The sequence below is a fragment of the Triticum aestivum genome, chromosome 4D (genome assembly GCF_018294505.1).
Source record: "Triticum aestivum cultivar Chinese Spring chromosome 4D, IWGSC CS RefSeq v2.1, whole genome shotgun sequence".
In the NCBI taxonomy this organism is placed as follows: Eukaryota; Viridiplantae; Streptophyta; class Magnoliopsida; order Poales; family Poaceae; genus Triticum; species Triticum aestivum.
This window is the reverse complement of record NC_057805.1, coordinates 371,730,631-371,802,719: the sequence shown is the minus strand read 5'-3', so window position 1 is coordinate 371,802,719 and position 72,089 is coordinate 371,730,631. Positions and strand designations below refer to the sequence as shown.

Sequence of the window (72,089 nt, the reverse complement as noted above, 5' to 3'; positions counted from 1 at the left end):
ATGTAATGATCATTGCCTGGATATCGTCATGAGTATTTGAAGTTCTATCAATTGCCCAACAGTAACTTGTTTACCCACCGTTTGCTATTTTTCTCGAGAGAATCCACTAGTGAAACCTACGGCCCTCGGGTCTTTCTTCTCATATATTTGCCTGGCGATCTACTTTTCCTTTGCATTTTTATTCAGATCTATTAAACTAAAAATACAAAAATACCTTACTGTGTTTTATCTTTATTTATTTTATTTGGCGTTCGATCTATCAATCTACTAAAATTTACCTCACGTCCACTTGCCTATCTTGAGGCGCCGTACCCCGGAAGGGATTGACAACCCCTTTAACTCGTCGGGTTGTGAGGTGTCGTTGTTTGTGTGCAAGTGATGTCTACGTTGTGTTGCTTGGTTCTCCTACTTGTTTGATACCTTGGTTTCATATTGAGGGAAATACTCTACCATCGTTGTGCTACATCATCCCTCCCTCTCCGGGGAAATACCGACGTAGTTCCAGCTGCCATCAAGGAGAATTTCTGGCGCCGCTGCCGGGGAGGATCTTCAACATAACCAGGTTCCTAATCACAAATCTCATCTCCTTGCAATTTACATTATTCGCCATTTGCCCTTGTTTTCCTCTCCCCCACTTCACAAAAATTTGCCGTTTTATTCGCCTCTCTTTTTCCATTCACTGTTCTCTTGCTTTCTAGTCTCGATGGCTAGCATCCCTACTCCTCCTTATTCACCAGATTTTGAAGTCTTGTACTTCAAGCAAAGACAAGGAGAAAATTTCAAAGATGCCTGGTACAGGCTTATGGAATTGTATCATATTTCCAACTTAAAGGGGCACGCCAAGGTTCTGCTTCATAATTTTTACATAGGATTGGCTTTGCATCATAGACAACTTCTTGATTTTGCCGCTAAAGGAAATTTTATTGAACTTGATGCCAATGCTGCCTATGAAATCTTAGAGGGAATTTTGGGAATTCCTCCTCAAAAGAATGGTTTTCATTTTACCCCCGAGGGAGCTCAAATGCTGGACAAACTTGGTGATTTGCATAAACATATGGTTGAAATACAGAAATATAATGAACCCCTCAAACACCTCAATGGTAGTATCAATCGCATGAATACTCTGATTACCCTTTGCAACAAGCGATGGGATATTTTGGATCTTAAGATGGTTTCTTTTCCGGAGAATTTAGGGAAGCGTAAAGAGCCTCCCGGGTTTGAGAAACCCCTTACTAAAGTTGCCAAAACTTTGGACGATGACAAAACTTAGATCCTTGCTTTATGCCTAGCTAAGGGCGTAAAACTATAGCGCTTGTTGGGAGGCAACCCAACGAATAAAATTTATTTTTGCTTTTTGCTTTCTGTTCTTGAGTGTTAGCACAATTATGCTACTGATATGATTGTGTTTTTTATGTTTTAATTAGTGTTTGTGCCAAGTAGAACCGATAGGATCTTCTTGGGTGATAGTTGTTTGATCTTGCTGAAAAAGACAGAAACTTTGTGCTCACGAAAAAATTGTCAAAATTTACCAGAACATGATAAAATGCTAATTCGTTTTGCAGAAGATCAATATACAAATTATCTAGGTTTTCTAGTTTTTCATAATTTTTGGAGTTCCAGAAGTATTCGAACAAATCAGATTGCTACAGACTGTTCTGTTTTGACAGATTGTGTTTTCTTTGTGTTGTGTGCTTATTTTGATGGCTCTATGGTTTTTTCTTTGATGAGTTTTTGCCATAGAGAAGTTGGAATATAGTAGATATAATACAAAAACAAAATATGAATTGGTTTGATATAGCACTTATAGTAGTGGTTTATTTTTCTTACACTAACGGATCTCATGAAGGTTTTGTTGAGTTTTGTGTGATTGAAGTTTTCAAGTTTTGGGTTATCTTACGATGGATGAAGGAAGGATGCCAGAGCTTAAGCTTGGGGATGCCTTGGCATCCCAAGCTATTATTCCAACAATGAGCAACCAACTAAGCTTGGGGATGCCCCCGAGTGGCATCCCCGCTTTCTTCCAACAACTATCGGTATTTTACTCGAGGCTATATTTTTATTCGTCACATGATATGTGTTTTGCTTGAAGCGTCTTGTATGATATGTGTCTTTGCTTGTTTTATTTTGTGTTTTAAGTCATCAATCCTTGCTGGACACACCTATTTGAGAGAGCTAAAATTATATCATGACTTGTTAGAATTGCTCTCTATGCTTCACTTAAATCTTTTATGAGCTAGGACTTGCTCTAGTGCTTCACTTATATCTTTTTTAGCATGGTGTGCTTTGTTATTTTTGAAGAAATGCTCTCTTACTTCACTTAGATTTATTTGAGAGTTAGTAATATTTTGAAGAAATTCTCTCTTGCTTCACTTAAATTATTTTGAGAGAAAGAAAAATTTGTTATGCTCATGATCTCCACTTATATTTGTTTGAGCTTATGAAAAGAAACACATAAAAATTAGTCCCAAAGTGATAGATATCCAAGAAGGATAAAGTAAAAGAAAATGTCATGAAGATCATTGGACAAAATAAACTTGATTCTTAGTAATAATTTTGAAAAATGATGATGTGATATGTGAGTTATGTTGATGAGTAATTGTGCTCTAGTAAGAATATTGGTGTTAAGGTTTGTGATTCCCTATGCATGCACAAAAGTCAATAATCATGCAATGAAAATTATATCCTACTTGTGGTGCATTATTCGGTGTTAATTATGCTTAATGCTTGCTTATGAGATTATTCGTTTCTTGGTTGGTCCCTTCCCAATCTTTTGCTAGCCTTCATTTTGCACTAAGTATGACCTCTACTTGTGCATCCAAAATCCTTTAAACCAGCTTTGCCACATAAGTCCATGATATCTACCTATATGTGGTATTCTTATGCCGTTCTAAGCAAATTTGCATGTGCCATCTCTAATTTTCAAAATAAATTTCTCTTTTGTGTGTTTGTTTCGCTCGCGGAACGGTAACGGGTGGCTAATATTTTCCATGCTAGATGTGTTATTCTCAAGATGAGTGTTTATTCACTTGTCATTGCACGAGAGTAAGGCAAAGGTCTTAGGACACCCAGTCCCGAAATGCAAAAAATTGAATTTACTTTATGTTGTCAAATAATAAATTCCTTGGAAAGTGTTGGTATGGAGGGCACCCGTGGATACGGCTAGCCATGAAAAGTGAAAGAATGGTGGAAAAAGGAATAAACTTTATTTTCTGTTTGGGAACCTCCTATGGCATATCTAGCATGGAAAGTGTTCGGAACTCTAAGTCGTTCTCGTTGGTCGGATGGATACACCTCCCAAAATGTTTTTATCTCAAATTCTTCGCTTTGAGCTCTAGCACCTCTACAAATTCCTACTTCCCTCCGCGAAGGGCCTTTCTTTTACTTTATGCAATTTTTATTTTGAAATTTGAGTCTCCATCTTCTCTCATAAAAAGCACCAACTAGGAGGCAATATGATCGTGCTCAAGTATTGGGTGTAGTTAATATTCGAGTGTGTTTCATGAATGGATCAATGTTTGAGCATGATGGGCTAGGGATAACTTATTTTAGCATTGATATTTTGAAAGACATGGTTGCTTGTTGATATGCTTGAGTATCTAAATTATTATGTCAAAACTAGACTATTGCTTTGAATCACACAAAAGTCCAAATGTCCATGCTATAAAGAAAAGAATATGATTTGACTTGATGGACAGCACTCCACATCAAAAAAATTGTTTTTATCACTTACCTACTCGAGGACGAGTAGGAGTTAAGCTTGGGGATGCTGATACGTCTCCAACGTATCTATAATTTTTTATTGTTCCATGTTGTTTTATTATCAATCTTGGATGTTTTATAATCATTTTATAGTCATTTTATATCATTTTTTGGTACTAACCTATTGACATAGTGCCAAGTGCGAGTTGTTGTTTTTCCATGTTTTTTACATCGCAGGAAATCATTATCAAATGGAGTCCAAATGCCACGAAACTCCACGATGATTTTTTATGGGCCAAAAGGAAGGCAATGGGCCCTGGTTGGACATGGGGGTGCCCCGAGGGGGGCACAACCCACCAGGGCGCGCCAGGAGACCGAGGCGCGCCCTGGTGGGTTGTGCCCACCTCAGGTGCCCCCGGACCGCCTCTTTGCTCTATAAATACCACAATATTCCAGAAACCCTAGAAGGAGCGTCAAAATATTCATCCAGCTGCCGCAGAGTCCAGAACCACAAGATCCAATCTAGACACCATCACAGAGGGGTTCACCACTTCCATTGGTGCCTCTCCGATGATGCGTGAGTAGTTCTTTGTAGACCTTCGGGTCCATAGTTAGTAGCTAGATGGCTTTCTCTCTCTCTCGCTGAATTCTCAATACAATGGTCTCTTGGAGATCCATATGATGTAACTCTTTTGCGGTGTGTTTGTTGGGATCTAATGAACTTTGAGTTTATGATCAGTCATATCTTTTTATATCCATGAAAGTTATTTGAGTTTCTTTGATCTCTTATATGCATGATCTCTTATAGCCTCGTATTTCTTCTCCGATATTTGGGTTTTGTTTGGCCAACTTGATCTATTTGTCTTGCAATGGGAAGAGGTGCCCGGTAGTGGGTTCGATCTTACGGTGCTCGATCCCAGTGACAGAAGGGGAAACGACATGTATGTATCGTTGCTACTAAGGATAAAAAGACGGGATCTATATCTACCGCCATATAGATAAATGGATCTTGTCTGCATCATGTCATCGTTCTTATTGCATTACTCCATTTTTCCATGAACTTAATACACTAGATGCATGCTGGATAGCGGTCGATGTGTGGAGTAATAGTAGTAGATGCAGGCAGGAGTCGGTCTACTAATCTTGGACGTGATGCCTATGTAATGATCATTGCCTGGATATCGTCATGAGTATTTGAAGTTCTATCAATTGCCCAACATTAATTTGTTTACCCATCGTTTGCTACTTTTCTCTAGAGAAGCCACTAGTGAAACCTACGGCCCCCGGGTCTTTCTTCACATATATTTGCCTTGCGATATACTTTTCCTTTGCGTTTTTATTCAGATCTGTTAAACCAAAAATACAAAAATACCTTGCTGCATTTTAACATTATTTATTTTATTTGGCGTTCAATCTATCAATCTACTACAATTTACCTCACGTCCACTTGCCTATCTTGAGGCGTCGTACCTCGGAAGGGATTGACAACCCCTTTAACTCATCGGGTTGCGAGGTGTTGTTTGTGTGCAGGTGTTGTTTATGTTGTGTTGCTTGGTTCTCCTACTGGTTCGATACCTTGGTTTCATAACTGAGGGAAATACTCTACCGTCGCTGTGCTACATTATCCCTCCCTCTCCGGGGAAATACCAACGTAGTTCCAGCTGCCATCAGACATCTAGAAGCAATACAAGATCATCGGCAATGGGCAGGAGAAGGACTCTGTGGTTGACCTTGCCGCGACCATCATCGACCCCTGCTACGCCAACATGAAAGAAGGCGTCGATACCAAGAACCTCAACACGTGGGAGGTACCTCTGAATCTAGCCTACATAACCTACGCGGTCAAGGACGCATACGCATGCTATGAGATGTACATGCGGATCTTGGACATGAGGGCGTGTCTGCTTCCCGTAACCGACGAGTACACGGACAACCGCAACATCATGATCAAGCGTGCCAGGAAAGTCTAGATGATGTTCTTTATCTGTTTAAGCACCTTTATCATCTGAGTGTTTCATGCATTAGCCTATGTGTCGCAATTATCTGTTTTATCCAAAATATTTCGTCTAAGAACCCATTAACATGTTTGCTTTTTAGTGGTTATTTGCTTATGTATGTAACTAGTTCACTGGGCTATCGTGCTTTGAATCTCCTTCCTCCCAACATATTCCCCTTCTCAGGTGGACCCAGTAGGTCTCGTACACAGACATCTGGGACCAACCGCCTATCCATTTGTATTTCTTTATTTTGTTCAATCTTTCGCCATCTTCCTACAGCAGCTGGTGGCGCTGCCGCGCACGCCTTGGTGACCCATCCTAGCCTATGGCACTGGCCAGGCCATCACTCTACTCCCACACATTCTCCGGCAATGGCAGCTCCACCGGCCCACCCTGCACCCGAACAAGTCAACCCTCGTACTCCCCTCCGCCTGCGTCTTCCCCGACTCCGGTTCATTCCGTCCCGAGGTCTCGACGTCGTCCTCCGCCTTGGTGCTCTCACCGCGGCACTGATACGTCCATTTTGCATGTTGTTTCCCTACTATTATTTATATTGTTTTAATGTATAATAATGCTTTTTGGAGTAATTCTAATGCCTTTTCTCTCATAATATAAAAGGTACACACAAAGAGGGAGAATGCCGGCAGCTGGAATTCTGGACCTGAAAAAGCTACGTCAGGCTACCTATTCTGCACAACTCCAGATGAGCTGAAACTTCACAGTGAATTTTTATGGAATATATAAGAAATATTGGAGCCAATAAGTAACAGAGGGGGCCACAAGGTGGGCATAACCCACCTGGACGCGCCAGGAGGCCCAGGCGCGCCCTGGTGGGTTGTGCCCTCCTCAGCCCACCCCTGGTGCCCCTCTTCTGGTATATAAGTCATTTGGACCTAGAAAAATAAGGAGAGGACTTTCGGGAAGAAGCACCGCTGTCTCGAGGCGGAACTTGGGCAGGTGCAGTATTGCCCTCCGGCGGAGCGATTCCGCCGGGGGAACTTCCCTCCCGGAGGGGGAAATCATCGTCGTCATCATCACCAACAACTCTCCCATCTTGGGGAGGGCAATCTCCATCAACATCTTCAACAGCACCAACTCCTCTCAAACCCTAGTTCATCTTTTGTGTTCAATCTTTATACCGAAACTATAGATTGGTGCTTGTGGGTGACTAGTAGTGTTGATTACATCTTGTAGTTGATTATTATATGGTTTATTTGGTGGAAGATTATATGTTCAGATCCATTATGCTATTTAATACCCCTCTGATCTCGAGCATGATTATCATTTGTGAGTAGTTACTTTTGTTCTCGAGGTCACGAGAGAAATCTTGTTGCAAGTAATCATGTGAACTTGATATGTGTTCGATATTTTGATGGTATGTATGTTGTGATTCCCTTAGTGGTGTCATGTGAACATCGCCTACATGACACTTCACCATATTTGGGCCTAAGGGAATGCATTCTGGAGTAGTTATTAGATGATGGGTTGCGAGAGTGACAGAAGCTTAAACCCTAGTTTATGCGCTATCCCATAAGGGACTGGTTTGGATGCAAAAGTTTAATGCTATGGTTAGAATTTATTCTTAATACTTTTCTCGTAGTTGCGGATGCTTGCGATGGGGTTAATCGTAAGTAGGAGCTTTGTTCAAGTAAGACCAACACCTAAGCACCGGTCCATTCACATGTCAAATTATCAAAGTAGTGAATACAAATCAAACCAACATGATGAAAGTGACTAGATGAAATTCCTGTGTACCCTGAAGAACGCTTTGCTTACTATAAGAGACCGTTTTGGCATGTCCTTTGCCTCAAAAGGATTGGGCTACCTTGCTGCAATTTTGTTACTATTACCGTTACTTGCTCGTTACAAATTATCTTGCTATCAAACTACTCGTTAATTATAATTTCAGTGCTTGCAGAGAATACCTTGTTGAAAACCACTTGTCATTTCCTTTTGCTCCTCGTTGGGTTCGACATTCTCACTTATCGAAAGGACTATGATTGATCCCCTATACTTGTGGGTCATCAGGCACCGCCGTCTGTGAAGGAAATATGCCCTAGAGGCAATAATAAAGTTGTTATTTTATATTTCCTTATTCATGATAAAGGTTTATTATTCATGCTAGAATTGTATTGATCGGGAACCTAAATACATGTGTGAATATATAAACACACACCGTGTCCCTAGTGAGCCTCTACTTGACTATCTCGTTGATCAAAGATGGTTAAGGTTTCGTAACCATGTACATGAGTTGTCATTTGATAACGGGATCACATCATTAGGAGAATGATGTGATGGACAAGACCCATCCGTTAGCTTAGCATTATGATCGTTCAGTTTTATTGCTATTGCTTTCTTCATGTCAAATACATATTCCTTCGACTATGAGATTATGCAACTCCCGGATACTGGAGGAATGCCTTGTGTGCTATCAAACATCACAACATAACTGGGTGATTATAAAGATGCTCTATAGGTATCTCCGAAGGTGTTTGTTGAGTTGGCATAGATCGAGATTAGGATTTTTCACTCCGAGTATCGGAGAGGTATCTCTGGGCTCTCTCGGTAATACACATCATAAGAAGCCTTGCAAGCAAAGTGACTAATGAGTTAGTTGCAGGACGATGTATTACGGAGCGAGTAAAGAGACTTGTCGGTAATGAGATTGAACTAGGTAAGAAGATACCGACGATCGAATCTCGGGCAAGTAACATACCGACAGACAAAGGGAATAACGTATGTTGTCATAACGGTTCGACCGATAAAGATCTTCGTAGAATATGTAGGAGCCAATATGGGCATCTAGGTTCCGCTATTGGTTATTGACCGAAGAAGTGTCTCGGTCATGTCTACATAGTTCTTGAACCCGTAGGGTCCGCACGCTTAATGTTCGTTGACGATATAGTATTATATGAGTTTGTAAGTGCATCTAGTGCCCCTTAGTGATTTTGGTGTATTGAAGACTTATAGGTTAAGGGACTAATGTGTTTATGAGTGTACACAGGTCTATAAGTCTATGAGGAGTTTGATATTTACAGAGAAAGTCGACCCCTAAAAATGAAGTTCTTCGACTGAAGACTTTGGATTTCTAAAGACTTTCAGAAGACTTTGAAAGTGAAGAAATTGGTGTGACCTTGAAGACTTGGCATTCATTCAAGGAACATGAAGCGTGAAGACTTTTGTTTTCGTAGTTTCATTTTCTCTTTCTTGAGTCATAGGAAACATCGTACTCTTAAAGGGGGTCGAGGAAATACTAAGGAAAAATTTCCATGTGATGCTCAACTCAAAATCCTACACCTACCAATCCCTTCGAGTGAAGCCACTGGAAATCTCATACAGTTCAGTCATATTCTTCAGTGACAGAGACGAAGTTCTTCTGGTCTCTGAGAAATTTGTTCTGGCTGAGGAGTTAGGAATTCGCCAGTGCGGATTGCCTACACAGTGAGGAACATGATAGCCCTGAGGAATTTGAGCCTCAAATATCCGAACGTTGATGTGCTATGCGCCAGCTGTCCAAAAATATCTACCCACCTAACGGTCATATCATTGAAGGGCATTTATGTCTTATCATGTCGGGCTGCTCCCTAGGCTATAAATAGCCGCCCCCTACAACCACTAGCTGGTTGGCTGCTCCAAGAGAAACTGAGACTTGTCATTTGAGAGCATCCCATCCTCCGAGGACTTTGAGTGAAAATCATCGAGTGAGGAAAACTCAAACCCAAACACCTACAAACCCAAAGTGATTGAGCATGACTGAAGAGATTGATCCTGCGTGGATCCGACGCTTGTTACCTTTGAAGACTGTGCTTCTTCCAGACGGTTAGGCGTCAAGGTCTAGAGCATCCAAGAGGAATCGTGGATCGCCGAGTGACCGAGTTTGTGAAGGTTCGGAAGTCACCTGAAGACTTACCACGAGTGATTGGGCGAGGTCTGTGTGAACTTAGCTCAAGGAGAATACGGTGAGGACTGTGTGTCCTCAGGTTTAAATACCTAGCCGCTCCAACCAGATGTACAACTGAGACAGCAGTTGGAACTGGTCTACCAAATCATTGTCTTCACCAAGCTTAATGGTTCTATTTCCCCAACTCTTTCATTTCCTCACTACAGTTGTAGTGCGCTTGTTCATATCTGTTTGAAGACTTTGACTGAAGACTTTCTCAATTTCCTCAGTTCAATTTCTTCAGTCTGTTTGTCTTCATCCTGTGTTATCCTGTGATTATGCTTTCTGTACTCTGTGCTTGTCCTCATTTCATCATGATGACTATGCTTGTGTTCTGTCATGTTTACTTTTGAGTACTTATTCTGCTACTAGTAGTTCTTCGCTAAGGAATTTCCTCACCCACAAATTCCTCAGTGAAGAATTCATAAAAATCGCCTATTCACCCCCCCTCTAGTCGATATAACGCACTTTCAGAGTTATGTGATTTGGTGACCGGATGTTGTTCGGAGTCCCGGGTGAGATCACGGACATGACGAGGAGTCTCGAAATGGTCGAGAGGTAAAGATTAATATATAGGACGATAGTATTCGGACACCGGAAGTGTTCCGGAGGGTACCGGGTACATATCGGGTCACCGAAAGGGGTCCGGGCACCCCCAGCAAAACATATGGGCCTAGTGAGCCAAGAGGGGAAACGCACCAGGCACAAGGGGCTGGTGCGCCCCCCATATTGTTGTGAAACGTTGCATGGATAACAAAAAAAATCTACGCACACGCAATGATCTATCCATGGAGATGCATAGCAGCGAGGGGAGAGTGTGTCTACGTACCCTCGTAGACCGTAAGCGGAAGCGTTTCACAACGCAGTTGATGTAGTCGAACTTTCTTCGCGCTCCAACCAATCTAGTACCCAAAGCACGGCACCTCCGCGTTCTACACACCTTCAGCTCGGTGACGTCCTCCGCCTTCTTGATCCAGCATGACGACGAGGTAGTAGATGAGTTCCGGCAGCACGATGGCATGGTGACAGTGATGGTGAAGTGATCTCCACAGGGCTTCGCCTAAGCACTACGAAAATATGACCGAGGGAGTAAACGGTGGACGGGGGCGCCGCACACGGCTAAGACAATGTTGTGTCCTTGTGTGGCGCCCCCTACCCATGTATATATAGGTGGGAGGGGAGGGGGCAGCCCCTAGGGCGCCCCAAGAGACCTGGCGGCAGCCCTAGGGCTGCTGCCTTGCCCTGCGCCCCCCCCCCCCCCTCCTTCCTTGTAAGAAGAAGGGGGAAGGAAAGAGGGGGGAGAGGGAAGGAAGGGGGAGTCCTACTCCACACTTTCATTTCCCTCCCCTCTTCACTTTTCCTCCTCATAAGGTCAGCCTATATAGGGGCGCACCAGCCCCTTGTGGGCTAGTGTGTTCCCTCTGTTGGCCCATAAGGCCCATATCTTTGCCGAGGGTGCCCGAAACTCCTTTCCAGCAACCCGATAAGTACCCGGTACCCTCTGAAACACTTCCGGTGTCCGAATACCATCGTCCTATATATCAATCTTTACCTCTCGACCATTTCGAGACTCCTCGTAATGTCCGTGATCTCATCCGGGGCTACGAACAACATTCGGTCACCAAATCACATAACTCATATAATACTATATCGTCAACGAACGTTAAGCATGCGGACCATATGGGTTCGAGAACTATGTAGACATGACAGAGACACCTATCGAGTCAATAACCAATAGCGGAACCTGGATGCCCATATTGGCTCCTACATATTCTACGAAGATCTTTATCGGTCGAACCGTTATGACAACATACATTATTCCCTTTGTCTATCGGTATGTTACTTGCCCGAGATTCGATCGTCGCTATCTTCATACCTAGTTCAATCTCATTACCGGCAAGTCTCTTTACTCGTTCCATAATACATCACCTCGTGACCAACTCCTTAGTCGTTTTCTTGCAAGCTTATGATGTGTATTACCGAGAGGGCCCAGAGATACCTCTCTGATACTCGGAGCGACAAATCCTAATCTTGATCTATGCTGCTACCTCTTGAGCACTGCGTTGGTTTTCCCGTGAAGAGGAAAGGGTGATGCAGCAAAGTAGCGTAAGTATTTCCCTCAGTTTTTGAGAACCAAGGTATCAATCCAGTAGGAGGCTACGCGCGAGTCCCTCGCACCTACACAAAACAAATAACTCCTCGCAACCAACGCGATAAGGGGTTGTCAATCCCTTCACGGTCACTTACGAGAGTGGGATCTGATAGATATGATAGGATAATATTTTTGGTATTTTTGTGATAAAGATGCAAAGTAAAATAAAAGCAAAGTAAAAAGCAAAGGAAATAACTAAGTGTTGGAAGATTAATATGATGAAGATAGACCCGGGGGCCATAGGTTTCACTAGTGGCTTCTCTCAAGAGCATAAGTATTTTACGGTGGGTGAACGAATTACTGTTGAGCAATTGACAGAATTGAGCATAGTTATGAGAATATCTAGGTATGATCATGTATATAGGCATCACGTCCGAAACAAGTAGACCGACTCCTGCCTGCATCTACTACTATTACTCCACTCATCGACCGCTATCCAACATGCATCTAGAGTATTAAGTTCATGGAAACAGAGTAACGCTTTAAGCAAGATGACATGATGTAGAGGGATAAATTCATGCAATATGATAAAAAACCCATCTTGTTATCCTCGATGGCAACAATACAATACGTGCCTTGCTGCCCCTACTATCACTGGGAAAGGACACCGCAAGATTGAACCCAAAGCTAAGCACTTCTCCCATTGCAAGAAAGATCAATCTAGTAGGCCAAACCAAACTGATAATTCGAAGAGACTTGCAAAGATAACCAATCATACATAAAAGAATTCAGAGAAGATTCAAATATTGTTCATAGATAATCTTGATCATAAACCCACAATTCATCGGTCTCAACAAACACACCACAAAAAGAAGATTACATCGAATAGATCTCCATGAGAGAGGGGGAGAACATTGTATTGAGATCCAAAAAGAGAGAAGAAGCCATCTAGCTACTAACTATGTACCCGAAGGTCAGAGGTAAACTACTCACACTTCATCGGAGAGGCTATGGTGTTGATGTAGAAGCCCTCCGTGATGGATGCCCCCTCCGGCGGAGCTCCGGAACAGGCCCCAAGATGGGATCTCGTGGGTACAGAAGGTTGCGGCGGTGGAATTAGGTTTTTGGCTCTGTATCTGATCGTTTGGGGGTACGTAGGTATATATAGGAGGAAGGAGTACGTCGGTGGAGCAACAGGGGGCCCATGAGGGTGGAGGGCGCGCCCTGGGGGGGTAGGCGCGCCCCCTACCTCGTGGCCTCCTCTTTTGTTTCTTGCCGTAGGGTCCAAGTCTCCTGGATCATATTCTTCCTAAAAATCACGTTCCCGAAGGTTTCATTCCGTTTGGACTTCGTTTGATATTCCTTTTCTACGAAACTCTGAAATAGGCAAAAAAGGGCAATTCTGGGTTGGGCCTCCGGTTAATAGGTTAGTCCCAAAAATAATATAAAAGTGGATAATAAAGCCCAATAATGTCCAAACAGTAGATAATATAGCATGGAGCAATCAAAAATTATAGATACGTTGGAGACGTATCAGGCATCCCCAAGCTTAATTCCTGCTCGTCCTCGAGTAGGTAAATGATAAAAACAGAATTTTTGATGCGGAGTGCTACTTGGCATAATTTCAATGTAATTCTTCTTAATTGTGGTATGAATATTCAGATCCGAAATATTCAAGACAAAAGTTTAATATTGACTAAAAAATAATAATACTTAAAGCATACTAACAAAGCAATCATGTCTTCTCAAAATAACATGGCCAAAGAAAGTTATCCCTACAAAATCATATAGTCTAGCTATGCTCTATCTTCACCACACAAAGTATTTAAATCATGCACAACCCCGATGACAAGCCAAGCAATTGTTTCATACTTTTGACGTTCTCAAACTTTTTCAATCTTCACGCAATACATGAGCATGAGCCATGGATATAGCACTATATGCGGAATAGAATGGTGGTTGTGGAGAAGACAAAAAGGGAGAAGATAGTCTCACATCAACTAGGCGTATCAACGGGCTATGGAGATGCCCATCAATAGATATCAATGTGAGTGAGTAGGGATTGCCATGCAACGGATGCACTAGAGCTATAAGTATATGAAAGCTCAACAAAAGAAACTAAGTGGGTGTGCATCCAACTCGCTTGCTCACGAAGACCTAGGGCATTTTGAGGAAGCCCATCATTGGAATATACAAGCCAAGTTCTATAATGAAAAATTCCCACTAGTATATGAAAGTGACAAAATGAGAGACTCTCTATCATGAAGATCATGGTGCTACTTTGAAGCACAAGTGTGGTAAAAGGATAGTAACATTGTCCCTTCTCTCTTTTTCTCTCATTTTTTATTTGGGCCTTTTCTCTTTTTTTATGGCCTCTTTTTTTTCGTCCGGAGTCTCATCCCGACTTGTGGGGGAATCATAGTCTCCATCATCATTTTCCTCACTTGGGACAATGCTCTAAAAATGAAGATCATCACACTTTTTATTTTCTTACAACTCAACAATTACAACTCGATTCTTAGAACAAAATATGACTCTATATGAATGCCTCCAGCGGTGTACCGGGATATGCAATGAATCAAGAGTGACATGTATGAAAGAATTATGAACGGTGGCTTTGCCACAAATACGATGTCAACTACATGATCATGCAAAGCAATATGACAATGATGGAGCGTGTCATAATAAACGGAACGGTGGAAAGTTGCATGGCAATATATCTCGGAATGGCTATGGAAATGCCATGATAGGTAGTTATGGTGGCTGTTTTGAGGAAGGTTTATGGTGAGTTTATGATACCGGCGAAAAGTGCGCGGTATTAGAGAGGCTAGCAATGGTGGAAGGAAGAAGGGTGCGTATAATCCATGGACTCAACATTAGTCATAAAGAACTCATATACTTATTGCAAAAATCTACAAGTTATCAAAGCAAAGTATTACGCGCATGCTCCTAGGGGGATAGATTGGTAGGAAAAGACCATCGCTCGTCCCCGACCGCCACGCATAAGGAAGACAATCAATAAATAAATCATGCTCCGACTTCATCACATAACGGTTCACCATACGTGCATGGTACGGGAATCACAAACTTTAACACAAGTATTTCTCAAATTCACAACTACTCAACTAGCATGACTCTAATATCACCATCTTTATATCTCAAAACAATTATCAAGCATCAAATTTTCTTAGCATTCAACACACTCATAAGAAAGTTTTTACTAATCTTGAATACCAAGCATATTAGGATTATTTAAGCAAATTACCATGCTATTTAATACTCTCAAAATAATCTAAGTGAAGCATGAGAGATCAATAGTTTCTATAAAACAAATCCACCACCGTGCTCTAAAAGATATAAGTGAAGTACTAGAGCAAAACTTTATAACTCAAAAGATATAAGCGAAGCACATAGAGTATTCTAACAAATTCCAAATCATGTATGGCTCTCTCAAAAGGTGTGTACAGAAAGGATGATTGTGGTAAACTAAAAAGCAAAGACTCAAATCATACAAGACTCTCCAAGCAAAACACATATCATGTGGTGAATAAAAATATAGCTCCAAGTAAAGTTACCGATGGAAGTAGACGAAAGAGGGGATGCCTTCCGGGGCATCCCCAAGCTTTGGCTTTATGGTGTCCTTAGATTATCTTGGGGGTGCCATGGGAATCCCCAAGCTTAGGCTCTTGCCACTCCTTGTTCCATAATCCATCAAATCTTTTTCACTCAAAACTTGAAAACTTCACAACACAAAACTCAACAGAAAATCTCGTGAGCTCCATTAGCGAAAGAAAACAAAAGACCACTTCAAGGTACTGTAATGAACTCATTCTTTATTTATATTGGTGTTAAACCTACTGTATTCCAACTTCTCTATGGTTTATAAACTATTTTACTAGCCATAGATTCATCAAAATAAGCAAACAACACACGAAAAACAGAATCTGTCAAAAACAGAACAGTCTGTAGTAATATGTAACTAACGCAAACTTCTGGAACTCCAAAAAATCAGCCAAAATAGGACGACCTAGAAAATTTGTTTATTGATCAGAAGAAATTGGAATCACTATTTTATCACGTTCTGGTGATTTTTAACAATTATTTTCTTCAACAGAAAGTTTCTGGAAATTATAGCAAGATCAAATAACTATCATCCAAGAAGATCCTATAGGTTTAACTTGGCACAAACACAACATAAAAACACATCTAACCAGAGGCTAGAACAAATATTTATTTCTAAACAGCAAGGATAAATATTGGGTTGTCTCCCAACAAGCGCTTTTCTTTAAAGCCTTTTAGCTAGGCATTGACAATTTTAATGATGCTCACAAGAAAGACAAGAATTGAAGCGCAAAAAGAGCATCATAAAACACATGACAAACACATCTAAGTCTAACATAATTCCTATGCATGGGCATTTTATAAGCAAACAAATTATCATAACAAGCAAAAATTAGCATATGCAAGGAAGAACAAAGAGACGATAGCAATCTCAACATGACGAGAGGTAATTTAGTTAGATAAAAATTTCTACAACCATATTTTCCTCTCTCATAATAATTACATGTAGGATCATAGGCAAATTCAACAAAGTAGCTATCACATAACATATTCTCAACACGATCCACATGCATGCGAGGTTGACACTCTTCCAAAATAGTGGGATTATCATTAACTAAAGTCATGACCTCTCCAGACCCACTTTTATCAAAAATATCATAAGATTGAACATACTCCAAATATGTGGGATCTAAAGTTGACACTCTTCCAAACCCACTTTCAATATTATTGCAAACACTATTATCAATCTCATATTCATCATGGGGCTTAAATAAATTTTCAAGATCATAAGAAGAATCACCCCAATCAAGATCATTGCAACAAGTAGTAGACATAGCAAAACTAGCATCCCCAAGCTTAGGGTTTTGCATAATATTAGCACAATTGACATTAAGAGAATTTATAATAGCATCATTGCAATCATGCTTTTTATTCAAAGATATATCGTGAATCACTTCATAAAGCACTTCATCACAATTTTCAGATTCACGGATTTCAAGCAAAACCTTATAAAGATAATCTAGTGCACCCAAATCACAAGGAATTGGTTCATCATAATTGGATCTCTTAAAAAGATTGGCAAGCGGATGAGGATCCATAGATCTTAGCTTCTCTGTTTAGGAATAAATACTCAACTATTTCAACCAAACGAGCAAAGGAGCCAAGTAAGACATCAAGGTAAACGAAAAGACGAACGGAAAAAGGGCAAAAAAAACGGCAAGGGTGAAGTGGGGGAGAGGAAAATGAGAGGCAAATGGCAAATAATGTAATGCGGGAGACAAGGGTTTGTGATGGGTACTTGGTATGTTGACTTTTGCGTAGACCTCCCCGGCAACGGCGCCAGAAATCCTTCTTGCTACCTCTTGAGCACTGCGTTGGTTTTCCCTTGAAGAGGAAAGGGTGATGCAGCAAAGTAGCGTAAGTATTTCCCTCATTTTTTGAGAACCAAGGTATCAATCCAGTAGGAGGCAAAGCGCGAGTCCCTCTCACCTACACAAAACAAATAACTCCTCGCAACCAACGCGATAAGGGGTTGTCAATCCCTTCACGGTCGCTTACGAGAGTGAGATCTGATAGATATGATAGGATAATATTTTTGGTATTTTTGTGATAAAGATGCAAAGTAAAATAAAAGCAAAGTAAAAAGCAAAGGAAATAACTAAGTGTTGGAAGATTAATATGATGAAGATAGACCCGGGGGTCATAGGTTTCACTAGTGGCTTCTCTCAAGAACATAAGTATTTTATGGTGGGTGAATGAATTACTGTTGAGCAATTGACAGAATTGAGCATAGTTATGAGAATATCTAGGTATGATCATGTATATAGGCATCACGTCCGAAACAAGTAGACCGACTCCTGCCTGCATCTACTACTATTACTCCACTCATCGACCGCTATCCAACATGCATCTAGAGTATTAAGTTCATGGAAACAGAGTAACGCTTTAAGCAAGATGACATGATGTAGAGGGATAAATTCATGCAATACGATAAAAAACCCATCTTGTTATCCTCGATGGCAACAATACAATATGTGCCTTGATGCCCCTACTATCACTGGGAAAGGACACCGCAAGATTGAACCCAAAGCTAAGCACTTCTCCCATTGCAAGAAAGATCAATATAGTAGGCCAAACCAAACTGATAATTCGAAGAGACTTGCAAAGATAACCAATCATACATAAAAGAATTCAGAGAAGATTCAAATATTGTTCATAGATAATCTTGATCATAAACCCACAATTCATCGGTCTCAACAAACACACCGCAAAAAGAAGATTACATCGAATAGATCTCCACGAGAGAGGGGGAGAACATTGTATTGAGATCCAAAAAGAGAGAAGAAGCCATCTAGCTACTAACTATGGACCCGAAGGTCTGAGGTAAACTACTCACACTTCATCGGAGAGGCTATGGTGTTGATCTAGAAGCCCTCCGTGATCGATGCCCCCTCCGGCGGAGCTCCGGAACAGGCCCCAAGATGGGATCTCGTGGGTACAGAAGGTTGCGGCGGTGGAATTAGGTTTTTGGCTCCGTATCTGATCGTTTGGGGTACGTAGGTATATATAGGAGGAAGGAGTACGTCGGTGGAGCAACAGGGGGCCCACGAGGGTGGAGGGCGCGCCCTGGGGGGTAGTCGCGCCCCCCTACCTCGTGGCCTCCTCTTTTGTTTCTTGACGTAGGGTCCAAGTCTCCTGGATCATATTCTTCCTAAAAATCACGTTCCCGAAGGTTTCATTCCATTTGGACTCCGTTTGATATTCCTTTTCTGCGAAACTCTGAAATAGGCAAAAAACAACAATTCTGGGCTGGGCCTCCGGTTAATAGGTTAGTCCCAAAAATAATATAAAAGTGGATAATAAAGCCCAATAATGTCCAAAACAGTAGATAATATAGCATGGAGCAATTAAAAATTATAGATACGTTGGAGACATATCATATGCCAACTCAACAAACACCTTCGGAGATACCTGTAGAGCATCTTTATAATCACCCAGCTAAGTTGTGACGTTTGATGGCACACAAGGCATTCCTCCGGTATCCCTGAGTTGCATAATCTCATAGTCGAAGGAATATGTATTTGACATGAAGAAAGCAATAGCAATAAAATTGAATGATCATTACGCTAAGCTAACAAATGGGTCTTGTCCATCACATCATTCTCCTAATGATGTGATCCCGTTATCAAATGACATATCATGTCCATGGTTAGGAAACCTTAACCATCTTTGATCAACGAGCTAGTCTAGTAGAGGCTCACTAGGGACACAGTGTTTGTTTATGTATTCACACATGTATTAAGGTTTCCGGTCAATACAATTCTAGCATGAATAATAAACCTTTACCATGAATAAGGAAATATAAAATAACAACTTTATTGTTGCCTCTAGGGCCTATTTCCTTCAGATATGGGCCGAACCAATGGGAGAAGGAAAGGGGGGCATTCGGCCTCCCCCTTCCCTTTCACCCCCCCCCTCCTCTTTCCTTCCTCCTTCGGTAAATAAAGAAGGGGGGCGGCCGGCCTAGGAGGAACCTGATACGTCTCCAACGTATCTATAATTTTTTATTGTTCCATGTTATTATATATTCTGTTTTGGATGTTTAATGGGCTTATTTATACGCTTTTATATTATTTTTGGGACTAACCTATTAACCGGAGGCCCAGCCCAAATTGCTGTTTTTTTTGCCTATTTCAGTGTTTCGCAGAAAAAGGATATCAAACGGAGTCCAAACGGAATGAAACCTTCGGGAACGTGATTTTTGGAACAAACGTGATCCAGAGGACTTGGAGTGGACGTCAAGCAACCAACGAGGCGGCCATGAGGCAGGGGGCGCGCCTACCCCCCCCCCCCCAGGCGCGCCCTCCACCCTCGTGGGCCCCTCGTGGCACCACCGACCTACTTCTTCCTCCTATATATACCTACGTACCCCCAAACCATCAGAAGCGACCACGAAAACCTAATTCCACCGCCGCAACCTTCTGTACCCGTGAGATCCCATCTTGGGGCCTTTTCCGGCGTCCTACCGGAGGGGGCATCGATCACGGAGGGCTTCTACATCAACACCATGGCCTCTCCGATGATGTGTGAGTAGTTTACGTCAGACCTTCGGGTCCATAGTTATTAGCTAGATGGCTTCTTCTCTCTCTTTGGATCTCAATACAAAGTTCTCCTTGATTCTCTTGGAGATCTATTCGATGTAATCTTCTTTTGCGGTGTGTTTGTCGAGATCCGATGAATTGTGGGTTTATGATCAAGATTATCTATGAACAATATTTGAATGTTCTCTGAATTCTTTTATGTATGATTGGTTATCTTTGCAAGTCTCTTCGACTTATCAGTTTGGTTTGGCCTACTAGATTGATCTTTCTTGCAATAGGAGAAGTGCTTAGCTTTGGGTTCAATCTTGCGGTGCTCGATCCCAGTGACAGTAGGGGAAACGACACGTATTGTATTGTTGCCATCGAGGATAAAAAGATGGGGTTTGTATAATATTTCATGAGTTTATCCCTCTACATCATGTCATCTTGCTTAAAGCGTTACTCCGTTCTTATGAACTTAATACTCTATATGCATGCTGGATAGCGGTCGATGTGTGGAGTAATAGTAGTAGATGCAGGCAGGAGTCGGTCTACTTGTCACGGACGTGATGCCTATATACATGATCATACCTAGATATTCTCATAACTATGCTCAATTCTTAATACTTATGCTCTTGAGAGAAGCCACTAGTGAAACCTATGGCCCCCGGGTCTATTTTCCATCATATTAATCTCCCGTTATTTCCATTACTATTTACTTGCTTTCTTTATTTTTACTCTTTATCATAAAAATACCAAAAATATTATCTTATCATCTCTATCAGATCTCACTCTCGTAAGTGACCGTGCAGGGATTGACAACCCCTTTCGCGTTGGTTGTGAGGTTCTTATTTGTTTGTGTAGGTGCAAGGGACTTGAGCGTGACCTCCTACTGGATTGATACCTTGGTTCTCAAAAACTGAGGGAAATACTTACGCTACTTTACTGCATCACCCTTTCCTCTTCAAGGGAAAACCAACGCAGTGCTCAAGAGGTAGCAGAACCCAAGTAGGATTCAGTCTTACTTGGGGCGCCTCCTGGCCTCTCCCCTCTCCCTCCCACCTATATATATGTGGGGGCGCCCCTAGCACACCCCAGACAATTGCCTAGCTATGTGCGATGCCCCCCTCCACTGTTTACACCCTCGATCATATTTTTGTAGTGCTTAGGTGAAGCCCTGCGAGGATCACTTCACCATCACCATCACCATGCCGTCGTGCTGACGGAACTCATCTACTACCTCGATGTCTTGCTGGATCAAGAAGGCGAGGGACGTCACCGAGCTGAACGTGTGCAGAACGCGGAGGTGCCGTGCGTTCGATATTTTTTTTGACACCTGAAAGAGTAGGAGAGCTTCCTACTGTGAAATTAAATTAATAAATGAGAGGATTTACATATGGTACTGTACATGCCGTCCCCTTTGGGGATGGTTGGGGGTGGGAAGGGAACAAATCAAAGAGTAGCTACAAAGGAGGTGAGAAAGGAGCCGTGCGTTCGGTACTTGATCGGTTGAAGCGCGAAGAAGTTCGACAACATCAACCGCGTTGAGAAACGCTTCCGCTTATGGTCTACGAGGGTACGTAGACACACTCTCCCCTCGTTACTATGCATCTCCATGGATAGATCATTGCGTGTGCGTAGAATTTTTTTGTTTTCCATGCAACGATTCCCAATCGTCTGTTGTTCCCAACATGGTCAACAAAATGAGAGGAATCGGGAGCGACTGTCCATCGAGAGGCTGGCAGTCCAAGCCCACTAGGTCAATGGCCTAGATTTTGTTGTTTAACACGCACAGCCCACGATATGCAGACATAGTTGATCCAGCAGGTTTCAACTTTTTTGGGGGGTCTAGCAGGTATTAAGCGGCCTCTGGGCCTACCAACCTAGCTTGTCTATAACATCAGCACCTCAAGTTATGTTTGTTTTTTTAAGACAGCGCACAGCTCAGTTCTATTTTTCTATAAGAATGCAAAACTGAACCTGTGTTTTCCCTTCTATAATATTAGATTCTTATATATTTATATCTTATTTTATTACACACATATATATATAATAGAAACAACATAAGGTTCCGTTAAACTTGCGTTCGTCCAACCATTGTATAGACCTTCCCACTTCCATTATTTTTCGTTTTTTATTAATCCTATATCTGAATTTTCTCCCACTTTCTTTTTGATGTAATCTGAGTTATCTCCGAGTAGTTTTCCCTAGAACCAACTCAACTGTCCCACGTCTAGCCTAAAAAATAATAATACCCCACGTCCTATTAACTCATCAAATTAAAATAAATTTTTATTTCGTAAATTGAAAGTTCTTAGAAAATAATAATTCTTTATATATAACTTGGCAAGTTAACTCCTGGTGATTGCGTACATAATCTTGCAAAGATTTTACTGACCAATCAGTAATAGACGTGCAATCACGTGTTTATGTTTTTATAACATTTCTCCGTCCAGCCCAACATGATATTTTCACCCAGCCCAGCAAGTCCGTGGATTTTGAAAAAAAAATGCAAATGCTCTTTAAATTTTAACATAATATATAAACGGGCTGCATAGACTCTACATCATTGTTTCACCCAGCCCACCAAATGGACTAAAAAAAGGACTGGCTGACATGTGGGCCAGTAGGTCGAAGCCTAAGCACTTTCGCAAAAAAAATACAAAGGTCGAAGCCTAAGCAAGGCATTAGATTTACATACAACGGCCGGCATTCTTCTTCAATCTCTCCTCTTCTTCCTCCAGCGTTGTCGGGACCGCCTGCTCCAGCCTCCGGCGTCCAGCGGTGCTGTTTCACGCGCCTCGCAGCGAAACGCTACCCCACCGACGGCCACACCATCCCTCCACTCCTCCACTCCTCTTGTTATTCTCTACCGAGTGTAGGCCCACCCCACACCTGAACCAGTCAAGTTTCCCACTCCTCTCCGTCTGTGACTCAATTGCCGTGTCTTCCCCATCTCAGGGTCGTTCCAGTCTGGAGCCTCGCTGTCGTCCATCGGCCTTGGTGCGCTCAGCATGGTGTGGTCAATGTGGTCAACAAACGAGAGTCATCGGAAGATGACTATACGTGGAGAGGCTGACAGTGGGGACGCACCACACTCATGGACGCATGCATGCCACTGCATCCTTTTTACCCTAAAAATAATGTTTTCTCCCCCTAACAGCTAGGCCCACCAGCTACATCTTCGCACGCAAGGAAGTGTGTCCTTATTACAGGACAAAATGATTCCTGCCACTAACAACTAGGACCCATCAGCTATATCTTCGCACGCAAGGAAGTGCCTCCTTATCCTCCCTGACAGCTGGGACCCACCCAGTTGAACCGTATGTAGGGTTGTCTCTCTGGTCGCGAATGTGTACGTACATACTGGTCGATCGGTCTCTCTGCAAGGATGAACCATGTCCGAGCAAGGAGCGGCACGTGTGACATAGCAGTTGATGCAGTCCTATATAAATCGTGTACACGTACGTAGATCCACGCTGCAAGAAAGTAAATACGGCTACGTACATACATACGGGCAGGGTCTCAAACGCGTACAACGATGGTGTCCTGTTCATCGGCAGCCAACCGGTTGGGTCGGAACGGAGAAAACTGCGTCGTGTTCATCGGGAGGCAAGCGACTGGGTCGGAATGCGTCCTGTTCATCGGGAGCCAACCGACTTGGACGGAACAGCCCAAACCGGGTCCTGTTCATCGACTCGGGGTCTCGCGTCCTGCAAAATGAGAGAAACGGAGTTCTCTTCGACCGCCTACAGTCGAAACGGTGTCCTGTTCATCGGGGGGTCTTGTGTACCGCAAAACGGAAGAAACGGGCTTCTCTCCAACCGCATACGATCGAAACGGGGTATCGTTCATCGGGAGGGGTCTGGCGTACCGCAAAACAGAGGAAACGGACTTCTCTCAACCGCCTACGGTCGAAACGGGGTCCTGTTCATCGGAGGGGTGTGTGGCGTACCGCAAAACGGGACTCCACGGGCTATTGTTCATCCAGCCTCCACGGGGTCCTGTTCATCCACCCCAACCGGCTGGGTGTGTGGCGGCCTCCTCGGGGTCCTGTTCATTCAGCGGCAACGGCATACTACCACGGAGTCCTGTTCATCCAGCGGCAACCGCGTACTACCATGGGGTCATGTTCATCCAGCGGCAACCGCCTACACACGGTCGGGGTCCTGTTCATCCAACCCCCACCGGGAACTGTTCATCCACAGCCAACCCACCCGGCTCGACTCACCATGTCTCGACTCATTCTACGTATCGCGCGAGCAGCGGCAACGGGCATTGTTCATCCAAAGGCTACCCAACCGGCCAGCTACGTCTCGCACGTGGGTTTGATCGGCTTCAGTAAGCAGCAGCAGCAGGAGCGATCGATCGGGTTCAGTTAGCAGCGAAGGAGTCTGTCGGGTTCAGTTAGCAGCGAAGGGATCGATCGATCGGCTTTAGTACGTAGCAACACGTGATCGCTCGGGTTCAGTAAAGTGAATACCTCTTGCTCGGGTTCAGTTATAGCGACATGACTCGCACCACGCGTGCGTACGAGAGAAAAATGCAAACCACAGTGCATCGCACGGCACCGACCAACCCAATGTAACCAGGAACTCCGCGAAAATTTCCTCGCCCTCACTTCTACCATGATTTTTTTATGGACAACCCAAAGAATGTCATGCAGGCGTGTCCCCGGCCCGCCCAGGACGAAACAACCCATTTTCTGTCATGATTTTTTGTCATGGAAGTAGGAGCCAACCACATCTATGATGATATGTGGTTTTCTCACAATTATCGTCATAGAAGTGTCGTAGGCATGACAAAAAAATTCGTTCGGCCCATAATGTCACGAATGTGTCTTTTTTGTAGTGCATAAAAAAACAAATGGCACATCTTATTGTAGGAGATTAGTAAGAGGCCTAGAAATTTTAGAAAAATCCTTAATAAACCTTCTACAGAAACCAGCATGACCAAGAAAACTTCTTATACCTTTGATATCTTTAGGACATGGCATTTTCTCAATTGCATCAAGTTTAGCTTTATCTACCTCAATACCTCTTTATGATTTTTTTTTGACCAAGGACTGTACCTTCGTTCATCATGAAGTGGCACTTCTCCCAATTCAAGACAAGATTAGTCTCTTCACATCTCTGCAAAACTTTGTCAGGATTGCTCAAGCAATCATCAAAAGAAGTTCCGTAAACGGAAAAAGCATCCATGAATACCTCAACAATGTTGTCACAATAATTAGAGAATGTAGCAATCATACATCTTTGAAAGGTAGCAGGTGCATTACATAAACCAAAGGGCATACGTCTATAAGCATAAGTTCCAAAAGGACAAGTAAAAGTAGTTTTTTCTTCATCTTCTTATGATACACGTATTTGAGAGAAACCAGAATATCCATCGAGAAAGCGGAAATGTGTATGCTTAGATAATCTATCTACTATTTGATCATAAAAGGCAATGGGTAATGATCTTTCTAGTAGCTTTGTTTAATTTTCTACCATCTTATCGCTAGTTACAATTACTTGTGAGATGAGTTCATTTTTATCATTACAAACAATAGTAATGCCTCCTTTCTTAGGGACACAATAAACAGGACTTACTCATCTACTATTAGCCTACCTCCAGGAGCTTTAATATTTCAGTTCTTACCACATCCTTCATTTTGGGATTCACACGATGTTGGTGATCGACAACCGGTTTAGCATCAGGTTCCATATTACTTTTGTGTTGACATAGAGTAGCGATGATGCCCTTAAGATCATTGAGAGCATATCCAATTGCAGCATGATGCTTTCTCAAAGTTTTGAGCAATCTCTTTTCTTCATGCACTGAAAGGTTAGCATTGATAATAACATGATATATCTTCTTTTCATCAACATAAGCATATTTCAACATATCTGGAAGTTTCTTTAATTCAAACACAAGATCACTCTTAGGTGAAGAGGATCTCATAAAGTTTCGACAGGCAAAACGTGTTTAACGATAGGTGCTTGTCTAAAGAATATTTCATCTATCTCATTTCTTTCATTCATATGCATATCATTTCCATGGTCTAACATGTATTGTTCTAATGAATCAGTGGGAGGCACAACAATATAAGCAAGACCAATAATCTCATCTTTATTGGGTAATTCTTTATCATGAGGTTGTCTACTAAACTTGGAGAAATTAAATTCATGAGGTACATCACCTTTTTCTAGCACAATCAATTTTAGCATTAATAGTATTCAAGAAAGGTCTACCAAATACAATAGGGAAAAATCATCTTGTGGTGAACCAAGAACTAGAAAATCGGCAGGGTATTTAATCTTACCACACAGGACTTCAATATCTCTAACAATCCCAAGTGGTGAAATAGTATCTATGTTTGCCAGCTTAATAGTAACATCAATATCTTCTATCTCAACAGGTGCAATATCATGCATAACTTCTTGATATAAAGAAAATGGAATAGCACTTATGATAGCACCCATATCACATAAACCATGATAACAATGATCTCCAATCTTAACAGAAACAACAATCATGCTAATAATCGGTTTACTCTTATCTAGCTTATTTTGTTTAGTATTAACTTGTTTAGCAATCCTAGTTGCCTTCTTATAGAAATAAATGACATGACCTTCTATATTATCGACCAAGAGGTCCTTAACTATTGCAATATAGAGTTCCACTTTAATTTGTTTAGAGGGTTTAGGTGTTCTAACAAACTCTTATGAACCACAGTTGTAGCTCTAGCATGTTACTTAATCCTAACAAGGAAATGAGGTTTTCAATATAAGCAGTGGGTACAATTGGATTAGCATTATAAGCAATTGTTTCAGTTTTAGCTATAACAGGTTCCTCACAAATTTCTTTAATGGGTGGCTGAAACTTAAACCACTTCTCCTTAGGGAGATCAACATGAGCAGTAAATGATTCACATAAAGTAGCTACTATCTCAGATTCAAGTCCATATTTCACACTAAGCTTATGAAAAACATTTGTTTCTATAAAAGACTTACCACAATCAAATTCAAGATTTATACTTGACTCTTTACCTTCGTCGATTTCCCAATTTTCGGAATTGGGTTTAATCCTTTGAATAAGATCTCATTTGAATTCAATATTTCTCTTTATAAAGGAACCAGCAGAAGAAGTATCGAGCATTGTTTTATCATCCTGCTCCTCCATCTCCTCCTCCAAAGAGTCCGGAGGCAAGCCGACTGCAATGCGAGCAACACGCCATGCCTCCATCTCCACTAGGATCTCCACTGGTGTTTTGGGGTCAACATCTTATAGTAGGTAATCTTCTGGTGGACCATGGCTACGGACGGCGAGGCTGGAGCGGAATAGGGCTTGGACTAGAGGGAGAGGGAGAAAATGGAGGCGAACAGGGTTGAGGATCACCATCCGGCTTAAATATCTAGGTTTGGCCTCTCGAGCGATGCGCCGGAGCGGCAACATGAATGTGGATGAGTGAGCTCCCGTCAGACCGATGTCTTTTTTTCGTTTCAGTGTGGGCCTCACCTGCCAGTCCAGCATTGTCTAAGAGTCCGTGTGCATCCCGACCTCTCCATATGCGCCCTAGATATGGGATGGGTGCCCGATAGTCCGGACATATAGGGCTAGTTTGAGGAGTCCGGTTGGGTTGCATTTTCGTCACCCGTCACTATTCGGTCCGTCCGAGCTTGGTCCGAGCGGACGCATAGGGGGATGAGGGGTCCGGCTATATATGCTCTTAGAGATCAGGATCTAGGATTTGTTAACATTTCCTTCTTTATTTAAAATACTAGATGACATGTTGCACGGACAACGGCCAATTGCAACCAATAAATTAAGTAAGGTATGGACAACACGCTTTATGAATTATCTATAAAGGGAGTTTCATTACATACATGATCATGAGTGAGCACTAATGACCAACAAGTATAGGGGATCAATCATAGTCCTTTCGATAAGTAAGAGTGTTGAATCCAACGAGGAGCAGAAGTAAATGACAAGCGGTTTTCAGCAAGGTATTGCCTGCAAGTGTTGTAGATAGTAGTAACAGATAGTTTTGTAGCAAGGTAATTCATAACAAGTAATACGTAGCAATAGTAACAAAAGTGCAGCAAGGTGTCCCAATCCTTTTTGTAGCAAAGGACAACCCGAAAGTACTTCTTATAATGACCAAACCATTCTCGAGGACACATGGGAATTCTCGTGTAGTCACGTTCGTCATGTTTAGTTGAACCGCATTCACTACTTTGTTAATTTGATACATGGGGGGACCGGTGCTAGGGTGATGTTCTTCCTTCAACAAGCACCCCACTTATTATTACCCCCTCTCGCAAGCATCTGCAACTATGAAAGAAGAGTTAAGATAAATCTAACCATAGCATAAAAACATATGGATCCAAATCATCCCTTTATGGAATAACACATAACCTAGGGTTTAAGCTTCTGTCACTCTCGAACCCATCATCTACTTATTACTCCCCAATGGATTCCCCTAGACCCAAACATGGTGAAGTGTCATGTAGTCGACGTTCACACGACACCACTAGAGGAAGAACAACATACACATCACCAAAATATTGAACGAATACCAACTTCACATGATTACTTATAACAAGACTTCTCCCATGTCCTCAAGAACAAATGAAACTACTCACAGATCATATTCATGTTCAAGATCAGAGGAGTACAATATATGATTGGGGATCTAAACATATAATCTTCCACCAAATAAACCAACTAGCATCAACTACAAGATGTAATCAACACCACTAGTAACCTGCAGGTACCAATCTGAGGTTTTGAGACAAATATGGAGTACAAGAGATGAACTAGGGTTTGATTTGATATGGTGCTGGTGAAAATGTTGATGAAGATTAGTCCTCCCACGGTGAGAGGAACATTGTGATGTCGATGGCTTCGATTTCCCCCTCCCGGAGGGAAGTATCCCTAGCGGAATCGCTCCACCGGAGAGGAAGTGCTCCTGTCCAGGTTCGGCCTCGAGACGGCGACGCTTCATCCCGAAAGTCTTCTTCTTCTTTTTAGGGCAAATAGCTTCATATAGAAGAAGCAGAAGAAGGGCACCGGAGGGCTGCTGTGGGCCCCACAAGACATCAGGTTGTGCCCCTATTGTCTTGTGAACAGCAGGTGGCCCCCTCTGGTAGTTCTTCATTCAGGTACTTTCATATATTCAATAAAAATCTCCATGAAGTTTCAGGTCATTTAGAGCTCCGGAGAATAGTAATCTCTATTGTAGCTATTTTAGGTCCAGAATACCAGCTGTCGGCAATCTCCCTCTTCATATAAATTTTGCACATTAAGAGAGAAACAACATTGGAATTGTATCATAAAGTGAAATAATGATAAAAACACTATAAATAATAGTTGGAAAACATGATGCAAAATGGACGTATCAAGCACACATATGACTATACCAACAAGCGTATGCATGACCACATTAGCAAACATACCCATAACCACATTAAGCATGTTGTTGTAGGCATGATAGCTTAGTACAAGCATATTAAGAAACATGGAAAGCACTGAATCCACACGTCACGACAACAAGTCAGCGGTCGTGGTTGCCATTGACGATGGGGTGAAGGAGTTGTTTGTTTCCGTGGTGGACCATGGTCGACCATCCGTTGGAATGAGGGTAGATAGGGGTGTTAATGGGAGTGGGGAGCAATAAAGCAATGAACGGCAATGTCACTCCGGCTTCTTGTTTCTCGAGGTAAGATGCGTAGGCGCACCCATGTGCATCGAGTCCGCCCCACCGGGCCGGATGCAAACGAGAAATCAGTTAGACCGGAGTCTTCTCATTCGTTGGTCTTTTCTCACAGTTGATCCAGATCCTAGGTCATTCTTCTGCCAGTGATGCTATCGCTGACAGGTCACTACCAACGTTGCTCGATCTGCACTAAGTACTCGTGTTTGAGTGAAACATATTGCAAGTCGGCTCACATGACGGATTGACGTGGCTAATCTCTTGCTAGGACATCTAGGACATTATGCCTGACGTCACTGGGCCTTGGCTCAAATTGATGATCGGATAAGCATGTCGGTCCCCACATAGCTTGGTTGGGTCAAACACAAACACGGGGCAGTGCGGGGCCTAGGTAAGCCATGTCCAATCGCGTGCCATAGTCAATGCGATTAGACGGTGAAAGTGCATCTAATCCCCTAGGTGGATTTTGGTAATTCATGCCAACATATCTCGAAGAACTAACTATGCTTCAAGTTTATTTCTGATAAAGTTCTTCTTTGGAACAACATTGGAATTGCAGGTGACCTCTGAAAAGCTTTAAGACAACTGTTGGTTAAGCCATGGGATTCTTCATTTTCATTTTGGTGATCTAAGATCACATTGAGTCCTTAGGCACGCCAATACTATCAAAAGGGAATGAGGATGTGATAATGAGCTCTTTGCTTTAAGTGCTTGAAGATCAAACTCCAATAACTCCTTAAACTACCTCAAGAAATACCACTATATCCAGCTATCCCACGTCATCTTGGTGCCACCGAACCACTCTCTTCCGGAGCCACCGAGACACTCATATAGCCATTTGTTCCAAAGCCCTAGTTCATTCGGAGCCTCCAACATTCCATTCGGAGTCAGCAAAGTGATGTGGAAGCCTTTTGTGATCATGTCAGGAATTCTAGGCAAAACCAGTCAGAATTTCCAAAGCAACTACAGAGAGTATGCCAGGCATTAAGGTACTAACCTTGAAGCCTCCGACTGAATCCGTTTGGAACAAGACTGAATCAAAAGCTGAGACTTTTGTTCAACTCGGAGCCATCGAGCCATTCCAGTCGGAGCCCCTAATTAAGCAATGCATAAAGTGTGTAACGATTAGATTTTTGTCCTACCTATTTATACCCCACCTTCCCACCAGTTCATTTTGAAACAAACTCCACTCCTACCGTATGCTTCGAGAGAGAAATCCACCCGCTTGTGCTGATCTCAAAGGGCAATCCACTCCAACCAACCATCAACCCTTTGAGATCTAATCCCTCTTTGCTTTTCACTCTAAATTTTCTCCAAATCCATAGCCAAATCTTGAAGGGTTTGATTTTTGGGGGGGTTATCTTTTGAAGCACAAGTGCAAGGGATTCATTGTTCAAACAATCTCATCTTGTTACTTTCAGAGGGTGTGTGCCTGCTAGATCGGCATGTGTGCTTGGAAGTCTTTAAGTTTGTGAAGAAGCCAAGAAGTTTGTGAGGGCTTGGAGGTCGCCTACTTCATGAAGATTTTACCTTGGTGAGGCAAGTCCTTCGTGAGGGTAAGTCATAGTGGAATAGGTTGGTTGCTCCTAATTGGACCCTTTGTGATTGTGCGTCCTCCGTGGACCATTCCTTTGTGGAATCTCGCAACCAAAATCCCTTGTGATTCTAAATCCTTAGTGAATTGAAGCTTCTGCCAACGTGGATAGCGCCAACTATCTGAACCACGGGAAAAATCTTCACTGAGCCTTTTTGTGTTTGTGATTCCCTCAACTCTACTCCATTACCTTTGCACTTGCATGGTTTACTTTTCGCCACCTATTACTCTAGATATGCATGTGTAGGGTGTTCTATAGATTGTTAGAAAAGCTTATTCGCCGTCTAATACTCTAGATATGCATCTGTAGGGTGTTGTATAGATTTTTAGAAAAGGTTAAAATCAGTGAACAACTTAAAATTTGGGAAAAGAGTCCATTCTTGAGCTTAGTAGTCTAAACCCCACCCCCGACCCCAGACATACTTACTGATCCTACATATTTTCATGGATCCCCCAACATTGCATGATTTGCTCAAACCTTTGTTAGCCTTTAAAAACTTTTTGTACAAAGCGGGAATGCTGCCATGGGTCGAGAAAGATATTCCAAGTAAATTGTCATCGTCACACCTCTACTTTTATAATTGACTAAGTTTTTTTATGAGGAAAATGAGGAGTTTTCTATTCCCTTTATAATAGCAATCATAAAAAACATCCAAACAATCCAAAGTTCTATCAGAAATGAAGGTGAAAAATTTGTCAAATGAAAGTGCAGGCGAATGAAGCTATTACAAAAACTCGAGCGAATGAAAATTTTGTCAAATGAAAGTGCAGTTCAATAAAAATGGGACTAGCTAGTCTGACTTCGCTAGCAAGGCTGGGCGGGGAGTGGCCCTACGAGCGAGTGCGGCGATAGAAATGATGTCACCAAAATTCCAAAGTGCTTCGTGGGAATCGCCCTGCGGTGTCGGCCACCTTCATGAACAAAAACTCAGATCAGAAGTCGACCGCCACATGGCCGACATGGTCGGCATCTGGATACTTTATTGGCAGATGACGCTACCCGTCATCCTCCAGGGCAAAGTGCATACTTTTTTCTTTTAGAAGTCATCGGGAATAGATAAGACCTTGCCACACATTCTGAAGATGGCGCACCAAATTCGACCACAGTCCGGAAGCAGATGACTACAAGGACCACTTTAAGGGCTACTGGCGATGCCATGGACCCAGGGCATCGAGAACCACCGGAAGTCGGTCCATCAGGACACCATATGATTTGGGCTGACTACCCTATCTCAGAGCCTTCAAGACGAAGGATTTTACTTGTCGTCCAAGGCAAGCACACCGATGATCGTGGAGGACTCCTCATCGCCTGCGCTGACTAGGACTCTGTAACCATAGTCCTCGTCCTCCTTTATAAGGCGAGGCTGGGCTAGTCGATATGCCCTCGATACACCTACAATCATCATTGTACTATGTGCACCGCCATAATCAATAAACATGAAGCAAGAAGTAGGGTTTTAGCACAAGCACTGTTACACAGACGATAGTTGCCGGACAAAACACACACGACATGTCATATCGTATCATCTATGGGCAAAGTCTAAACAACAACATGTGGTTGGATTACCCATCGTGCGCATGTCGTTCGGCAAAATGTTGTCCCTGATACCTTAGACGGGTTTGTTGGATTTCACATTGACAATTTGACTTTTGAAAAATTAATATGTCTTATATTTTAAAACATGATAGTATATATTATTTTCTGTTTTTTCGAGGCAAACATATTATTTCTTTTTTAGATAAAGAGTTGTTCATTCCCTTTTGTGGAAAAGAAAAAGGAACAATTCGACTCCAACGCCGCAATCTCACCCGACCCGACCCAACCTCTGGGGTCTCCGGTCTTAACTCTGACGCCTGAACTACCCCTAAACCCATCCCGTCCCGGCCGCCGCCGCCGCCTGCCGCAGCCTTCCACCCCCTCTCCCCTCCAGACCCCCGTACGCCTCCGCGGCCATGGACGCCGCCACCGACGGCGAGCAGCGGCGCCTCCTCTCCATCCCCAAGGAGGGCGAGCGCGTCATCGCGCCGACGCGCCGCCCGGACGGAACCCTCCGCAAGGAGATCCGCATCCGCGCCGGCTACGTCCCGCAGGACGAGGTCGCCATCTATCAGTCCAAGGGCGCCCTCGTGAGTCCTCGCAGCATCCCCCGTACACTATTCCCGCACCACGGCACCAAACCTGTTCCGTTGCTGGGCTCTCGTTCTTTTTTGGGGGCGCTTAAGCTTGTTTGTGCTCGGTGCAGATGAAGAAGTCAGGGCCCGACGTGACGCCGGGGTACGACCCTGCGCTCGATGCCAAGCCCAAGACGAAGGCGGCCAAGCGCAACGAGCGGCGCAAGGAGAAACGGCACCAGGTAGGCCTTCAGCTCTCGTTAACGTGTCACCATTGTCCATTGATGCTACAGAACATTTTGATTCGGTTGAATTGGCATGGTTATATGTGGGTTTATTGTCCGAGGGCAGCATTGACCTTCGTTCGTTCGTTAGTTGAGATTTATATGCGCTAAAGATTAGCCTTGAAGGATACTGCCATTGCTAAGATGATTTGATTTGGTGCTCAATTGCGAAGAATGGATAAACATCAACGTATTCTGCCGAAGATATTTGGCAGATGAACACTGATATCGCTGATATGTTTTCTATGGTGTTGCCTAACCATAAGACTTCATTTTGCCGTGTTGGTAGTGATACCTGGTAGTTTAGGTTGTTGTTGCAACAGACAATCATTTCCATGCCATATTCTCCACAAGTCATGAGCAATTGGAGCTTGCACAATGTTGTATCGCGGACAATTTAAATGTTCTGCATTCCCTGAACACTATGCAAGTTAATGGCACTGGTTTTAGTTATGCTTGCATTACGATTGCAGGCATTCCATCAAGTTGTAATTTAGAACTTATTATGACAAATGGAATTTAAAAATGCCACAAGCTATAAAAATATAGCAGAGCACGGTAGACAGATCGCATGGTTTTTTCATCTTAATCACGCCATGACACCATCTTCAGCGAATTAGTGATCCATTACTCAAGTTTCAGCATTCTCTAGTAATCTGGTCCAGTCTCATTCGTCATTACTCACGGTTGTATACTTCAATTATAGTTAGTGGAACATAATTTTGTTATACATTGCTCGCCTTGATTCGTCGTCATCATCATTATAGTTCTGGTCAAGAAATTAAGGATCTGAATATATGGTCAGCAAAAGTATGCAGTATGGAGCTTTTGCCTAAAAATATATTGCTGTGAACTGACCCAGACAAGGTGACAACGTCACTATTCTTCATGAATGAGCGAAAGCATACCCTTGTGGAAACACTGTATTTGTTCAAGTCGTGTGGCAAGCCCATTTATCCTCATATATGTCCCAAGTAGCAAATGGTTCAAGAAACAACCACCCAAACATTACTCGATTACCCCTCAGTTCTTACAAGGATGTTGTGAAATTTTCTTTTGCAAAGACCAATGCAGCCGCACATGGAGCAATTTTGGACCCTTTTGCCCCTCCTATGTCGCATGATGAGCAGTTAGCAAACCCTTAATCATCTTGCTAACTGCACCACAACTCTTTGATCTCTGCACACGCTCGGTCTGTTCGTTCCCTGCACGCTCACCCGCCCGCACTTTCAGCATCGCCCCACGTGATGTACATGACGCAGGCTGAATGCATGAACAATCTGAGCAACCGACATGAATTGTTGATGGCGAGTAGTCACAGATCAGTGCTTCATCATCGTCCAAAGACGCGTAATTGTTAGAGGATTGAAATTGTAACAAGAAACTGCAAAAAATGGTGCCCATAATCGTGACCAGTTAAACATGACTTCATCCACGACTGTGGCCACGACAGACCTGACAAACACGTCCCTGGCCACCACACCACGTCGTTGAGGACATTTGGCAGCATCTCGTCTACCTCGGCCCTGGCAACCTTGTCCCAGATCCCCACTCCCTTGTCGTGTGTGGGTACTATCGTCACCGCGCGCGTCCTCGCCGTCAACGGCCTCCGACAGTGTCCTGTCTACTACAACGGCACACTCTCTCTCCCTCGAAACAATCTGTGGCAAAGGAGGTAGGAGGGGCGCGGCGTGGTTTACTCATCCCTACATGCATGCAACATTAGATCCATAGAATTAAGCGGGGCATGGGCTGATAGGTATTTTTGGGAGAAATAGTGCTAAACATCCTCTGCGCCTCCTGTTTTCCGGTTTTTTTTGCGGAAAAAAAATCCACACTCTTTAATATGGAATGGAGGAGCATCAAACATAGCTGCATACAATTCTTAAATGTGGCAATATGGTATACACCATAAACTGGTAGCACCATTATATAGTGAATTAACATGGTGAATTGAACCATTAATATTATGGCAGATCTAAGTTCAAGAAATTTAAAACCATAAAAGATATACTTAACCATTCATAACTCTCTGTCGGTAATGTGGTCAACGCAAACATTATGTTTTCTTGTATGCTTGTATTGCACAATGCTAATGATTTGTTATCTCTTACATCAAACAACTATGTGATTTGTGCGATGGATTTATGGTTACTGGACATTATCTTATTTATTACTAGCAGGGTGGTTCAACAAATGATAAAGGGAAGAGCTTGGATATAGAGGCTGATGCTGGAGAACCTGACAAGGTTCATTCTTCCAAAACTAAGCAGAGGAATACAGTGGACAGTATAACAGAGCAGATAAGTGGCATTGCTATTTCTGAATCTCCAGCTACGGCAACCCCTTCCACAAATGCTGCCAACAACTTACAAACAGAGTCATCTGTTACAGAGATAGATAAGAAAATCCGAGCACTGAAGAAAAAGGTTCTCCCTCCTTCCCTTACTCAGTCATCTGTGCATGCGTGTGTATGTTTGAAAAATGTGTCAGCGTGTTTATTTTGTTCTGTGCTATCGCCTTAATTTCTCACAGATACGCTTAGCTGAAGCCCAAGTGCAAGGGGACCCAGAAAAATTGAAACCTGAGCAACTGGAGAAAACAAAAAAGATTGAAGGATGGCGTGAAGAGCTGAAGCTTTTGGAGTCTACAAGGGGTCATGCTGCTTCGTAGGCAAAGCGGGCTTGGCCCAGATGTAAACTGAGCTGTCAGTTCTGCACGCCCGCTTGGCGTTGTTGCTGACCCGAAATTCAATCGATCATGCTATGCTTCTCCAGTACCTACGGGTTTGCTGGAAATGCATTCCAGTGGACGTGGGGTTTGCACAGAACGGAAGATTTTTCACCACATTTGTTGTCTCATGTAACACTTGTCAGTTCCAAAATTTATATTGCAATATCCGTTTGTCAAAGATCATACAGTGGAGGCGATAACTGATTTGCCATGGGATGGCTGTTGCTTTCGTGTGTTATACCAACTTTGGGGTTCATTTGACGCTGGACTAATTTACCTTTTTAAAGTTGAGTTGTCTTCTCCTTTTTTTTTTCTATTGATTGATTTCACACCTTGAGTGGAGGAATAACAAAACAAAGTGATGGAATAAGCAGAGGAATTGACTGTAATGTCTTGTGCAATCTTAGAATTTCACAAAGTTGTTTGTATGCCTTACAGGAATTTTGCGAGAAATTGGTTATTTTGACCCAAACTTTTCAAAGGAATTTCAACACGAGGTTGGAGAGCTCATTTAGGTTCTTACAATCAATGAAAATTCTACAAAATTCTTTGTTCCAAACAAGCCATAAGAATCTGAGAAGCCAGATTTAAGCAGGACTGCGGGCGGCAACACAATGCTTCTTTGCTATACAACAAGGCTCTAGAATGTAGGAATAACACCATAGTTTGAGGCTTTGAGCGCCATGTCTTGTGGATTCCTAGGATTTCACACCTCTTGTGTCAGAGTAAGAAAACAAAGAAGCTCATGTTTGGAATCCTCCCTATGAAAATTCATACTCCGAAGGGCTTATAGGAGAACTCTATGTATGATTCTAATCATATGGAATTCATTTGTTCCAAAGAAGTCACGAGAATCCAAGCATATACTATTCTCTCCGATCCGTATTACTTGTGAGCTCAAACGGATGTATTTAGAGTGGTATTGTATATTTTCACAAGAACATGAGTTTCTCATAGCACAGAGTCGCGAAGTCCCAAACCAGATTGCTTCCTTCCTCAGTTCGGAGCTCTCCTCACTTCACAGTGTTTCTATGCTTTCTACACCTGGGAACGCCAATCTGGAAAAAAGCCGGACAGCCGTTCTTCAAAATTTGATTCTCCATCCCCTAACACCTCCACGACAAATCTTAACAGAATGGCGAGACTTACTTATGGTTGAACTGTATGCACGTCCTGTTCCCGATCGACTTGTACACGGCATTGATTTCTCTCACAAAGAAACAAAGCAGGCAGAGAGACAAAAAAAATCAATAAGTCAGCAAATACGCGTGAGCTATGCTCAACCAGTAGATGCCAAATGGCGACCACCGGCCAGCGGAGGAATTTCCATAGGAAGGCCCGTACAATGCAAAGAAAACTTTGCCGTACGGTCCCGCCTCAGCATAGAAGTCGCCAACAAGAAGGGACGCAGTTCCAGCCCATACTGGCCACCGTTATCGAAAGTTCCAGAGCATACCACGTGATGTATGTGGTAAGCAATCCAAACAATTCAAAAGGAAAGTTCCAGAGCATGCCTGTTCTTTACTCTTTTGCTCCCCTCTGCCTTGCAGTTGGGACAACCAGTGAAACCTCTCATTCAGCACCATGACATTGATATCAAGGCAGTAAGTCACCATGCGTATTTACATCGTGTCCTCTCCTACTTTACACTAGGCTCAGATGCACAATTACTCTACTCCCCGGGCAGAATAATATTAGCCGGATCACCGGAATTCGGTAAAGAATCAACTAACAAAACACAAGAGATGCTGGTTGACAACTCTGTTTACAAGGATCGTCCTTTTTTCCAGCCAGCTCCACATGATTAGTAAGGACTAATATCTGCAGATAGAATAAGCAGCACTACGAGTCAGATTAACCAGGCGATTAGACAAGAAACAGATGGCAGCCTAGCTGAAGTAGCTGACGGCAGCAGCCGCGTAGTGCAGAAGATTAACTTACAATTCTGCCGATATGCTAGAGTTGTCCACAGCTCTATCCACTCATGCCACGTGTAGAAGAATTTGGGCGTGTATATGTCCTCATAGACCGTATAGACCGCATAGATCTATTCACAAAAGGATGGTCCAAAAGTTTGGCTGCGGATGGTCTGTCTTCTGGATTCGGTTTTACACACTGGCTAATGAAATCACGAGCTTCCTTCGAAAGACCACTTGGAATTGCTGGTGGTTCACCCTTACCAATCCTGTATAGGGCTTGTGTCTGCAGAACAAGTTGCAAGAATGGGTGTGCATCTGATGAATTTTGAATCATAAATTACACACACAAGAGACCATTTACAGATTTTAAACCAACACTGGAATTCAAATATGCAGCAGCTATTACTAGATTCAAATGAAGAATTACTCACCCACTCCAGATCAGGATAGGGAAGTTGACGTGTCAACATCTCTAGGACCGTGCAACCCAAACTCCATATATCAGCTGCAGGTCCATATGTCTTCTTGGGATTGACGACCTGAAAGTTCAGTGTGTCCATTTAGAATAATCAAAAAGGTATGGACATATCATACATGACAGTATGCTTATGCCAAATACTATCTTGTTTAGCCAAAAACCAAGAATGTCCGCAGCAAATAAAGAACATAGAGCATCAGTCCAACTTAAATTAACCGCTTAGTAACACACGTAATTATTCCACTAAGCATCAACATACAGTGTGAACTACAAGCGCAATAGTTGCCACTAATAGTGAGCCATGACGATACTCAAAGGTCCGGCAAAGCAAGCTAACTGAACTGATGTAGTGTGAAAATCCAAGCTGTATTTCAGTGCATCGGCACACAACTCTTAACACTTTTCGTCATAGCCCCCCTTTACCTCAGGATTATACTACTACTCCCTCTGTAAACAAATATAAGAGCGTTTAGATTACTAAAATAGTGATCTAAACGCTCTTATATTAGTTTACGGAGGGAGTACTTGCTAATTGATTATTCTCAACGAATTACTGAAGGAAAAGGGTAAAAATAAACAAGCGAATTCGAGACTATGGTAATCTGATCTTAAGAGTGTGGTGATATACCTCAGGTGCCATCCAATATACAGTTCCTTTGCATGATTTTAGCACATTGAGTTTGGAGGTCTGAAAGACAATTGATAAAGCAACGTTAAATCACAAAGTTAGTGCATGGATAACTACATTCGAAGTTCAAACTCAAAATTATGCAGGTTTTACAAGAAAGTAGCGGACCTGCTTAGCAAGTCCAAAGTCCGCAAGCTTCACAGATCCATTCGCATGCACCAGTATGTTGGCACATTTAATATCTCTGCAAGATGATATTCTAAACTATAAGTACATGAAAACATTACATAATGCCCTAAAGACTTGTCAATTTGGGTCAGGTGATATTTATTCAGAAGGCAAGACAAAAACCAGTGATCTAGCTAATCTTACACCATGGTAAACCAAAAACCCAATATCATTGGTACATGAACTGATGTAATCATATTACCTATGAACAATATTCCTCTCATGGAGGTAATTCAATCCATTAAGTATTTGTCTTGTGTATGCCGAAACATGAGTATCTCGTAGGCGGTACTTCTGATACAAAGATACAAGAGATCCTTGGGTCACTAGTTCAAGGAAGATGTATAGTTTCGAGTCCTCCTGGAACAGTCATACAAATGATGATTATCAGTCTCAGATGAATAAAGTACAGAGAAATCTATGAGTATAGAGCACAACAGTGCTTCAGCAATGGAAAAAAGTAATGCACAACTGGAAGATCACGGAGCTTACTTTGTCAGTTCCGAAGTAGTGTACTATATTCTCATGTTCAAACTGACTCAAGAGTGCAATTTCCTGAAAAGTAGAATGGAAGTTAATAAGAGGCCAAATTACAGAATACACCATTGAACATAGAAGGAAAGAAGTCGTAAAAGACAAGGTCTCCGATATTATCAATAACACAAACAACCAGCTAAACCAACCTGCTCAAGTTGGAAAATACACTGCTGTGCGTTGCTCCCTTGATCATGTAAGGACACTTCTTTGACAGCAAAAAAGACACCCTCGCTGTGAAGCATCAATCATTATACCATAAGATGCAGAAGTAGAACAGCATGTAGGAGACTTATAACAGAAAAACATAAGAGCAGCCTAATAAAGGAACAATAGATGCTGCAGTCCTTCATGTCCGGAAGCTGAATATCCATTTTATTACGAATACCACATAATTCAGAACAGGAACTGATGCAGTGCAATATTTTGGCACAACAAATTATCATATTCCCCTGTATTCTAGAGAACTTGGTTCGGAACTGGGTAGCACTCTGACTCTAGCTAATTCTAGTTGACCACAACTCAGGATTATGTTGAAGATGAAACCATGAAGATGATTCAATTACTATTTACTACTCCCTCCGTCCCAAAATAAGTGTCTTAACCCTAGTATAACTTTGTACTAACTTTAGTACAAAGTTGAGACGCTCATTTTGGGACGGAGGAAGTACTAGGCTAGGCATCTGTATTTTGCTACACAATACAGAGGATCACTCTACACAACTCAGGTTGATCAAGGCTTCTGGATATACCCTAGCCCTAGGTTATCTTGGAACGAACATAGCAAGTTGAGCTCTTAAGCTTAAGCATAACGTTAACAACCAGCATATAAGGAACTAATTTTCCCCTGAAAAGTGAAGAGAACTTACTCGCTGATCCCCTCATAGACCGTCCCAAAGGAGCCACTCCCCAAGAGCACACCTCGACTCCACGACCGGATCTTCCTCTTAAACCTCCCGTTGGGCGAGATGTAGAACATAGACTCGGTTGTCTCATCGTCGTTTGTCGTGGATATCGAGGACGTGCCTGTGAATTCCTCGGAGCTCTCCCCCAGCCTGAGATCTTCCAACGTCAACACTTCCGCCGCATCCTCGTCCTCCTCGGCATCCGGGTCTCCAAAATCAGGAACAGATCTGATTGCCTGTGGTTGCCCTTGCTCCTCTGGCGCGAAAGACAGCAGGAGATCCCACGTGGAACCAACCTGGGCGGCGGGCGGCAGCGCCATCGACGGCGGTGGCTTGAGCATCACCGGCGGAGGGCGCACGCCCTTAATCCCTCCATCGCAGCCTGGTTTCCTCACATCGGGACGGGCTGGCTCTGGCGGATCCAACCATGCCGGCCGCACTGGCGCCTCAACCGGCGCGTCCCTGGCAGTTTCCTTGGCAGGGAGCTCGAAATCAGCGGCCGCGGGCAAGGCCGGGTCCTCGGCGGCCTCGTGGCGGAGCGGGGACTCCCGAACGGCGCGGTCGGGCTGCGAGCGCGCGGAAGGGGAGCTGGAGGCGGAGGAGCGGAAGGCCTTGTGCGCCTCCCAGTCGGTGAGGGAGATGGCAAAGTCCTCGGGGCCGGAGAGGCCGAGGTTGCGGCAGAGGAGCTGGACGTCGCCGCCGCCGTCGCCGCTGCCGCCGATGCGGAAGCTGCTGAGGTCGACGGAGCAGGCGGCGGAGCTGGCGAGCGAGGGCGCGGCGGAGGCCGAGGCCGAGGAGGCCCGGGACGGGGACGGCGGGTAGCTGCAGAAGAGCTTGGCGGGGTCGTACTCGTAGCCGATGTTCTTGGACGCGTTGCGGCGGTCGAGCCGCGGGCCGCGCTTGGACGAGCGGCACGAGCCGGACGGCGAGGTGGACGACGCGGTGTCCTGGGACGGCCGGCCCATCAGCGGCGCCTGCTCATGGGGTGCGGCGGCGCTCCAGGACGGGCGGGAGGAAGGGGGGAAAGGCGAGGAGGGGAGGAGATGAGGGCTCTCTGGCTGGCTTTGGGAGTGGGGCAGGAGAGGAGACGGCAAGGCGAGCGAGGTGCGGATATTTTTTTCGGCCGCGAGGTTGGGTTTTTTTGGTGGGCGAGGTGGGAGTGGGAGGGGAGACGGGTGCGTTGTCGCATTGACTCGCGCCTTTCGGCTTTGTGGTGGCGCCCGGTGGCCGTGGGGTGGGTCGCGAGGGCACTCGCGGCGCGGAGCTTCGCCGCAGTCGCCGGCTGGCCGGCTGGCAGCGGGGCGGAAGCGCCTTTTGGTCGCCGGGGAGCAAGGCGGTTACTTTGGAATGGGATGGAATGGGTGCGATGCTGGCGTGTGGGCGGACGTGTGACCCTGGGCTGAACCGTCGTCGGGTTGGCGTGTGTGCCTGCTTGCTGCTCTTGCCAAGTCAGCACACGGTAACCAGCGTACTTCTACTATCTTTGTTTGAGATATATAAAATGAACCCATGTCGAGTGCATGGCTAATCACGCAGGCAGCATCATGTCCCAAGAAACATACGATAAATTGTCTGGTGTCACGAAATCGAACGACCCTCGCGTGTATCTTTCGGGCTCTCTGCCACTGCAAAGTGCGGCACTCTTTAATTAATATGAAAGCTCATGTGCATGGCTGATGGCTCAATGACGACACCGAAAGCATAAATGACACCCATACACATTCTTTGATTCACTGTTGACTCTGCACGACACGCCTAGATGAGGTTGAGGTTTACGTAAATGCGGACAAAAACTACGGGCATCTTTAATGGTAACCCGCAAATTTCCTTCCTCATCCATCCGCGGGCAGGGGATCAGTCCGCAGACACGGATGTGGGAGACAGTCATCCAACCGTAGCCGCATATATTTTCACAACAACTCGAACCAACCGGGCGAAATTTGATCAAACCGGACGAATTTTGATATAAACACGGCGGATTTCGTTGAAAGTAGGATAATTTTGTACATAAAACCGGACGATATTTCGTTCGGTGAACTAAAAACCCTAAACTATCCTATACTTCACGGTGACCTCGTAGGTCATGCCGTGCTGGCCGGCGACTCCTTCTCCGTCATCGTTGCGCGACCCGGCATCGGAGTCGTCGTCGGGTTTGGGGCGGCGGAAGGTGGAGACATCGCGGCAGGGCTTCTCGGCGGCCGCCTGACGCTCGGATGATCCTCTCCGCCCTCTCTTGCACAATGCGCAGTGCGGACACGGCCACCGAGGACGTGGGCTGTGGGAGAGGGCGCGGTCGTTGGAGGCATTGCCCTTGGCAGCGGTGGCGATCTTGGGGAGGGACCATTCCTCACCGTACCTGCCCATCTCCCCGTCAGGGCAGCGGAAATGGCGCTTGGCCGTCTCCGACGTCGTCACGAATCGGTCCAGGGCCCAGGCGTATGCCAGGTCCGGGTCCGCCGCGATGTGTGGCGACGGGACGTCCGAGTCCGTGAACTTGGATCGGCGCCCAATGTTGCGGCTGCCCCGCTGGCGCTGCTCCCGATCAGCGTACTCCTGCGCCGTCATAGCGCTCCGGGACGATGATGAGGAGTCGCCGCTATGGATGTAGTGCAGAATGTGCCAACGCGCCTTGGGCAGGGCGGCCGCGAGCGGCGCTCCTCCTTGACACGCCGCGGCAGCGGCGAGAGCCGCTCTTCCTTGATGCGGCGTCCGATTTGGACGCCGCAGCTGCGCGGCGGCGGAGAGCGTGGAGGGGATGACGGCTTCAGCTTCATGGGGAGGAGTACCCCGGTGGCGAAGCCGGGCTGTTGGTGTGGACGACGGAGCGACGGAGCATCAGCTCCATCTGCTCCTCGAACTCCGTGTCCGTGCCGGTGTAGACCCGGCCCGACACCGCCGACGCGGACTGCGGCAGCGGCGGCTGCTGGTCCTCCTCGTCGCCGGAGGAGATGATGATCTCCGCCCGCGTCGAGTCGCTGCCAGCCGACGAGGACGACGGCCCCGGAGTTCGAGGGCGGCGTCTCCACGAGCCGCTAGATCCCTCCTGGAACCGCCTGCCGGAGCCGACGCCCATGACTTGCCCATCGCCGAAGATGTGGAGGGAGATGGGCGGGGAGGGGAGGAGGAGGATGCGATGTGGACGGCGCCGGAGCGCGGCTTAAATAGCCGCGGCCAGGCCATGTGAAGGGCCGGTCAGCTGCTTCAATGCGGCGCAGCAGCCGGAGTTGGTTCCTCGGGAACCTGCGTCCACATTGAAGCAGCGGCTGCTGAGAGGTCACGTCGGTTAGCGCCGCCATCCCTCCCTCCGGTCACATCGTGGCAGCAATGCTGGCCTCCGCGTGCTCTGGGTCGGCAAGAATGCGGTGCGGTAAGCGGCGCGTGCATCGGAATGAAAGCGCGGGAGGGGCGGGTGACCGGTTTTTGGTGGGCCAGGGCGGTCAGAAGCGGGCTTGGGAGCGGTCCGGACTCCAGCAAACCTCCCCCACTTTTATCTCATTTTGCGGGAGAAATCGTGTCCGGACCGCACCGCAGACTAATATAGGTTGGTGTTGGATGGCTTCCGCGGTCCGGATGGTTACGGGAGGTTTACGGGTCCGCCTTGGAGATGCCCTAATGGCTTCGGAAAGACAAAAACACGCCCACGACCCTTCTTCCACATGCGACTCGGGTGGCGCCGGCCCTCCCCCACCATCGTCCCCTCCTCTCCGCCCTCTCCCTCGCCATCGTCGGCGCCCTCCTCTGGGCAAATCCAGAGGAAACCAGGAGAATATCACATGGAAACTGGTGAAAACCCCATGGAAAAGATGTTTTGAAGTTTCAATAAATCTAAAATAATACGGAATGTTAAGAGGGTAATGATTTTTTTCCATACGAAATTTCAAGTTCAAACACATTATGGGATGTGAGCAATGAGATAACAAAATCAACATTGAATAGTGCCAAACAGTAATATCACTATTCATTATTGAATTTGTTTTTTTTCATAGCACATCTCGTAATGTGTTTCAACTTGGAATTTCGCATGGCAATAAAACATCACTCTCTTAACATCCCGTATTTTTTAGTCTTTTTTGGAACTTTCAAATGTGGTTTCCATGAAGTTTCTTTGAATGTTGGTTTCCATGAGATATTCTCCCGAGGAAGCCGGCATTGGCGAGCCCCGCTCCATGATCTGGGGAGCTCACATCGGCTGCTGGTGGCTGCTTGTGCAAAACCGCTCGGGCGTCGTGTTAGCCGTGTGGCGGGTCGCCGAGAGGTGCCAAGGCTGTGCGACGGTGGCTGCTTACACGCCGGTTCGGGTGGCTCAGATCAGGGCGGCTCCCAATTTGTTGCTCCACCTCTGGAAATGGCCTCCTAGGGCCGATGACGGCGCAACTGTTCTCATCCCCTGCGAGACGACATGGAGGCGACGTAGTGCACATGGTGGTGGGGGTTGATCTGGGCTCCGGCAGGCCCGATTTGGGTATGGTGGTGCGTAGTCTAAGCCTACAAGCATCTGTTCTCGGCAGGACTTCGTTCGTGGCAGTTGTGGGGCTAAGTTGTGTTGTGTTTCTATGGCGTGTGATTGTCTCCATGGTCTTGTGCGACTTGTTCAGTGGTGTACGATGACAAGTAGGTCTAGAGGGGGGTGATTAGACTACTTGGCCAATACAAACGTAGCATTTTCCCAATTTTAGTTTGGCAGACTTTAGCAACTTTATCAAGTCTAGTAGCACCCTACACATGCAAGTCTAATATAGTGGCCACTGAAAGTAAAGACTTTGCATATGATAGTAGAGGATGGCGTCGGTGTCAAAACCGGCAGATCTCGGGTAGGGGGTCCCGAGTTGTGGATCGGATCAATGGGGAACAAGGGACGATGAATACGGCGTTTACCCAGGTTCGGGCCCTCTCGAAGAGGTAAAACCCTACATCCTGCTTGATTGTATTTGATGTGTATGATATGGTTACAGAGTCGATCTACCACGAGATCAGGCGAGCTAAACCCTAGGTTGATGGGGTGATGGACGTTGCTCTAGCCCTAAAGACTAAAACCCTCTGGTTTATATAGACACCAATAGGGTTAGGGTTACATGCGATGGGTTACAATGAAGGAAAGATTACGCTAATCTTGACTTGGAGGGCACACCACGACTCTAAAGTTCTTCTATCCGGTTACGGGTCCATGCCTAAGCTCGGCCCCATAGCAACCCATCAGTTCGGCCCGTAACCAAGGGACCGGCGGCCCGAGGACCCCTTAGTCCAGTACTCCCTCAGTAGCCCCCGAACTAGCCTCCAATGCCAGGGCCTGTGATCGGCATCCGCATACTCCTGCACTATTTGGCTTGCAAGGCGAGTTCTCCATCTTATCCTGTGTGCGCTTCAAGACGAGCAGTGTTAGGAATCCAGAGCATTTGGTTTTACTTAGCCCCGAAGGTAAAAAATGCTCCAATGTGAACAATGCCCTTATCTAACAACTTTCCGGCGAAGGGTCACGTTCGGTCATGATACCAAATGGCTGGAAATTCTCGGTGCGCGGTTCGAGGCCACGCCTCCATTGGTGTGCCCCATCAAGGCAGAGATCGTGCCCCGTTTTTTAAGGGATATGATTAATGATTTCGATCATCCCACCTGCGCGCAACGTCGCGAGTTTATCGGGAAGTGGAGAGGTCCGTGGCGTGAAAAAAGGAACTCTCGACTTCTCTGCGGCCCATAAAAGGGGAACAACCGCGGTTTACCAGCTTACGCCTCCTTCCACCTCTCGTCGCTGCTATCCCAATCTCCAGAGCTATAGCGCCCTGCCTTCAGCCTCCGCAGCGGGTTCCTTCCGAGCCGCTCTCCAGCCTTGGCCATGGCCGGATCCGGTGCCAACGACAAGTGGGGGGCCTCCTGAAGGAAATATGCCCTAGAGGCAATAATAAAGTTATTATTTATTTCCTCATATCATGATAAATGTTTATTATTCATGCTAGAATTGTATTAACCGAAAACATAATACATGTGTGAATACATAGACAAACATAGTGTCACTAGTATGCCTCTACTTGACTAGCTCGTTAATCGAAGATGGTTGAGTTTCCTAGCCATGGACATGAGTTGTCATTTGATTAACGGGATCACATCATTAGGAGAATGATGTGATTGACTTGACCCATTCCGTTAGCTTAGCACTTGATCGTTTAGTATGTTGCTATTGCTTTCTTCATGACTTATACATGTTCCTATGACTATGAGATTATGCAACTCCCGTTTACCGGAGGAACACTTTGTGTGCTACCAAACGTCACAACGTAACTGGGTGATTATAAAGGTGCTCTACAGGTGTCTCCAAAGGTACTTGCTGAGTTGGCGTATTTCGAGATTAGGATTTGTCACTCCGATTGTCGGAGAGGTATCTCTGGGCCCTCTCGGTAATGCACATCACTATAAGCCTTGCAAGCAATGTGACTAATGAGTTAGTTGCGGGATGATGCATTACATGACGAGTAAAGAGACTTGCCGGTAACGAGATTGAACTAGGTATTGAGATACCAACGATCGAATCTCGGGCAAGTAACATACCGATGACAAAGGGAACAACGTATGTTGTTATGCGGTTTGACCGATAAAGAACTTCGTAGAATATGTGGGAGCCAATATGAGCATCCAGGTTCCGCTATTGGTTATTGACCGGAGACGTGTCTCGGTCATGTCTACATAGTTCTCGAACCCGTAGGGTCCGCACGCTTAAAGTTTGGTGACGATCGGTATTATGAGTTTTTGTGTTTTGATGTACCGAAGGTAGTTCGGAGTCCCAGATATGATCACAGACATGACGAGGAGTCTCGAAATGGTTGAGACGTAAAGATCAATATATTGGATGACTATGTTCGGACACCAGAAGTGTTTCGGGAGGTTTCGGACATTTACCGGAGTACCGGGGGGTTACCGGAACCCCCCGGGGAGTATATTGGGCCTAATGAGCCTTAGTGGGAGAAGAGGAGGGGCGGCCAGGGCAGCCGCACGCCCCCTCCCCCTCTAGTCCGAATTGGACAAGGAGGGGGGCGACGCCCCCCTTTTTCCTTCTCCTCCTCTCTCCCTTCCTTCCCTTCTCCTACTCCAACAAGGAAAGGAGGAGTCCTACTCTCGGTGGGAGTAGGACTCCCCCCCTTGGTGTGCCCTCCTTGGCTGGCCGGCTCTCCCCCCTTGCTCCTTTATATACGGGGGCAGGGGGGCACCTCTAGACACACAAGTTGATCTGTTGATCTCTCCCAGCCGTGTGCGGTGCCCCCTCCACCATATTCCACCTCGGTCATATCGTAGCGGTGCTTAGGCGAAGCCCTGCGTCGGTAGCAACATCATCACCGTCATCACGCCGTCGTGCTGACGGAACTCTCCCGTGAAGCTCTGCTGGATCGGAGTTTGTGGGACGTCATCGAGCTGAACGTGTGCTGAGCTCGGAGGTGCCGTACGTTCGGTACTTGGATCGGTCGGATCGTGAAGACGTACGACTACATCAACCGCGTTGTGCTAACGCTTCCGCTTTCGGTCTACGAGGGTACGTGGACAACACTCTCCCCTCTTGTTGCTATGCATCACCATGATCTTGCGTGTGCGTAGGATTTTTTTTGAAATTACTACGTTCCCCAACAGTTGCATCCGAGCCAGGTTTATGCGTAGATGTTATATGCACGAGTAGAACACAAGTGAGTTGTGGGCGATACAAGTCATACTGCTTACCAGCATGTCATACTTTGGTTCGGCGGTATTGTTGGATGAAGCGGCCCGGACCGACATTACGCGTACGCTTACGCGAGACTGGTTCTACCGACGTGCTTTGCACACAGGTGGTTGGCGGGTGTCAGTTTCTCCAACTTTAGTTGAACCGAGTGTGACTATGCCCGGTCCTTGAGAAGGTTAAAACAACACTAACTTGACGAACTATCGTTGTGGTTTTGATGCGTAGGTAAGAACGGTTCTTGCTCAGCCCATAGCAGCCACGTAAAACTTGCAACAACAAAGTAGAGGACGTCTAACTTGTTTTTGCAGGGCATGTTGTGATGTGATATGGTCAAGGCATGATGCTATATTTTATTGTATGAGATGATCATGTTTTGTAACCGAGTTATCGGCAACTAGCAGGAGCCATATGGTTGTCGCTGTATTGTATGCAATGCAATCTCCCTGTAATTGCTTTACTTTATCACTAAGCGGTAGCGATAGTCGTAGAAGCAACAGTTGGCTAGACGACAACGATGCTACGATGGAGATCAAGGTGTCGCGCCGGTGACGATGGTGATCAGGACAGTGCTTCGGAGATGGAGATCACAAGCACAAGATGATGATGGACATATCATATCACTTATATTGATTGCATGTGATGTTTATCCATTATGCATCTTATTTTGCTTTGATTGACGGTAGCATTATAAGATGATCTCTCACTAAATTTCAAGATAAAAGTGTTCTCCCTGAGTATGCACCGTTGCCAAAGTTCGTCATGCCGAGACACCACGTGATGATCGGGTGTGATAAGCTCTACGTTCATCTACAACAGGTGCAAGCCAGTTTTGCACACGCAGAATACTCGGGTTAAACTTGATGAGCCTAGTGATACGTCTCCAACGTATCAATAATTTTTGATTGTTCCATGCTATTATATTATCTGTTTTGGATGTTTATGGGCTTTATTAAACACTTTTATATTATTTTTGGGACTAACCTATTGACCCAGAGCCTAGTGCTAGTTTCTGTTTTTTCCCTTGTTTCAGTGTTTCGCAGAAAAGGAATATCAAACGGAGTCCAAACGGAATGAAACCTTCGGGAGAGTTATTTTTGGAACGGAAGCAATCAAGAAGACTTGGGGTGTACGTAAGGGAAGCAACGAGGAAGGCACGAGGCAGGGGGGCGCGCCCACCCCCCTGGGCGCGCCCTCCGCCCTCGTGGCTCCCCTGACGTATTTCTTCCTCCTATATATACCAATATACCCTAAAACCATCAGGGAACACAATAGATCGGGAGTTCCGCCGCCGCAAGCCTCTGTAGCCACCAAAAACCGATCGGGACCCTGTTCCGGCACCCTGCCGGAGGGGGGATCCCTCACCGGTGGCCATCTTCATCATCCCGGCGCTCTCCATGACGAGGAGGGAGTAGTTCATCCTCGGGGCTGAGGGTATGTACCAGTAGCTATGTGTTTGATCTCTCTCTCTCTCTCTCTCTCTCGTGTTCTTGATTTGGCACGATCTTGATGTATCGCGAGCTTTGCTATTATAGTTGGATCTTATGATGTTTCTCCCCCTCTACTCTCTTGTAATGGATTGAGTTTTCCCTTTGAAGTTATCTTATCGGATTGAGTCTTTAATGATTTGAGAACACTTGATGTATGTCTTGCGTGGGATAACCGTGGTGATAATGGGTTATTCTATTGATTCACTTGATGTATGTTTTGGTGATCAACTTGCGGGTTCCGCCCATGAACCTATGCATAGGGGTTGGCACACGTTTTCGTCTTGACTCTCTGGTAGAAACTTTGGGGCACTCTGTGAGGTTCTATGTGTTGGTTGAATAGATGAATCTGAGATTGTGTGATGCATATCGTATAATCATACCACGGATACTTGAGGTGACATTGGAGTATCTAGGTGACATTAGGGTTTTGGTTGATGTGTGTCTTAAGGTGTTATTTTACTACGAACTCTAGGGCTGTTTGTGACACTTATAGGAATAGCCCAATGGATTGACCGGAAAGAATAACTTTGAGGTGGTTTTGTACCCTACCATAATCTCTTCGTTTGTTCTCCGCTATTAGTGACTTTGGAGTGACTCTTTGTTGCATGTTGAGGGATAGTTATATGATCAAATTATGTTATTATTGTTGAGAGAACTTGCACTAGTGAAAGTATGAACCCTAGGCCTTGTTTCCTAGCATTGCAATACCGTTTACGCTCACTTTTACCGTTAGTTACCTTGCTGTTTTTATATTTTCAGATTACAAAAACCTATATCTACCATCCATATTGCACTTGTATCACCATCTCTTTGCCGAACTAGTGCACCTATACAATTTACCATTGTATTAGGTGTGTTGGGGACACAAGAGACTCTTTGTTATTTGGTTGCAGGGTTGCTTGAGAGAGACCATCTTCATCCGACGCTTCCCACGGATTGATAAACCTTAGGTCATCCACTTGAGGGAAATTTGCTACTGTCCAACAAACCTCTCCACTTGGAGGCCCAACAACGTCTACAAGAAGAAGGTTGCGTAGTAGACATCAAGCTCTTTTCTGGCGTCGTTGCCGGGGAGGTGAGTGCTTGAAGGTATATCTTTAGATCTTGCAATTGAATCTTTTTGTTTCTTGTTTTAGCACTAGTTTAGTTTATAAAAGAATACTACAAAAAAATGGAATTGAGTTTGTCTCATACGCTTCATCTTTTTAATATCTTTCGTGAGTATGATGGAAAGGAAAATTGTGCCAAAGTACTAGAAGAAGAATTACATAGAATGCTTGGCATAAAATATGTGAATGATGAGCATGATTGCAATGTTGTTAGTATGAATTCTTTGAATACCCATGATGCTAATGATATGCAAAGCCACAAGCTTGGGGAAGCTATGTTTGATGAAGATGATATTTTTTGTCCCCCAAGCTTTGATGAGAAAATTTACTATGATGAAAGCATGCCTCCTATCTATGATGATTATTGTGATGACACGTATGCTATAAAGAATAATGATAACCATGAAACTTGTCATCTTGATCTTAATTTTCAATCACATGATAGTTATTTTGTTGAGTTTGCTCCCACTACTATTGATGAGAATAGATTTGCTTATGTGGAGAGTAATAAAAATTCTATGCTTATGCATCATGAAAAGAATGCTTTAGGTGCTGGTTATATTGTTGAATTCATTCATTATGCTACTGAAAATTATTATGAGAGAGGATCATATGCTTCTACATATTGCAATAATATCAAGTTTCCTCTCTATGTGTTGAAAATCTTGAAGGTTTGCTTGTTTTACCTTCCTATGCTAGTTGATTATTGTTCCCATAAGTTGTTTTCTCACAAAATCCCTATGCATAGGAAGTGGGTTAGACTTAAATGTGCTAGTCATATTCTTCATGATGCTCTCTTTATGTTTCAATTCTTATGTCTTATGCGAGCATCATTGAAATCATCATGCCTAGCTAGGGGCGTTAAACGATAGCGCTTGTTGGGAGGCAACCCAACTTTATTTTAGTCTCTTGATTTTTGGTTCTGTTTAGTAATAAATAACTCATCTAGCTTCTGTTAATATGTGGTTTTGTGTTTTAATTAGTGTTTGTGCCAAGTAGAACCTTTGGGAAGACTTGGGTGAAGTCTTTATGATCATGCTGTAAAAAACAGAAACTTTAGCGCTGACGAGATTAGCTAAAACTTTTTACTGGAGAGTGATATTTAGTTGATTATTTTTGCATATGATTACTACACAAATTCCTCAGGTCCACCAATTTATTTCAGAATTTTTGGAGTTCCAGAAGTATACGTTTGATACAGATTACTACAGACTGTTCTGTTTTTGACAGATTCTGTTTTCTATGTGTTGTTTGCTTATTTTGATGAATCTATGAGTAGTATCGGAGGGTATGAACCATAGAGAAGTTGGAATACAGTAGATATTACACCAATATTAATTTAGAATGATTTCACAACAGTACCTAAGTGGTGGTTTTATTTTCTTATACTAACGGAGCTTACGAGTTTTCTGTTGAGTTTTGTGTTGTGAAGTTTTCAAGTTTTGGGTAAAGATTCGATGGACTATGGAATAAGGAGTGGCAAGAGCCTAAGATTGGGGATGCACAAGGCACCCCAAGTTAATATTCAAGGATAACCAGGAGCCTAAGCTTAGGGATGCCCCAGATGGCATCCCCTCTTTTGTCTTCATTCATCGGTAACTTTACTTGGAGCTATATTTTTATTCACCACATGATATGTGTTTTGCTTGGAGCGTCATTTTATTTTCTTTTGTTTTGCTTGTTGTTTGAATAAAATACCAAGATCTGAAATTCTTAAATGTTAGAGAGTCTTCACATAGTTGCATAATTATTCGACTACTCGTTGATCTTCACTTATATCTTTCGGAGTAGTTTGTTGTTTGCTCTAGTGCTTCACTAATATCTTTTAGAGCACGGCGGTGGATTTATTTTGAAGAAATATATGAACTCTCATGCTTCACTTATATTATTTTGAGAGTCTTTAGAACAGCATGGTAATTTGCTTTGGTTATGAAATTAGTCCTAATATGATAGGCATCCAAGAGGGACATAATAAAAACTTTCATATAAAGTGCATTGAATACTATGTGTTGGGGATATTACCACTGGGTGTAAACCGGCCAGGAGAGGCCAGGTTAACCCCATAAGTAGTTCATTACATCTGAAGCCCATGAAGACAGACGGTGACGTTTGATGAAGGCCCAGGGCCCAAGGCCGGTTTAAGGCCTGTAGACATAAACCGGTATTAATATGTAAACTTGTGTTGTAAGATAGAAAGAGCAGAGGCCGAGCCGGACATGTTTATGAGCCGGCCTCGGGATTCTGTAAACCGACGGGCGTCAACCCATGTATATAAGGGGACGACCCGGCGGCGGTTCAAGGACAACAGACAACAACTCGAGACTCAGGCAAAGCGTATTCGCTCCCTGGTCATCGAAACCCCAGCAATTCCATCACAACTAGACGTAGGCTTTTACCTTCATCGTAAGGGGCCGAACTAGTATAAAACTCTCGTGTCCCTTGTCCGGTTTAACCACTTTAAGCTAACCCGCAGCGATGGCTCCACGACTAAGTCCTTTCACGAGGACATCTGCCGTGACAAAACCACGACAGTTGGCGCCCACCGTGGGGCTATCGCATGATGGTTTCAAGTTCTTGGAGGGCAGCTTCGAAGGACTCAAGGGTTACGCTGTGGGCCGGATGACCAAGAGTCGTCGCGGCAAGCTCTACATCGACGATGCATGCTGGGGCCCCGAGGCCGGCTCAATCGAGTACGGGTACCGGGTCCCCTTTGGTGGCATACACGTTTTCATTGGCAAGATCGGCGAACCGGGCCCTGAGCCGGACATCTGCACCGACCTCATCGAAACGGCTCAGCGTGCGAGATCTGCCCGGGTCAAGCCTGTCATGAAGCGTGCCTTCGTGGGAGTCATCCATGGAGGGGAATCTGAGGATAGATCGGAATCTGGTGGTGAAACCGTCGTTTATTCCGGCGACGAGTCATCGACCGGAGAGACCGAGTCATTATATCAGTTACAAGATGGCCGGATTGGGGGCTGTTCCGATGGCGACAGTATTACGGACCCCTTTGATCTGCCAAACCGGGTTGCGATCTTCATGGCCGGTACGCAATCGGTGCTCCACTCTTCGACCGCAGCGGCGATGATTTCCGGATCAGCAGCGGCAACAGCGGCCGGGGCAGGAGGCCCTGTGTGACCGCCGGCTCAGGTTCTATCTGATTTGTTTGACGCGTTGGCAACGCTGATGGCGGAGGTTAACCCGGCGGATCAGGATGCACACAATGTGGAAATCGCGATGGTGAAAGATCAGTTCACCCAGGCCAAAGCCGACTTAGCAGCTGAGGATACCAGGATGGCCGCGGAATGGGCCGCTTTGGATGCACAGGCTTACCGGATTATGCTGGATCAGAGTGCGTCGAACGAAGTCCTGAAGAGGAGGTACCGATCTCGCCTGCCGCCGGTTTATGACGCTAGAAACCTCTTTAACACCGCAGGAGCAGGGACCAGTAATCCGCCGGTGGTAAACCGGGCAGAGGCGCCTGGAGCAGGGGCGCCGGTTCAGCCATGTTTGGTGGATCCGCCTCGTCAGAACAACATTGTAACACCGCATGTCCCAACGCCACCGGGTCATTACTCTAACCCGATGGACAACATTGTCGCTGCAGCTTCACGGCTGGCGGCCATCCCGATCGAAGGCGATTCTCCGGCGGCGGTCGAGACGCGTCGGGTTAAGGAGCTTCTTCAGACAGCCTTGGTTCAACAGGAGGCTTATTCATATAGTCGCGCTCGGATTCATTCCACTCCCCGTCCAAGCCGGAGTTACAGCAGGCGTATGGATGAACCGGCAGTGTCAAGCAACGCTAGGAACCGTGATCCGCCCCGTGGCAATAACCCGGCGGGTGGTGCTGGTGATGCTCAGGAGGTGGTGGACTGGGCTCAGGCACGCAGAGAGGCCGAGTTAGCGGCGCAGCATGAAGCCCATCGGCTTACTCCGATTCGTCCAACCACGTCGGTGGAACCAGGAGTTACTTCTACTTCTTTGGGAGTACCGTGTCTCGTCCCAGCATTGCGCAATGTGCGCCTGCCCAAGGATTTCAAAGGCCCGCGCAAGGTGCCGAATTGCACCGCCGATTTATCCCCTGAGACATGGGTCGAAAGCTATGAGATGGCCATGGAGATGCTGGATGTGGATGATGCGGCATGTGCAAAATACTTCAGCATGATGCTAGAAGGGACGGCCCGCACTTGGTTAAAGAGTTTGCCGGCTAATTCTATCAGATCATGGGCCGAGTTGAGAGCCCGGTTTATCCAGAATTTCAAGGATACATGCAAGTAGCCCATGTCAATTGTGGACTTAGCTGCCTGTGTCCAGGAGGAAGGCGAGTCAACAACCCGTTGGGTGCGCCAGGTTTTGGAAATTTTGCATTCATCGGACCGCATCAACGCTGATACCACAGTTTTAACATTGGAAAGCAATTGCCGGTTTGAACCCCTGAAGTTGAAGTTGGGACGGCTCAAACGTCATTGTAATGACATGGGAACCCTCATGGCTGCTTTGGTGAAGTATGCCGACTCTGATTGTACCAAGGATCCCGAGTCTGACGATGATAAGACAGGGAAGGGAAAAAGGAGCGGCAACGCCAAGGGGCAGCACCACAACCCGACAGGTCATGGAAACGACGGCACGCAGGACAAGGGCCAACGGCGTAAGGGTAAACCACCCCAGCGCGGTGGAGGACCAAGTCCTAACCCGGACCGCCTGTCTTATCTGTTGAACCAGCATTGCCCAAAACATGGGACGAAGGAGAATCCGTCCACGCACCTCTAGAAAGATTGCTACATCATGCAAGAGTTCAAAAATTCTAATTCTTTCCGGTATGATCATGGACCGAGTGGCGGCTCGGGCCCTGGGTCTCATGGGCCGGGTTATGGTGGAGGCAGTTCCGGTTCAGGTTTTCACGGTAACCAGAGCGGGCATGGCAATCAAGGCAATCAGGGAAACCAAGGTGGTTATAACAATCAGGGGAATCAACAACAGCAACAGCAGCAGTCGGGTTACCAGAGCAACCCGAAGTAGTTGAATAGCGGACAATATCATGTCTTCACCACTAGCCTGGACAAGCGCGATCAGAAGCTTCACAAAAGGGCAGTGAATGCCGTTGAACCGGTGGTGCCCCGTTATTTGCGCTGGTCCGAGCAGCCGATTGTGTGGAGTAGAGAAGATCATCCGCCCCGGGTTGACAATCCGGGTCATCTGGCATAGGTGGTGGCACCTCAGGTGGGAGGCTATAAGTTCACTAAGGTACTCATGGATGGAGGGAGTAGTATCAATATCCTTTATTATGAAACTTTCCATCGCATGGGGTTAACAGATAAAAATCTTAAACCGTCCAATACGGCGTTCCATGGTGTGGTGCCTGGTAAATCGGCATATCCTGTTGGTAAGATAGCTCTGGAGGTGGCTTTTGGAGATGAGCATGACTCAAGATTAGAAACTTTAACCTTTGAAGTGGTTAAAATCAAAAGCCCGTATCATGCCCTGTTTGGACGGCCAGCTTATGCTAAGTTTATGGCACGGCCTTGTTATGTCTATCTGCAGCTCAAGATGCCGGGTCACAAGGGAACTATAACCGTGCATGGGAGCCGCAAGATCGCTCTGGAGTGTGAAGAAGGTGATGCGGCTTATGCTGAGTCGGTTTGTGCGACAGAAGAGTTGAAGTTTTACAAAGACAATGTTGATCCGACAGATATGACTTCATTGAAGAAACCAACTACAGAGCATGATCCGGCCATGAAGTTTAAATCGGCTGATGAGACTAAGCTTGTTGACTTCGTGCCTGGCAATTCGTCCAAGCAGTTTAGCATCAACGCTAACTTGGATCCTAAATAGGAAAGCGCTCTCATCGAGTTCATCCGTGAGAATCGGGACATCTTTGCGTGGAAGCCTTCTGACATGCCAGGTGTACCGAGAGAACTCGCTGAGCACAGTCTCAATGTTGATCCCAAGTATAAACCGGTCAAGCAGTTTCTCCGCCGGTTCAATGAAGAAAGACGTAAGGCTATTGGAGAAGAAGTAGCCAGGCTCTTGGCGGCTGGATTTATCGTTGAAGTATTCCATCCTGAGTGGTTGGCTAATCCGGTGATGGTCCCTAAGAAGAACGGCACTTGGCGTATGTGTGTGGACTACACAGATCTCAACAAAGCTTGTCCAGCAGATCCTTTTGCCCTCCCCATATTGATCAAATTATTGATGCTACGGCGGGTTGCGAATGTTTAAGCTTTCTGGATGCATATTCTGGTTATCATCAGATCAAAATGGCAGTTAAGGACCAGGAGAAGACAGCCTTCATAACTCCCTTTGGAGCCTTCTGCTATGTGTCCATGCCCTTTGGGCTCAAGAGTGCCCAAGCGACTTATCAACGGTGTGTGCAGAATTGTCTTCATAAACAGATCGGCCGCAATGTTCACGCCTATGTGGATGATATTGTGGTGAAATCAAGAAGAAGGAGACATTGATTGAGGACTTGAAGGAAACCTTCGATAACCTGCGGGTTTACAAAATGATGCTTAATCCGGCCAAGTGCGTCTTTGGTGTACCTACACGCAAGCTGTTGGGCTTTTTGGTGTCTAACAGGGGCATTGAAGCTAATCCGAAAAAGATCAAAGCCATCACCTCCTTGGCCAAACCGAAGTGTATCACTGATGTTCAACGGCTGGCGGGCCGGATTGCCGCGTTGAGCCGGTTTATCAGTCGCCTTGGCGAGAAGGCCATCCCTTTATATCAAATGCTGAAGAAAACGGATAATTTCGTCTGGAGTGACGCCGCTAATGAAGCGTTTGAGGATTTAAAGTGGCAGCTGGCTAATCCGCCGGTTCTTGCTGCTCCGGTTGACAAAGAGCCATTGTTGCTATATGTAGCAGCTAACGCTCGGGCTGTTAGTGTGGCTATTGTGGTGGAGCGCAAAGAGGCAGGAAAGGAATATCCGGTTCAGCGGCCGGTTTACTATATCAGTGAGGTACTTATCGAATCCAAGCAAAGGTACCCACATTGGCAAAAATTGGTGTATGGGGTTTTTATGGCAAGCCGGAAGCTTAAGCAGTATTTCCAAGGTCATCCCATCACGGTGGTCAGCTCTGCTCCTTTGGGGGATATAATCCAGAACAGGGAGGCAACTGGCCGGATTGCTAAGTGGGCTATCGAGCTCGGGCCTCATGGGTTGAAATACATACCCCGAACGGCGATTAAATCTCAGGCACTTGTGGATTTCATCAATGATTGGACAGAACTACAAGCGCCAGAAGAGAAGCTGGATCATACTTATTGGACTATTCATTTTGATGGGTCCAGGCAATTGCAGGGCTCGGGGGCTGGAGTCGTATTAACTTCCCCATGAGGTGATAAGTTTTGTTATGTTCTCCGTTTAATGTTCCCTTGCACTAACAATGCAGCTGAATATGAGGCTTTACTCCATGGTCTTCGGATGGCTAAGGAGATGAACCTAAGCCGAATTAAGTGCTTCGGCGACTCGGATCTGGTGGCTCAACAAGTATCCGGCACTTGGGATTCCAAGGACCCACTCATGGCAGCATATCGTCGTGAGGTGGATATTTTTGCAGGTCACTTTAAAGATTATCAGGTGGATCATGTGGACCGGCGGAAGAATGAAGCGGCGGACGCTTTAAGTCGCCTGGGTTCCCAACGTAAACCGGTTCCACCTAATGTCTTCCTGGATGTTCTGCATAATTCGTCCATCAAGCTCCCTAGTGAAGAGGATTTGGCTGTTCCTAATCCGGAAGCTCAGTTGGTGGCGGCTCTTCATGTTATCCCAGATTGGACGGTTCCATATCTGGCATATATGAACCGGGGCGAGTTACCAGAGGATGAAACTTTGGCCAGGCAGATAATCCGGCGGTCCAAGTCCATGACTATTATCAATGGAGAGTTACATCATTGCAGTGTGACAGGGGCGTTTCAACGATGTGTGCCTCCTGAGGAAGGCCGTGAAATTTTGCGTGAGATCCACGAAGGAGATTATGGTCACCATGTCGGTTCAAAATCTTTGGTGGCCAAGGCGTTTCGTCACGGCTTCTATTGGTTGATAGCTCATGCTGATGCCGAGGACTTGGTCAAAAGATGTGATGGCTGTCAGAAATTCTCAAGGCGCGCTCATGTACCGGCTCAAGAGTTGAGGATGATTCCAATCACCTGGCCGTTTGCAACTTGGGGGCTGGATATGGTTGGGCCTTTCAAGAGGTCCATGGACAAGAAGACCCACCTTTTGGTGGCGGTTGATAAGTTCACGAAGTGGGTGGAGGCAGAGCCAGTTAGTAAGTGTGATGCAGCCAAGGCGGTTCAATTCATCAAAAGGGTGATCTTCCGGTTTGGCTTTCCACACAACATTATAACAGACAATGGTACCGATCTGTCAAAGGGTGCCATGAAGGAGTTCTGTCAATGTGAGCACATCCGGCTTGACGTGTCATCAGTAGCTCACCCCCAGTCCAATGGTCAAGCGGAGAGGGCCAATCAAGAGATCTTGAGAGGCATCAAACCCCGGCTTATGGTTCCTTTGCAACGGACGTCGGGTTGTTGGGTTGAGGAGTTACCTTCTGTGTTATGGAGCATCAATACCACACCCAACAGATCGACAGGATACACTCCGTTCTTCATGGTTTATGGAGCGGAAGCGGTTCTTCCTAGTGACATCTGTCATGACTCACCTCATGTAGCGGCATATGTTGAAGCTGACAACGAGAAGGCACGGCAGGAAGCTCTTGACCTGTTAGATGAGGAGTGTGACATGGCGGCAGCCCGTTCGGCGATTTATCAGCAAGATCTATGTTGTTATCATAGCCGTCAGGTTAGAACCAGAACCTTTCAAGAAGGTGATTTGGTGCTTCGACTCATCCAGGATCAGACGGATATGCACAAGCTATCCCCCCTTGGGAAGGACCCTTTGTGGTCAGCAAGAATCTACACAACGGGTCGTACTACCTAATCGATGTTCGAGAGCGCAAAGACTCACGTAAATCGGAGGAGGAGACCAACCGGCCGTGGAATATTGCTCATCTTCGGCCTTACTATACTTGAGCCATAGGCTCTGCTTATGTACATATTATGACAATGTATATATTATGATCAATATAATAAACCGGAACCTCAGCTAAAGCGGGGTATCTGTTGTTTTCTTACATCATGTGTGGTTACATGGAGCTTCTGTTTATAAAGCGGCGTCCGGTTTACCCCTTGATTTAGCTTCTCAAAGCTTTATATTACATCACTTGGGGGCTTGGTCGTATCCGAACCATATCTACACCTCTTGATCGGCGCAATGCGACAGCATCACTTGGGGGCTTGGTCGTATCCGAACCACAGTCACACCTCTTGATCGGCTCAAAGCCAAATCAATCCGGGGCCAAAGAGAGTGTTGTAAAACAACAGCTCAAACATAGGCACCCACTGAGCACAGCTCACAAATGTTACTTGGGGATTCTTTGCTGTCGAAATGAACTAAGAATCTACACTTGTAATAGGCTATCAAGCCACGGCTTGGAAGCCTGGTGTATACACCTAAAACCCCGGGTTAACCTGCCTATTTAAGTAAGTCACTCCGCCCAGGTAAACCTGGTATGGCCCTTCGAACTTTGACAAGTTACTCTAAAATGAAGACCCTGAACTTGTCAAGTTAAAACGATGATTGGTTAAGGATTGAGGACCATCTTAAAAGGCTTTGCAAAAATGGTTTAACTCAGTGGCCTGGCAGCCCATGAAAAGCCTCGAATTTGGGGCCTGGCAGCCTGTGAAAAGCCTCGACTACAACGGTTTTTATTTGCCTTTTGCTAAGTTTTCTTTGTTTTCATAAGATTTGTGACGTTTTTTAAACCGGTGTTTATCAACCCGGTTAGGCTGTCAACTACAAGTTGTCAGTACACAATCAAATTATAATCCGGAGATTATCAGCCCGGTCTGGTTTTGACTCAAAGTCACCAGTATGGAATAAACCGGTGTTTATCACAACCCGGAACGGTTTTATTATAAACCGGCATCATATAACAGGAGTTACTTATCCACCAGAGTAGGGTTATGACCCTCGCTACAAAGTTGGTCAGCCAACATTATGCCTAAAGGTCACATGTATTATATATTTCCATATTTGGTTATCTTTTACAAACTTGGTTATAAACCTTGGTCATATATATATATTTGGGTATCATGACCCGCCCGGTGGTAAACCGTCAAGGCGCTTTAAGCTTCTTATCGGCAGGAACAGCTTGAATAAATGGCTATGGATTATGAACATCATATATTAAGCATGTCGGATTAAGCAAGCATCGGTCGCAGATAAATATGCACGAAGGCATACCAGACCAAGTATTTTAACTAGCCTATTACAAGGCGTTTCAGTGCCCAAAAGGATAATTGTTTTCTCAAATACATGTTGCAGCATGTATAAGACTAAACCGGCCTCCGGTTCATGATTGGTCACCAGCTTGGCCTGACGGCTGTGGATCATCTCGCACCGGTTCAACTTCCTCCTCTCTACCCAGTGGCTGGAAGTCAACAATTGCCCAGTCGATCCCAGTTAGGGCTTGGAATACAGCTTGATCGCTTATAAGCGTGGACGGTTCAATGTCAGGGGCATAAGTGTGCTTACGGATTGGTGGGATAAGATTTTGCGCTTCTGGAATTGGTGCAGCAACCCGTTTGTTCTTATCATCATAACTCGCCTGATAGTACGAGAGATCCGCTTCTTCAATCAGTTGACAAGCCAATGGGCGTACTTCCCGGTTTATGATTTGGAGATCATCATTGCCAAATTCTGTTCCGTCTTCCTTCAAACTGGGATAGCCTTGGGCCGCTTCCACTGGATCAAAGTCAGGTACCCATGCTTTTGCCCGGGTTAGTGCGGCCAAAGCGCCCGTTCTTGCGGCAGACTTTTTTAGCTCGTCTACCAGGGCAGGAAGCATAGATAACCTTTCTAAGGTATCCTTGATCAAAGTGGGAGGAGGATTATTGTGTGAAGCAGTATAGATGATCCGCTGCGCACCGGTATACAGCTGCTCTATCAGAGTATAGGCCGCTTTCAATTTCTTCTGTATGTCAGAGCCCAGATGGCTAATACGAGTTCCTACGCCATTATACACATCAGTAAACCGACACCACATGGGAAGATACGTTGGAAGTATTAAGGAAAAGGTGTTTACCGAACACAGCGGCAGTCATGGCATGAATCTGCCGCTTTACGCCGGTTAGTTCATCAACCACCGATTTAAGAGCGACTTCTGCGTTTTCAGCCCTTTTTATCAAAGCAGATTTTTCAGTCTCCCAATCCGCCCACTCCTTGTTGAAGCCCTCTTTCAGTTTCTCCATAGCGCCTAGAGCGCTGGTCAACTCTTCCTTGGCTTTGGTGGTTTCTGCTTGCTGGGATTTGAGGTTCTCTTGTAGATCAGCGGTTTGGCTTTCCTTCTTGCTTAGTTCAGCCTATAAAGAGACAGATATATAATGAGTTGACAGTACATATTTGAAGTACCAAGCACATAACAAGTTATGCCCTTGGTACTTGGGGGCTAATGCATATTTGCTCTTTATCAGAAATTTCTACAAGTCCCAAGCACAATACAAGTATTAAACTTGGCACTTGGGGGCTAATGCATATTTGCTCTTTATCAGAAATTTCTACAAGTCCCAAGCACAATACAAGTATTAAACTTGGCACTTGGGGCCTAATGTGTGTTTGCTCATAATTGCTGATATGGGAATTCTTCTACAAAGTCCTGGTTCATCTTTATAAAGGTAAACCGGCCCTTGGGGGCTACATCAGTGAAGTTAAGATGCATTGTCGCAAACATGAAATTGTTACTAAGTCCCGGTTTAGATTGGTATCTTAAACCGTCACTTCGGGGCTACTGGAGTTTATAAGCTGCAATTAAATATAAGAGAGAAACACTTATGAAGTTACCTCATATCGCTCCTTCATCAAATTTACCAAACCGGCTTCATAGTCACGGCTGGTGTACAGACGGTTCAGGAAGCCGGAGTGAAGGTCTTGAGCATTCAGATGGGCATAATTTGACAAATCGGCGTTCCATTTGCCTTTGCCAATTGCAGAGAGCTCGTCTTTGGCAGTATGCTTTGACAAAGCGACATGATTGCCAGAAGTGGTATGGCCAGTGCCAGTAATCATAATATCATCATCTTTGTCATCAGCAGCCGTCACTGGGTTGGCGTTTTGTCCGTATTTTTAACTGGACTGGCCGGTTTATCATTAGTTCGGACAGGGCTGGTTGGCTGGTCAGCATGGCTTGCGGTGTCAACTTCTATCTGCTCAGCAACAAAGTCATGATCTTGAGGCGGTGGGTCATTCAGTATGGCATCAACGTTGGTTTCTTCAGGATCTGGAGTTTTTTCCGGTTCAACAGCCACATCATCATCAGCCGGTTTATTCAACCGAGCCTTCTTGCTGGGTCTGGGCTTGGCGCTGAGAAAAATAAACATGAGGATCAGTACAGTATATCAAAATAACATATCCAGGATAAAAACAAGTATATAGCTCACCCAAGACCTGTTTTGAGGGGTGGAAGTTTTGTGGCCGACGACTCGCCAGAAGATGAGTGAGAAGTGCCTTGATAATTTGAATCAGACGGGTTAAGAGGCTGGTGGAAACAACCTGCTTTGGGCCATGAAGTGTCAAGGGGATAAGAGACCTCTGATCGGCGTTTCTGAACCGGGCTATTCGGTAAACCGGCGGAGGTGACTACCTGGCCGCTGTGCCGGGTTGTGCGGCGAGCCTCGTGCTGCTGTGTCTTCAAAAGAAAGTTTGGGTCCAAGTAAGCAAGGGGGTGAGAAAATTTTACTTTCCGGTTTGCTCGACGGATTTTTGATGTTGGCAGAGGATCTGAATCGGAGGAAAGAATGATTACCTCTACATCATCGGCATGACTGCCTTCAGCGTCGTCCTGATAATAATCATTGTCAATAAGGTGTACGAAAAATGAACCAAGAGAGTCAAGTTCTACCTCTGATTCCGGATTACCCACATCGTCATCAGCTGGTAGCTCGGAGGATGCAGTGGTCCTTTTCTTGGCAGGTTTTTTAACAACCTTGGTCTTTGGACGAGCTGGCTTGACCGGTTTGTCTTGTGGCTTCGCCGGTTTGTCTTGTGGTGGTTTCTTGTTCCAGAATGGATCATCACCATGTCAGAAAATAATCACACTTTCAGAGAATATTTGGACAGAAGCAACTTCAGATAAAAAGATTATATGATTCTTACAGCCGGTGGTTTGTTGAAGGTGCAGAAAGGGAGTAGTCCGGTTTGGGCACAGACAGCCTCCGGTTCGTTCAGCATTTTCTTTACAGCTTCAGTGACTTCTGCATCTGTAAGCTGAATGTCAATGTGCCGCTGAGCATCCTTCAAACTCCCCGTATATTCACACATCAAACTGGAGCGCCGGCTTAAGGGCAGAATACTCCAGTTTATCCAACAACGAGCAAGATCAACTCTTGTCAAACCGTTCACCATGAAGGCTCTAAGCTTTGATAATTGAGGAGCATAGTTGGCCCTTTCTTTTGCAGTCAACCTTTGAGGAAAAGGATGTGTGTTGCTAAGGCGTTCAGGGCGGTAACCTGGCAGGGGGTTTTCATTAGGTGGAGATGTATCCTTGCAATAAAACCAGGTCTGGTTCCACTCTTTGGGGTGACTGTGGAGCTTGGGATGAGGGAAAGTGGCTTCTTTCCTTTTCTGAACCACCATTCCGCCTAGTTCCGTATTGGGTCCATCCATGAACTCTGTACGACGGTTTAAGTGAAAGAAATCCCTAAACAGTTCGACTGTAGGTTCCTCTTGCAGATAAGCCTCACAGAAGACTTGTAAGTGGCAGATGTTGGTCACAGAATTGGGACCGATGTCTTGAGGGCGCAGCTGAAAATTGGCTAGTACATCTCGGAAAAATTTCGAACCGGGAGGGCTAAAACCTCGACCCAGATGGTCAGCAAACACAACTACCTCTCCTTCCTTGGGTGTCGGAGGATTTTCCGGGCCAGGGACCCTCCAGTGGATGACATCTTTCTTGGCTAAAGCGCCCGTTTTAACAAGATTGTTTAGCTGTTCTTCGGTTACTCGAGAAGGAGCCCAATTACATTCATAGACTTGCTTGGCCATGGCAATGAAAATCTGAAATATGATTATTGCCGGTTTAAGATTTACAGTGGACAACTATAAAGCGGTATAAGGATCTAAGCATATTGTTAAACCAGAGCTGGTTGCATGTAAACCGGAGTCTGTCAATCAAGACTGTACAATGGGGAATGCAGTGGCGGTTCAACAGGGGACTAATGATATCTACTGGGTCGTCATTTTTACTATGAAGTTAAACCGCCTAATCTGACATTGAAGATACAAGTTTGAAGATACGTAAGTGAAGGAAAAACAAGTTTCACAGCTTGGCATGGTAATTTCAGATCTGCCGTGCGTTGGAAAAACAAAATAAATTCAGACCTAAACTTCACGAGTTTGAACAGTTCAGCAAGGTTCAAGATGAGTTTGTGTAAAGGAACATATCTAACAAAAAGGAGATTATGGCTACGGCCACGTAAGAAATATCGGATCCAGCTAGCTGTTTATGCTAATGAAAGGAATAGGAGAGAACAATTGCGAAGATTGGATAGACTCCGATGAACCTTGAAACCCTAATGGTGGATATAGAGCAAAGAAAGGAAGAACTCATTGATGATGAGGGAACAGCGGAGAAGCGCCTCAATTTTCTGGTCCGGTTAGGTTGATGCAGCGGCCGTTGCGGAGGATGAAACGAAGGTCGACGGTGGCGGCAGAGCTCCAAAGGTCGGGCAGCGTGAGGAAGAAGATGAGGTGAAGAGATACGGGGGGGGGGAATGGAAAGACCCCCTGGCCCTATTTATAAAGGCAAAAGGATAAAAGGCAGGCGCAAGAATCGAGGAGCCCGAAAAATGGGGTGTGTGACAGCTCTGTTGCCTCGATCTTCGGAGGCCCATTAATGAGGATGGGTTATATACAATTTTAAATAACAGATGACATCATGGCGGTTTACCATGGTCCTGGAAGGCGACGTCATGGCGGTTTACAAGATTATGTGAAGATGTTGAAGAAGAAATTTTCTTAAAGTATTGAAGATTGATATGAACCGGTTCAAATCAATCTGGGGCCTAATGTTGGGGATATTACCACTGGGCGTAAACCGGCCAGGAGAGGCCGGGTTAACCCCATAAGTAGTTCATTATATCTGAAGCCCATGAAGACAGACGGTGATGTTTTATGAAGGCCCGGGTCCCAAGGCCGGTTTAAGGCCTGTAGACATAAACCGGTATTAATATGTAAACTTGTGTTCGAGCAGAGGCCGAGCCGGACACGTTTATGAGCCGGCCTCGGGATTCTGTAAACCGACGGGCGTCAACCCATGTATATAAGGGGACGACCCGGCGGCGGTTCAAGGACAACAGACAACAACTCGAGACTCAGGCAAAGCATATTAGCTCCATGGTCATCGAAACCCCAGCAATTCCATCACAACTAGACGTAGGCTTTTACCTTCATCGTAAGGGGCCGAACTAGTATAAAAATCTCGTGTCCCTTGTCCGGTTTAACCCCTTTAAGCTAACCCGTAGCAATGGCTCCACAACTAAGTCCTTTCACGAGGACATCTGCCGTGACAAAACCACGACACTATGAGAAGTTTGATTCCTTATGATTGTTTTGAGATATGAAGATGGTGATATTAGAGTCATGCTAGTTGAGTAGTTGTGAATTTGAGAGATACTTGTGTTAAAGTTTGTGATTCCCGTAGCATGCACGTATGGTGAACCGTTATGTGATGACGTCGGAGCATGATTTATTTATTGATTGTCCTCCTTATGAGTGGCGGTCGGGGACGAGCGATGGTCTTTTCCTACCAATCTATCCCCCTAAGAGCATGCGCGTAGTACTTCGTTTCGATAACTAATAGATTTTTGCAATAAGTATATGAGTTCTTTATGACTAATGTTGAGTCCATGGATTATACGCACTCTCACCCTTCCACCATTGCTAGCCTCTCTAATACTGCGCAGCTTTCGCCGGTATCATACACCCACTATATACCTTCCTCAAAACAGCCACCATACCTACCTATTATGGCATTTCCATAGCCATTCCAAGATATATTGCCATGCAACTTTCCACCGTTCCATTTATTATGACACGCTCCATCATTGTCATATTGCTTTGCATGATCATGTAGTTGACATCGTATTTGTGGCAAAGCCACCATTCATAATTCTTTCATACATGTCACTCATGAGTCATTGCACATCCCGGTACACCGCCGGAGGCATTCATATAGAGTCATATTTTGTTCTAAGTATCGAGTTGTAATTCTTGAGTTGTAAGTAAATAAAAGTGTGATGATCATCATTATTAGAGCATTGTCCCAGTGAGGAAAGGATGATGGAGACTATGATTCCCCCACAAGTCGGGATGAGACTCCGGACAAAATAAATAAATAAAAGAGGCCAAAGAAGCCCAAATAAAAAGAGAGAAAAAGAGGCCATAAAAAAAGAGAGAAAAGGCCCAAATAAAAAAATAAAAAAATGAGAGAAAAAGAGAGAAGGGACAATGCTACTATCCTTTTACCAGACTTGTGCTTCAAAATAGCACCATGATCTTCATGATAGAAAGTCTCCTATGATATCACTTTCATATACTAGTGGGAAATTTTTCATTATAGAACTTGGCTTGTATATTCCAATGATGGGCTTTCTCAAAATGCCCTAGGTCTTCGTGAGCAAGCGAGTTGGATGCACACCCACTTCCTTTTGTTGATATTTCATATACTTATAGCTCTTAGTGCATCCGTTGCATGGCAATCCCTACTCACTCACATTGATATCTATTAATGGGCATCTCCATAGCCCGTTGATACGCCTAGTTGATGTGAGACTATCTTCTCCTCTTTTTTGTCTTCTCCACAACCACCATTCTATTCCACATATAGTGCTATGTCCATGGCTCACGCTCATGTATTGCGTGAAGATTGAAAAAGTTTGAGAACACTAAAAGTATGAAACAATTGCTTGGCTTGTCATCGAGGTTGTGCATGATTTAAATATTTTGTGTGGTGAAGATAGAGCATAGCCAGACTATATGATTTTGTAGGGATAGCTTTCTTTGGCCATGTTATTTTGAGAAGACATGATTGCTTTGTTAGTATGCTTGAACTATTATTATTTTTATGTCAATATTAAACTTTTGTCTTGAACCTTATGGATCTGAATATTCTTGCCGCAATAAATAAAATTACACTGAGAAATATGCTAGGTAGCATTCCACATCAAAAATTCTGTTTTTATCATTTACCTACTCGAGGACGAGCAGGAATTAAGCTGGGGATGCTGATACGTCTCCAACGTATCTATAATTTTTGATTGTTCCATGCTATTATATTATCTGTTTTGGATGTTTATGGGCTTTATTAAACACTTTTATATTATTTTTGGGACTAACCTATTGACCCAGAGCCCAGTGCCAGTTTCTGTTTTTTCCCCTTGTTTCAGTGTTTCGCAGAAAAGGAACATCAAACGGAGTCCAAACGGAATGAAACCTTCAGGAGAGTTATTTTTGGAACGGAAGCAATCCAGAAGACTTGGGGTGTACGTAAGGGGAGCAACGAGGAAGGCACGAGGCAAGGGGGGGCGCCCACCCCCTTGGGCACGCCCTCCACCCTCGTGGGCCCCTCGTGGCTCCCCTGACGTATTTCTTCCTCCTATATATACCAATATACCCTAAAATCATCGGGGAACACAATAGATCGGGAGTTCCGCCGCCGCAAGCCTCTGTAGCCACCAAAAACCAATCGGGACCCTGTTCCGGCACCCTGCCGGAGGGGGATCCCTCACCGGTGGCCATCTTCATCATCCCGGGGCTCTCCATGACGAGGAGGGAGTAGTTCACCCTCGGGGCTGAGGGTATGTACCAGTAGCTATGTGTTTGATCTCTCTCTCCCGTGTTCTTGATTTGGCACGATCTTGATGTATCGCGAGCTTTGCTATTATAGTTGGATCTTATGATGTTTCTCCCCCTCTACTCTCTTGTAATGGATTGAGTTTTCCCTTTGAAGTTATCTTATCGGATTGAGTCTTTAATGATTTGAGAACACTTGATGTATGTCTTGCGTGGGATAACCGTGGTGATAATGGGTTATTCTATTGATTCACTTGATGTATGTTTTGGTGATCAACTTGCGGGTTCCGCCCATGAACCTATGCATAGGGGTTGGCACACGTTTTCGTCTTGACTCTCTGGTAGAAACTTTGGGGCACTCTGTGAGGTTCTATGTGTTGGTTGAATAGATGAATCTGAGATTGTGTGATGCATATCGTATAATCATACCACGGATACTTGAGGTGACATTGGAGTATCTAGGTGACATTAGGGTTTTGGTTGATGTGTGTCTTAAGGTGTTATTTTACTACGAACTCTAGGGCTGTTTGTGACACTTATAGGAATAGCCCAATGGATTGATCGGAAAGAATAACTTTGAGGTGGTTTCATACCCTACCATAATCTCTTCGTTTGTTCTCCGCTATTAGTGACTTTGGAGTGACTCTTTGTTGCATGTTGAGGGATAGTTATATGATCCAATTATGTTATTATTGTTGAGAGAACTTGCACTAGTGAAAGTATGAACCCTAGGCCTTGTTTCCTAGCATTGCAATACCGTTTACGCTCACTTTTACCGTTAGTTACCTTGCTGTTTTTATATTTTTAGATTACAAAGACCTATATCTACCATCCATATTGCACTTGTATCACCATCTCTTCGCCGAACTAGTGCACCTATACAATTTACCATTGTATTAGGTGTGTTGGGGACACAAGAGACTCTTTGTTATTTGGTTGCAGGGTTGCTTGAGAGAGACCATCTTCATCCTACGCCTCCCACGGATTGATAAACCTTAGGTCATCCACTTGAGGGAAATTTGCTACTGTCCTACAAACCTCTGCACTTGGAGGCCCAACAATGTCTACAAGATGAAGGTTGCATAATAGACATCACCTAGCATATGCAGATATGGCCTCGGAACACTGAGACCGAAAGGTCGAGCGTGAATCATATAGTAGATATGATCAACATAGTGATGTTCACCATTGAAAACTACTCCATCTCACGTGATGATCGGACATGGTTTAGTTGATTTGGATCACGTGATCACTTAGATGATTAGAGGGATGTCTATCTAAGTGGGAGTTCTTATGTAATATGATTAATTGAACTTAAATTTATCATGAACTTAGTACCTGATAGTATTTTGCTTGTCTATGTTGTTGTAGATAGATGGCCCGTGCTGTTGTTCCGAATTTTAATGCGTTCCTTGAGAAAGCAAAGTTGAAAGATGATGGTAGCAATTACACGGACTGGGTCCGTAACTTGAGGACTATCCTCATTGCTGCACAGAAGAATTACGTCCTGGAAGCACCGCTGGGTGCCAGGTGTTGGGGAACGTAGCAGAAATTCAAAATTTTCCTACGTGTCACCAAGATCAATCTAGGAGATGCTAGCAACAAGAGGGGAGGAGTGCATCTACATACCCTTGTAGATCGCGAGCGGAAGCATTCAAGAGAACGGGGTTGTTGGAGTCGTACTCGTCGTGATCCAAATCACCGATGATCCTAGCGCCGAACGGACGACACCTCCGCGTTCAACACACGTACGGAGCGGGGACGTCTCCTCCTTCTTGATCCAGCAAGGGGGGAGGAGAAGTTGATGGAGATCCAGCAGCACGACGGCGTGGTGGTGGAAGTAGCGGGATCCCGGCAGGGCTTCGCCAAGCGCAAGCGGGGAGGAAGAGGTGTCACGGGAGGGAGGGAGTCGCCAGGGCTTGGGGTGCTGCTCCCATGCGCCTCCCCACTATATATAGGGGTGGAGGGGGCTGGTTTCTTGCCCTCCAAGTCCATTGGGGCGTTGGCAAAGGTGGGGGAAAGAAATCCCATCATTTCCCTTCCCCACCGATTGTTATCCCCCTTTTTTAGGGATCTTGATCTTATCCCTTCGGGATATGATCTTATTCCTTCTAAGGTGGGATCTTGGTGCGCCTTGACCAGGGGTGTGGGGCCTTGCCCCCACCACCCACGTTCATGTGGGTCCCCCCATGCAGGTGGGCCCCACTTCGGGACCTTCTAGAACCTTCCTGGTACAATACCGAAAAATCCCGAACATTTTCCGGTGGCCAAAATAGGACTTCCCATATATAAATCTTTATCTCCGGACCATTCCGGAACTTCTCGTGACGTCCGGGATCTCATCCGGGACTCCGAACAACTTTCGGTTAACCGCATACTAATATCTCTACAACTCTAGCGTCACCGAACCTTAAGTGTGTAGACCCTACGGGTTCGGGAGACATGCAGACATGACCGAGACGACTCTCCGGTCAATAACCAACAGCGGGATCTGGATACCCATGTTGGCTCCCACATGTTCCACGATGATCTCATCGGATGAACCATGATGTCGAGGATTCAATCAATCCCGTATACAATTCCCTTTGTCAATCGGTACGTTACTTGCTCGAGATTCGATCGTCGGTATCCCAATACCTTGTTCAATCTCGTTACCGGCAAGTCACTTTACTCGTACCGTAATGCATGATCCCGTGACCAAACACTTGGTCACATTGAGCTCATTATGATGATGCATTACCGAGTGGGCCCAGAGATACCTCTCCGTCATACGGAGTGACAAATCCCAGTCTCGATTCGTGCCAACCCAACAGACACTTTCGGAGATACCTGTAGTGCACCGTTATAGCCACCCAGTTACGTTGTGATGTTTGGTACACCCAAAGCATTCCTACGGTATCCGGGAGTT

The 72,089-nt window shown here is 45.1% G+C and overlaps 2 protein-coding genes across 4 annotated transcripts; one reads left to right on the top strand and one right to left on the bottom strand.

Annotated features, from left to right (window-relative positions):
- Nucleotides 1–32,959: 32,959 nt before the first annotated feature.
- Nucleotides 32,960–36,591, top strand: LOC123097989 (partner of Y14 and mago). Of its 2 annotated transcripts, none has more exons than XM_044519856.1 (4): nt 32,960–33,287; nt 33,404–33,514; nt 35,737–35,985; nt 36,092–36,591. In XM_044519856.1, the coding sequence occupies exons 1-4, from the start codon at nt 33,114–33,116 to the stop codon at nt 36,227–36,229; spliced, it is 672 nt and encodes a 223-aa protein (XP_044375791.1). In that variant the 5' UTR covers nt 32,960–33,113; the 3' UTR covers nt 36,230–36,591. The 2 variants fall into 2 exon arrangements, with proteins under 2 accessions (XP_044375791.1, XP_044375792.1); XM_044519857.1 differs by having other exon boundaries at nt 32,962–33,287; nt 35,740–35,985.
- Nucleotides 36,592–37,852: 1,261 nt separating this feature from the next.
- LOC123097988 (mitogen-activated protein kinase kinase kinase 1) lies at nt 37,853–42,221 on the bottom strand. Of its 2 annotated transcripts, none has more exons than XR_006447610.1 (9): nt 40,946–42,221; nt 40,226–40,310; nt 40,035–40,097; nt 39,745–39,902; nt 39,483–39,558; nt 39,315–39,374; nt 38,640–38,747; nt 38,231–38,523; nt 37,853–38,110 (listed from the first exon to the last, which is right to left on the bottom strand). XR_006447610.1 is itself a non-coding variant. In XM_044519855.1 (9 exons), exons 1-8 carry the CDS (start codon nt 41,944–41,946, stop codon nt 38,264–38,266), a joined length of 1,779 nt encoding a protein of 592 aa, XP_044375790.1. In that variant the 5' UTR covers nt 41,947–42,174; the 3' UTR covers nt 37,853–38,110; nt 38,231–38,263. The 2 variants fall into 2 exon arrangements, 1 of the variants encoding a protein (XP_044375790.1); XM_044519855.1 differs by having other exon boundaries at nt 38,231–38,491; nt 40,946–42,174.
- Nucleotides 42,222–72,089: the final 29,868 nt, after the last annotated feature.

Bases quoted from the DNA above. Each gene is read 5' to 3' on its own strand.
- LOC123097989 (XM_044519856.1), top strand. From the start codon at position 33,114: ATGGACGCCGCCACCGACGGCGAGCAGCGGCGCCTCCTCTCCATCCCC. The intron at 33,515-35,736 runs GTAGGCCTTCAG...ATTTATTACTAG, and splicing joins GCAAGGAGAAACGGCACCAG to CAGGGTGGTTCAACAAATGA. The intron at 35,986-36,091 runs GTTCTCCCTCCT...AATTTCTCACAG, and splicing joins TCCGAGCACTGAAGAAAAAG to ATACGCTTAGCTGAAGCCCA.
- LOC123097988 (XM_044519855.1), bottom strand. From the start codon at position 41,946: ATGGGCCGGCCGTCCCAGGACACCGCGTCGTCCACCTCGCCGTCCGGC. The intron at 40,311-40,945 runs GTAAGTTCTCTT...GATGCTTCACAG, and splicing joins GTCTATGAGGGGATCAGCGA to CGAGGGTGTCTTTTTTGCTG. The intron at 40,098-40,225 runs GTTGGTTTAGCT...TCTACTTTTCAG, and splicing joins GTATTTTCCAACTTGAGCAG to GAAATTGCACTCTTGAGTCA.